This window comes from Oncorhynchus clarkii, chromosome 1 (assembly GCF_045791955.1).
Source record: "Oncorhynchus clarkii lewisi isolate Uvic-CL-2024 chromosome 1, UVic_Ocla_1.0, whole genome shotgun sequence".
Lineage (NCBI taxonomy): Eukaryota > Metazoa > Chordata > Actinopteri > Salmoniformes > Salmonidae > Oncorhynchus > Oncorhynchus clarkii.
Genome location: NC_092147.1, coordinates 33044229 through 33108884, shown reverse-complemented (window position 1 = coordinate 33108884; position 64656 = coordinate 33044229). Strand labels below are relative to the sequence as shown.

The following is a 64656-nucleotide window of genomic DNA, read 5'->3' as shown; positions in this document are numbered from 1 at the left end:
CACCATTAGCTCTGACAAATTGAAAACCCTAGTCATTGGCGACTCCATTACCCGCAGTATTAGACTTAAAACAAATCATCCAGCGATCATACACTGTTTTACCAGGGGGCAGGGCTACCGGCGTTAAGGCTAATCTGAAGATGGTGCTGGCTAAAGCTAAAACTGGCAAGTGTAGAGAGTATAGAGATATTGTTATCCACGTCGGCACCAACAATGTTAGGATAATACAGTCAGAGGTCACCAAGCGCAACATAGCTTCAGCCTGTAAATCAGCTAGAAAGATGTGTCGGCATCGAGTAATTGTCTCTGGCCCCCTCCCAGTTAGGGGGAGTGATGAGCTCTACAGCAGTCTCTCACAACTCAATCGCTGGTTGAAAACTGTTTTCTGCCCCTCCCAAAATATAACATTTGTAGATAATTGGCCCTCTTTCTGGGACTAACCCACAAACAGGACCAAACCTGGCCTGTTGAGGAGTGACAGACTCCATCCTAGCTGGAGGGGTGCTCTCATCTTATCTACCAACATAGACAGGACTCTAACTCCCCTAGCTCCACAATGAAATGGGGTGTAGGCCAGTCAGCAGGCTGTTAGCCAGCCTGCCAGCTTAGTGGAGTCTGCCACTAGCACAGTCAGTGTAGTCAGCTCAGCTATCCCCATTGAGACCGTGTCTGTGCCTCGACCTAGGTTGGGTAAAACTAAACATAGCGGTGTTCGCCTTAGCAATCTCACTAGAATAAAGACCTCCTCTATTCCTGCCATTATTGAAAGAGATCGTGATACCTCACGTCTCAAAATAGGGCTACTTAATGTTAGATCCCTCACTTCAAAGGCAGTTATAGTCAATTAACTAATCATAATCTTTATGTGATTGGCCTGACTGAAACATGGCTTAAGCCTGATGAATTTACTGTGTTAAATGAGGTTACACTAGTGACCATATCCCCCATGCATCCCGCAAAGGCGGAGGTGTTGCTAACATTTACGATAGCAAATTTCAATTTACAAAAAACCCCAACGTTTTCGTCTTTTGAGCTTCTAGTTCATGAAATCTATGCAGCCTACTCAATCACTTTTTTATAGCTACTGTTTACAGGCCTCCTTGGCCATATACAGCGTTCCTCACTGAGTTCCCTGAATTCCTATCGGACCTTGTAGTCATAGCAGATAATATTCACATTTTTGGTGACCACCCCAAAAGGCTTTCGGAGCCATCATCGACTCAATGGGTTTTGTCCAACATGTCTCTGGACCTACTCACAGACATACTATGGACCTAGTTTTGTTCCATGGAATAAATGTTGTGGATCTTAATGTTTTTCCTCATAATCCTGGACTATCGGACCACCATTTTATTACGTTTGCAATCGCAACAAATAATCTGCTCAGACCCCAACCAAGGAGCATCAAAAGTCGTGCAGAAATTCCCAGACAACCCAAAGATTCCTTGATGCCCTTCCAGACTCCCTCTGCCTACCCAAGGACGTCAGAGGACACAAATCAGAACCTTGCGCAATACCCTAGATGCAGTTGCACCCCTAAAAACATGTCATAAGAAACTAGCTCCCTGGTATACAGAAAATACCCGAGCTCTGAAGCAATCTTCCAGAAAATTGGAACGGAAATGGAGCCACACCAAACTGGAAGTCTTCCGACTAGCTTGGAAAGACAGTACCGTGCAGTATCGAAGAGCCTTCAATGCTGCTCGATCATCCTATTTTTCCAACTTATAAGAACAATTCAAAATTTATTTTTGATACTGTCGCAAAGCTAACTAAAAAGCAGCATTCCCCCAAGATAGGATGGCTTTCACTTCAGCAGTAATAAATTCATTCTTCTTTGAGGAAAAGATCATGATCATTAGAATGCAAATTACAGCCTCCTCTCTAAACCTGAGTATTCCTCCAAAGCTCAGTTGTCCTGAGTCTGCACAACTCTGCCAGGACCTAGGATCAAGAGAGACACTCAAGTGTTTTAGTACTATATCTCTTGACACAATGATGAAAATAATAATGGCCTCTAAACCTTCAAGCTGCATACTGGACCCTATTCCAAGTAAACTACTGAAAGAGCTGCTTCCTGTGCTTGGCCCTCCTATGTTGAACATACTAAACAGCTCTCTATCCACTGGATGTGTACCAAACTCACTAAAAGTGGCAGTAATAAAGCCTCTCTTGAAAAAACCAAAACTTGACCCAGAAAATATTTAAAAAATGATCGGCCTATCTTCCATTCCTCTCAAAAATGTTAGAAAAAGCTGTTGCGCAGCAACTCACTGCCTTCCTGAAGACAAACAATGTATACGAAATGCTTCAGTCTGGTTTTAGACCTCATCATAGCACTGAGACTGCACTCGTGAAGGGGGTAAATTACCTTTTAATGGCGTCAGACAAAGGCTCGGCATATGTCCTCGTGCTCCTAGACATTAGTGCTGCTTTTGATACCATCGATCACCACATTCTTTTGGAGAGATTGGAAACTCAAATCAGTCTACATGGACAAGTTCTGGCCTGGTTTAGAGCTTATCTGTCGGAAAGATATCAGTTTGTCTCTGTGAATGGTTTGACATCTGACAAATCAACTGTAAATTTCGGTGTTCCTCAAGGTTCCATTTTAGGACCACTATTGTTTTCACTATATATTTTACCTCTTGGGGATGTCATTCGAGAACATAATGTTAACTTTCACTGCTATGCGGATGACACACAGCTGTGTGTGCCAAAAGCCCCAAAATTGCCCTCACTAGAAACCTGTGTTTCAGACATAAGGAAGTGGATGGCTGCAAACTTTCTACTTTTAAACTCGGACAAAACAGAGATGGTCCCAAGGTCCCAAGAAACAAAGAGATCTTCTGTTGAATCTGACAATTAATCTTGATGGTTGTATAGTCGTCTCAAATAAAACGGTGAAGGACCTCAGCGTTACTCTGGACCCCGATCTCTCTGACAAACATATCAAGACTGTTTCAAGGACAGCTCTACGTAACATTGCAAAAATCAGAAACTTTGTCCAAAAATGATGCAGAAAAATGTATCCATGCTTTTGTTACTTCTAGGTTAGACTACTGCAATGCTCTACATTCCGGCTACCCGGATAAAGCACTAAATAAACTTCAGTTAGTGCTAAATATGGCTGCTAGAATTCTGACTAGAACCAAAAAAATTGAACATATTACTCCAGTGCTAGCCACCCTACACTGGCTTCCTGTCAAGGCAAGGGCTGATTTCAAGGTTTTACTGCTAACCTACAAAGCATTACATGGGCTTGCTCCTACCTATCTCTCTGATTTGGTCCTGCCGTACATACCTACACGTACGCTACGGTCACAAGACGCAGGCCTCCTAATTGTCCCTAGAATTTCTAAGCAAACAGCTGGAGGCAGGGCTTTCTCCTATAGAGCTCAATTTTTATGGAATGGTCTGCCTACCCATGTGAGAGACGCAAACTCGGTCTCAACCTTTAAGTCTTTACTGCAGACTCATCTCTTCAGTGGGTCATATGATTGAGTGTAGTCTGGCCCAGGAGTGTGAAGGTGAACGGAAAGGCTCTGGAGCAACAAACCACCCTTGATGTCTCTGCCTGGCCGGTTCCCCTCTCTCCACCGGGATTCTCTGCCTCTAACCCTATTACAGGGGCTGAGTCACTGGCTTACTGGTGCTCTTTCATGCCGTCTCTAAGAGGGGTGCGTCATTTGGGTGGGTTGAGTCACTGATGTGATCTTCCTGTCTAGGTTGGCGCCCCCCCTTAGGTTGTGCCGTGGCGGAGATCTTTGTGGGCTATACTCGGCCTTGTCTCTCAGGATGGTAAGTTGCTGGTTTAAGATATCCCTCTAGTGGTGTGGGGGCTGTGCTTTGGCAAAGTGGGTGGGGTTATATCCTGCCTGTTTGGCCCTGTCTGGGGGTGTCATCGGATGGGGCCACAGTGTCTCCTGACTCCTCTTGTCTCAGCCTCCACTATTTATGCTGCAGAAGTTTGTGTCGGGGGGCTAGGGTCAATCTGTTATATCTTGAGTACTTCTCCCATCTTATCCTGTGTCCTGTGTGAATTTGAGTATGCTAATTCTCTCTTTCTTTCTCTCTCTCGGAGGACCATGCCTCAGGACTACCTGGCATGATGACTCCTTGCTGTCCCCAGTCCACCTGGCCGTGCTGCGGCTATGGAGCCCTGACCTGTTCACCGGACGTGCTACCTGTCCCAGACCTGCTGTTTTCAACTCTCTAGAGACAGCGGAGCGGTAGAGATACTCTGAATGATCTGCTATGAAAAGCCAACTGACATTTACTCCTGAGGTGCTGACTTGTTGCACCCTCGACAACTACTGTGATTATTATTATTTGACCATGCTGGTCATTCATGAACATTTGAACATCTTGGCCATGTTCTGTTATAATCTCTACCCGGCCCAGCCAGAAGAGGACTGGCCACCCTTCATAGCCTGGATCCTCTCCAGGTTTCTTCCTATGTTTTGGCCTTTCTAGGGAGTTTTTCCTAGCCACCATGCTTCTACACCTGCATTGCTTGCTGTTTGGGGCTTTAGGCTGTGTTTCTGTACAGCACCTTTGAGATATAAGCTGATGTAAGAAGGGCTATATAAATATATTTGATTTCATTTTAATAAAACTATTCCAAAACATGCATTCTGCTTGCAATAAGGCACAAAAGTAAAACTGCAATAAAATTGGCAAAACAAAATAACTTTTTGTCCAGAATACAAAGCGTTATGTTTGGGGCAAATCAAACAAGTAAAGACCAAGAAGCTCCGTTTTAGATCATATCGTTGTCAATAAAACTGAATTGGGAGCTTCAACAGAGTGCAGGCCTTGTTCTGTACTAGTATTCTTTGTAAGCACAGCACCTATGGTTTTAAGGATGTGCATATGACCACAAACTTTTCTACAAATCCAACATCACTATTCACATTTTCAAGCATGGTGGTAGCTGCATCATGTTATGGGTATGCTTGTCATCAGCAAGGACAAGGGAGTTTTTTAGGATAAAAAGAAACGGGAGAGAGCTCAGCACAGGTAAAATCCTAGAGGAAAACCTTGTTCAGTCTGCTTTCCACCAGACACTTGGGAGACAAATTCACCTTTCAGCAGGACAATTACCTAAAACACAAGGCCAAATATACACCGGAGTTGCTTACCAAGATGACATTGAATGTTCCGGAGTGGCCGAGTTATGATTTAAAATGGTTTGAAAATACTTACTGTACATGACTGTCTAGCAATGGTCAACAACCAGAGCTTGAAGAATTTTTTAAATAATAATGTGCGAATATTGTACAATCCAGGGGTGCAAAGCTCTTAAGACGTACCCAGAAAGACTCACAGCTGTAATCGCTGCCAAAGGTGATTCTAACATGTATTGACTTAGGGGGTTAAATACTTAAATATTTAAGATGTTTTATTTTTCGTATTTTGTGTAGATCATTGACAACAAAATGACAATTAAATCCATTTTAATCCCACTTTGTAACAACATGTGGGGAAAGTCAAGGGATGTGAATATTTTCTGAAGGCACTGCAGGTTTAGGCTCTGTCTGTCTCACACACACCTCTCCAGCAGTACAGATCAGTCAACTCTCCACTGACAGTTTTATTTTAAATGCAAAAAGCCATTTATTGAATGAAATTTGTTAACATTTTGATTGAAATGTTCTGCTACTTTAGTGTGGTGTTACACATGATGTAATATTTACATGTTACTTTATTAAACATCTTTACAATGCTGAGATGAGGTCTGACTTTTCTCCTGTAGTTGTTTGTCCTTTCATTTTCTCAGTAAAGATCAGTCCGTGATGGTTCCTGTGTGTTGATCAAAACTACAGAAAACCAACAGAGGGAGTCACTGAACTATATAACACACCTGGGTCAAATACATGGCAGGCACTGGAATTGCGGCTGATTGCATACGTAGGGACCATGTCACTATCGTCAAACAACCATATAATCTGCAAAGAAACCAGTGGCATTCCCGGTCTTTATTGATGTTATGCTACGACCTGGAATGCCACCATTGTCTATCATCTGGAAGAAACTCAACCCACTGACAACACAGCATTACCTCTCCTCAACAAGCGTTAGCTTCATCCCTCAGAATCGCCTCAGTATTCTGTTCTCTGATTGGCTTAGAGCTATATGTGCTCAGAGTTCCATTGGTTCTGATTGGCAAGTCTCAGTTGTTAGGCCTCCCAGTCGTCCTCGTCTTCAGCGGTTGGCTGATGGGGGGCAGGAAGAGGCGGGATTACATCGGACATCCTAGCGAATGCGCTGCCAGAACCAGCTGGGCCCTCCCCAGAGTCCCCGCCTCCAGGACCCTTACCAGAGATACCTAGGAAACACACACACCACGATCACCGACACAGAAATACTTATACACCATTATCAGAGCCTTTACGACAATAACCCAGGGGAGATGAGCAAAGGAGGAAGGGACAGGCAGGGAGAGGGATGTGCTCACCTTTCCTTCGCATGGCCAACTTATTGAAGAGATCTGACATGAAGTCTCCTCCACTGGCTGCTGCTACCACTGAGAGAGAGGGAGGGAGAACACAGTAAGAAAGCAGTGAAGCAGAGATGATGGATTCCATTTCTATGTCCTTTTAGTACAGTGGAGAGAGACCAGAGAAGTTACATTACTGTAGCTACATACTACATAAATAGTATAGCTGGTGAACAACTGTAGTAGTTTTCATGACTTGCTCAAATGAACCCAACTGTTAAATGTTGGTGGCCCGGCAGCAACTGAACCAGCAATGATGACGGGACTTACTCTCACACATATTCTCGCTCCCTCACACGCGCTCACAGCAAATGTCATAGAGATAAAAACAGCATGTAGTTAAATCAGTGCTTAATGAAGGTGATGTTTATACATCTAAAGGTCATGCAGCCCTGAGCTGTTCTCTATGACTAGTTAGTGTTAGTGTGTGTAAAGACACACCACAGGGTTACCTATGTCCCAAATATGCTCTGTAAGTTAAAGAACTGGAGGCAGGTAGCATTGCTCTGGTGGTGCTACATGCTCTCAAAGAGTCACCAGATTCAAGACTGATTTCTCGCTTGTTATTCAAGTGGAGAACCAAGACACTCAACCAACGGCAATCTGTTTATTTCTCTCTCCCTCTATTCTTCTTCTTCTTACTCTCTCTCCCCACCACCTCTCCCCTCTCACTCCTCCTCTTTTTCTCTTACCTTGTTCCTGTTCCTTCTGTTTCTTCTTTTCCATCTTGCGTTCTTTGATGTTGCGTAGTTTGGCCTTGCCGATGCCTCCAGCGTTGCGGATGGACTCTAGTAGACTGGCCCGGCTGTTTGATTCAACCACCTCGCTGGGAGCCCCCGCTACAGGAGCTGGACGTAACCACACAGTTGGAGAGGAGTGTGTGTGTGTGTGTGTGTGTGTGTGTGTGTGTGTGTGTGTGTGTGTGTATACTTACATACAGTGCATTCGGAAAGTATTCAGACCCCTTCCCTTTTTCCACATCTTGTTACGTTACAGACTTATTTTAAAATGTATTAAATTATTTTTCCCCCTCATCAATCTACACACAATACCCCATAATGAGAAAGCTGAAACAGGTTTTTAGAAATTTTAGCAAATTGATTAAAAACAGAAATAAGTATTCAGACCCTTTGCTTTGAGACTCGAAATAGAGATCAGGTGCATCCTGTTTCCATTGATCATCCTTGAGATGTTTCTACAACTTGATTGGAGTCCACCTGTGGTAAATTCAATTCATTGGACATGATTTGGAAAGGCATACACCTGTCTATACAAGGTCCCACAGTTAACAGTGCATGTCAAAGCAAAAACCATGCCATGAGGTCAAAGGAATTGTCTGTAGAGGTCCGAGACAGGATTGTGTCGAGGCACAGATCTGGGGAAGGGTAAAAAAAAAACATTTCTGCAGCATTGAAGGTCCCCAAGAACACACTTGCATCCATAATTCTTAAATGGAAGAAGTTTGGAACCACCAAGAGTCTTCCTAGAGCTGGCCGCCCGGCCAAACTGAGCAATCGGGAGAGAAGGGCCTTGGTCAGAGAGGTGACCAAGAACCCAATGGTCACTCTGACAGAGCTCCAGAGTTCCTGTGGAGATGGGAAATCCTTCCAGAAGCACAACCATCTCTGCAGCACTCCACCAATCAGGCCTTTATGATAGAGTGGCCAGACAGAAGCTACTCCTCAGTAAAAGGCACAAGACAGCCCCCTTGGAGTTTGCAAAAAGGCCCCCAAAAGACTCTCAGACAATGAGAAACAAGATTATCTGGTCTGATGAAACCAAGTTAAACTCTTTGGCCTGAATGCCAAGCGTCATGTCTGGAGGAAACCTGTCACCATCCCTACGGTGAAGCATGGTGGTGGCAGCATCATGCTGTGGGGATGTTTTTTAGTGGCAGGGACTGGGAGACAATTCAGGATCGAGGGAAAGATGAACGGAGCAAAGTAAAGACAGACCCTTGATGAAAACCTGCTCCAGAGTGCTCAGGACCCCAGATTTGGGCATAGGTTCACCTTCCAACAGAACAACGATACTAAGTACACAGCCAAGACAACGCAGGAGTGGCTTGGGGACAAGTCTCTGAATGTCCTTGAGTGGCCCAGCCAGAGCCCAGACTTGAACCCGATCGAACATCTCTGGAGAGACCTGAATATAGCTGTGCAGCGACGCTCCCCTTCCAACCTGACAGAGCTTGAGAGGATCTGCAGAGAAGAATGAGAGAAACTCCCCAAATACAGGTGAGCCAAGCTTGTAGTGTCATACCCAAGAATACTTGAGGCTGTAATCACTGCCAAAGGTGCTTCAACAAAGTACTGAGTAAAGGGTCTGAATACTTATGTAAATGTAATATTTCCGTTAAAAAAAAATATACATTTGCAAAAATGTCTAAAAACCTGTTTTTACTTTGTCATTATAGGGTATTGCGTGTAGATTGATGAAGAATATATATTTTTTTATACATGTTCAAATAAGGCTGTAACGTAACAAAATGTGGAAAGTGAAGGGGTCTGAATACTTTCCGAATGCACTGTATGTAGTGTGTGCGTGTGTGTGTGTGGTACCTGTGCTCCGAGTGCGGTTGGGTTCAGCAGGGCTCTCTGCAGGTGGAGGTGGGGGAGGAGGTGGAGGAGGGGGGAGACCAGGGGGAGGGGCGGGGGTGTGTGTGGGCTCTGGTGGGGGAGGAGGGGGAGGAGGCGGAACTGCAACTTGGAACTGAGAACCTGTAACACAAACAAACAACAAAACATCAACCAATAGAAACAGTTCCGTAAGTTGACATGACCGATTTCCAGGAAAACTTCTATATAATCCACACAATAGAAACAGCGTGTGTACCAGACATGTCCTCCCCAGTGAAGGTCGGTAGTTCAGGGAAGGTGTGTGTTGGTCCAGAGGGTGCGATGCCTGGCCCCAGGTCTTGGCTGTAGGACAAGTCGTCAGCAATGCCTGGCAAGTCTGGTAGGTAGGAGGGGACGTCCATCTCTGGGACCTGACCCAGGTCTGGAACATAGAAGTAGCTCTCTGCTGTCTACAGGGGGACAGATGGAGAGGGAATGAGAGAAGAGAGAAAGTGTCCTAATTCAAAGGTACACTTTAACCTGTTTGCAAGGCCCTTTGAAATAATCTTTCAGGCCTCCAGTTCTTTAGTGAACACATGTAAGGGAGTGTGTGTGTACGATGTGTGTGTACCTGTCTCTCCAGCTGTTCTCTCTTGGTTATGGATAGCGGAGCGTCAAATGGTTTCTCTTCCTTCTCTGTCTCCAGGGTGGTGTGTGTTTTAGTCACCGCCCCCGCCAGGGGGTCCAGGAACACATACTTCTTATACCTAAACACATACACAAACAGTTAGAGGAGTGTGTGTTGAGTGTGTGTGTTGTGTGTGTGTGTGTGTGTGTGTACTAACAGGTTCTCTGTAGTATTAAACAGCAGCAGGGAGCTGACAGAGGAGATGTTTCGAGGCAGACCGCCCAGCCCCTCCTCGGTCTCATCCTCTGAACGCTTCTTACTGCTCACACACACCGGGTAATAACACAACTTCTCCTAGAGGGGGATGTAGAGACAGGGGGTGTAAAACAAGAGAAGACCGATATTAAATGAGTCTGGTAAGAACCTACTTTTCTTTAAAAAACACAAAATGGCCACCAGACATAAACATGCATTAGCATTGCTTTCCACCTCTGTTTTGAACAAAGAAAGAGTTTTTTTATTTCACCTTTATTTAACCAGGTAGATTAGTTGAGAACAAGTTCTCATTTACAACTGTGACCTGGCCAAGATAAAGCAAAGCAGTGCGACACAAACAACAACACAGAGTTACACATGGAATAAACAAACATACATTCAACAACACAATAGAAAACAATCTAAATACAATAATATTAAATAAAAAAATAAAAAAATAGTTAGAGTAGTAGCTTTCGATAGAGACAGCCTTGCAGGCAAAAGAGAGAGATGCAGATTCAAATACCCTGTGGTTTGGTGTCTGCACACAACCAGACTCCAAACCACATGAATAACTCCCACTCTTTCCCTTTTCGTCATCAGCCTCTGTCTATTTCTCTCTCCCTCAATCGCTCCCTCTCTCCGCAGCGCATGAGGCTTCATAAATAATACATCTCTGAGCCAGGGAAGCACACAGGAAATATTGTTTTCCACATCTTTCTCCCCCTCTCTCTCAAACAGCACAAAATACTACTGTTCATGGAAGTTTTCGATTCCGGCAGGGAGGGAGATCTCATGGGTGTTCACTATCAATAAACACACAACTTCACTGCTGAGCTAAGGTGCGCGCACACGCGCGCACACACACACACACACACACACACACACACACACACACACACACACACACACACACACACACACACACACACACACACACACACACACACACACACACACACACACACACACACACACACACACACACACACACACACACACACACACACACACACACACACACACACGTGGTGTAAAGTAACTAAGTAAAAATACCCTGACACCCAAAAGTACTCAATATATTTCAAATGCTCAGGCAGGAGAGTAATACGGTCCAATTCATATACCTGTCAATATAACATGTTGTCATCCCTACTGCCTCTGATCTACTGCCTCTGAAGGTATCTTTACTTTTACTCAAGTATGACAATTGAGTACTTTTTCCACCACTACACACACACAGTAGTTTCCTGAGGGTAGTTTTAGTCAGGGCTTCTCATGTCATGTCCCCAGGGCAGAACAGGTCTGTCCTCAGGCAGGTCAAGTCAGGTCAGAGCCTAATCTAGCAGTAGCTGTCTCCCAGCCAGGTCAAAACCCATCACCTCAGTCCCCAAGTTTGTCTATGCAGCTGTTAAATACCTGTGGACTCAGCTGTACGGTTGAGTGGAGCAGAATGTACACTACCGTTCAAAAGCTTGGGGGTCACCTGTTTTTTCAAAAAAATGAAAGCACATTATAAGTCCATTAAAATAACGTCAAATTGATCAGAAATACAGTGTAGACATTGTTAATGTTGTAAATGACTATTGTAGCTGGAAACGGCTGATTTTGTATGGAATATCTACAGTGGCGTACAGAGGCCCATTATCAGCAACCATTACTCGCGTTCCAATGGCAAATTGTGTAGGCTAATCCAAGTTTATCATTTTAAAAGGCTACTTGATCATTAGAAAACCCTTTTGCAATTATGTTAGCACAGCTGAAAACTGTAGTGCTGATTAAAGAAGCAATAAAACTGGCCTTCTTTAGACTAGTTGAGTATCTGGAGGATCAGCATTTGTGAGTTCGATTACAGGCTCAAATTGGCTAGAAACAAATAACTTTCTTCTGAAACTCATCAGTCTATTCTTGTTCTGAGAAATTAAGGCTATTCCATGCGAGAAATTGCCAAGAAATTGAAGATCTCGTACAACACTGTGCACTACTCCCTTCATAGAACAGCACAAACTGGCCCTAACCAGAATAGAAAGAGGAGTGGGAGACCCCGGTGCACAACTGAGCAAGAGGACAGGTACATTAGTGTCTAGTTTGAGAAACAGACACCTCACAAGTCCTCAACTGGCAGCTTCATGAAATAGTACACGCAAAACACCAGTCTCAACGTCAACAGTGAATATGCGACTCCGGGATGCTGGCCTTCTAAGGCAGAGTTCCTCTGTCCAGTGTCTGTGTTCTTTTGCCCATCTTAATCTTTAATTTGTCAGTCTGAGATATGGCTTTGTCTTTGCAACTCTGCCTAGATAATGGGCCTCTGTACACTTATGTAGTTATCCATAAAAAAATATCCAGCTATAACAGTTATTTACAACACAAACAATGTCTACACTGCATTTCTGATCAATTTAATGTTATTTTAATGGTCAAAAAAATGCTTTTCTTTCAAAAACAAGGACATTTCTAAGTGACCCCAAACTTTTGAACAGTCGTGTATCTTGAGTTAAATGAAATATGACCATGCCTTTATCTAAACAGCTAGGACTATACTGCTATAAAGCTGTGCATTTAAACTATACATATATCAGCTGTAATGGGCAGCTTTAGCTGAGGAGGAGACAGTGCTTTCTGTGTCCAAAATCCAGCAATCTGTATGCTTATAAGAAATCCCGCTATGCCCTCAGACGAACCATCAAACAAGAAAAGCGTCAATACAGGATTAAGATTGACTACTACACCGGCTCTGACGCTCGTCGGATTTGGCACGGCATGAAAACTATTATGGACTACAAAGGGAAACCAAGACGCGAGCTGCCCAGTGATGTGAGCCTACCAGACGAGCTAAATGCCTTTTATGCTCACTTCGAGGCAAGCAACATTGAAGCATGCATGAGAGCACCAGCTGTTCTAGATGACTGTTTGATAATGCTCTCGGTAGCCGATGTGAGCAAGACCTTTAAACAGGTCAACATTCACAAAGCCGCGGGGCCAGACAGATTACCAGGGCGTGTACTAAAAGCATGTGCGGACCAACTGGCAAGTGTCTTAACTGACATTTTCAACCTTTCCCTGACCGAGTCTGTAATACCTATACGTTTCAAGCAGACCACCATAGTCCATGTGCCCAAGGAAGCGAAGGTAACCTGCCTAAATTATTCCTGCCCCGTAACACTCACATCGGTAGCCATGAAGTGCTTTGAAAGGCTGGTCAAGGCTCACATCAACAGCATCCTCCAGGATACCCAAGACCAGGTATTCCCAAACTGGGTGCAATGCCAAATGTGATTCACATTTTTTTTTTATGCCTGGCAGGTCTGGTAGGTAGAAGGGGACATCTATCTTCACACTTTCAAACAGTCCTGAGTAGCCGAGTTTCACTGCCAAAAATCAAATTAAACCATTTAGTGTTGAGCAAAATAACAACACAATGTCAAATACAGGTAGCCTAGTCAAATAATTAACATCCAATCACATTAACCGTTTCTCTGTCCTGGGAATTCCACTAACGATCCGTATGTAGCTAAACGTAGCTGCTGCTCATGTTGGTATCTGTACTGATGGCACAAAAGCCATGACAGAGAGACATAGTGGAGTGGTAACGCACATGCAAGCAGTTGCTCCCAATGCCACTTGGGTACCCTGCAGCATCCACCGAGAGGCTCTTGCTGCCAAGGGAACGCCTGACAGCTTGAAAGACATTTTGGACACTATAGTGAAAATGTTTAACTATGTTAAAGCAAGGCCCCTGAACTCCCATGTATTTTCTGCACTATGCAATGATACGGGCAGCGATCATGTAACGCTTTTACAACATACAGAAGTGTGCTGGTTATCAAGGGGCAAAGTCTTGACAAGTTATTTTTTTTTAATTGAGAAATGAGCTTTAAGTTCTTTACTGACCATAATATTCACTTGTCTGACCCCATGCATGATGACAAGTTTCTCACACGACTAGCCATCTGGGTGATGTTTTTCCTCAACTGAATTATCTGAATCTAGGATTACAGGGACTCTCCGCAACTATATTCAATGTGCGGGACAAAATTGAGGCTATGATTAAGAAGTTGGAGCTCTTCTCTGTCTGCATTAACAAGGACAACACACAGGTCTTTCCATCATTGTATGATTTTTTGTGTGCAAATTAACTCAAGCTTACGGACAATGTCATATGTGATATAGCGAAGCACCTGAGTGAGTTGGGTGCGCAATTACGCAGGCACTTTCCCGAAATGGATGACACAAACAACTGGATTCATTATCCCTTTCAGGCCCTGCCTCCAGTCCACTTACCGATATCTGAACAAGAGAGCCTCATCGAAATTGCAACAAGCGGTTCTGTGAAAATTGAATTTAATCAGAAGCCACTGCCAGACTTCTGGATTGGGTTGCGCTCAGAGTATCCTGCCTTGGCAAATCGCGCTGTTAAGACACTGATGCCCTTTGCAACCACGTACCTATGTGAGAGTGGATTCTCGGCCCTCACTAGCAAGAAAACTAAAGAGGCACAGACTGTGTGTGGAAAATGATTACAGGCAGACTCTCTCCAATACAATCCAACATTGCAGAGTTCAAGCATACCCTTCTCATTAACCTGTGATGAGTTATTCACAATTTTCAATGAACAAAAGGTTTTATATGTAAGATGGTTAAAAAAAGAGCAAAATTATTGATTATCATTATATTATTATTTGTGCCCTGGTCCTATAAGTGCTCTTTGTCACTTCCCACGACCCGTGTTGTGACAAAAACTCCCTTATTCTTATGTTTAATAAATGTATCATATAGTGTGTGTGGCAGGCTTATAACGATGGCAAAAAACAACATTTGAGAGCGCGCTGACCCTGGTGCTAGAGGGGGTATCTAGCTGGAGGCTAAATGTTTGAAGGGGTACTGGACTATAAAAAGTTTGGGAACCACTGCCCTAAACCCACTCTAATTCGCATACCGCACCAACAGATTCACAGATGACTCAATCGCACTCCACACTGCCCTATCCCGCCTGGACAAAAGGAACACATATGTGAGAATGCTGTTCATTGACTACAGCTCAGCGTTCAACACCATAGTGCCCGCAAAGCTCATCACTAAGCTAAGGATCCTGGGATAAAACACCTCCCTCTGCAACTGGATCCTGGCCTTCCTGACGGACCGCCCCCAGGTGGTAAGGGTAGGCAACAACACGTCTGCCATGCTGATTCTCAACATTGGGGCCCTCAGGGGTGTGTACTTAGTCCCCTCCTGTACTCCCTGTTCACCCACGACTGCGTGGCCAAACACAATTCTAACACCATCATTGTGGACTACAGGAAAAGTCAGGCCGAACAAGCCCCCATTAACATCGACGGGGCTGTAGTGGAGCAGGTCGAGAGTTATGTTCCTTGGTGTCCACATCACCAACAAACTATCATGGTCCAAAGACACCAAGGCAGTTGTGAAGAGGGCACAACGACAACTTTTCCCCCTCAGGAGACTGAGAAGATTTGGCGTGAGTCCCCAGATCCTCAAAAAGTCCTACAGCTGCACCATCGAGAGCATCCTTACCGGTTGCATCACCACCTGGTATTGCAACCAACTGCTCGGCATCTGACCGTAAGGTGATACAGAGGGTCGTGCATACAGCCCAGTACATTACTGGGGCCAAGATTCCTGCCGTCCAGGACTTATATACTAAGTGGTGTCAAAGGAAAGCCAATAAAATGATCAGAGACTCCAGCCACCCTAGTCATAGACTGTATTCTCTGCTACCGCAAGGCAAGCGGTACCGGAGCACCAAGTCTAGGACCAAAAGGCTCCTTAACAGCTTCTACCCCCAAGCCATAAGACTGCTGAACAATTAATCACATGGCCATCAGACTATTTACATTGACTGCTGTATTCGGAGCGCATGTGACAAACAAAGTTTGATTTGACCTCTTTGTACTGCAATGTTTTGCAGATGATCAAATAAAGTATTATATTTGTGTGTTTGTCTGTGTTACCTGCAGGGCCTTGTCGTCAAGGGGTCGTAGTTTGGCCTGTATGTGGTATCTGGGGCGTGTTTGGGAGGCGGGGTCTGTGGCTCCACTGAAGATGGAGGAGTAATCCTGGAGACGATCTGGAGCTGGATACTTAGCACTGGAGAACACCTACACATTGTCACACACATCAAAATCTTGTAGTACTCGAAAGTATTGTAAGTAATCTGTTTTGCAGATATCTGCAACTCTGTGTGTGAAGCGTGTTACCTTGGTGGCCTTCTTGCTGCCTTTGATCTTGTTGACGCGGGCCTGGGCCAGCCTGATCCGATCTGTCACACTCTGCAGCTGAGAGCGATTCCGCTCTACACTCTCAGACACCCTACACACACACACCAGGGGAAACTCAAAGTGTAAATCCGTGGGTGTGTGTGTGTGTATGTTCTGCTGATTTTTTTTTGTGATCAAATGTTTATTCAGCAAACAAGAATAAATACAGTACCAGTCAAAAGTTTGGACACACCTATCTCATTAAAGGGTTTTTCTTTATTTTGACTATTTTCTACATTGCAGAATAATAGTGAAGACATCAAAACTATGACATAACACATATGGAATCATGTAGTAACCAAAAAAGTAGTAAACAAATCAAAATATATTTTAGATTGTAGATTCTTCAAAGTAGTCCCCCTTTGCCTTGATGACAGCTTTGCAAACTCTTGGCATTCTCTCAACCAACTTCACGAGGTTGTCACCTGGAATGAGTATGTGTGTCCAAACTTGACTGGTACTGTACATACAAAATGAAGTGACACCCCCCTCCCCCATCACAATCCCACCCCAGTCGAGGACCTTAGGGGCAAAATTAAATAAAAATAGATGGTTCAAATTAACAAATAACATTTAAAAAAAATCAAAGCAACACATCAAAGTGTTTCAGTGGCATTAAGACATTGGTTCAAAGTGTCTTTTTTAGCTCTATGAATGCAAGCAGTAAAATGCTCCATATCAATTACATCCAAGAAAGTGAGGATCCATTGACATTGACGGATAGAAAGTGTTTGGAGGCTTCCATCGTACTGCAATATTTTTTTGCAGCAGTTTGGCCAGCAAGAAGAATGCGCTTCTGACAAAGAGATAAATGAAGTACAGAGAAATCATATCAAAGTCAAACAAAAGGAGATGCAGGAATATTTTCCGACAACAGAGTGGATAAGTTCGAAGCTACTTCATCCCAGAATACAGACACCAGAGAGCATTCCCAAACCATGTGTATAAAGGTACCAGGTTCATTAAGAGGGCACAATGTACAGGAAACATTGCTGATGAAGTATGTGTGTGTGTGTGAGAGAGAGACTGTCAATCCAATCAAAATCAACTCAAATGTACTTGTCACATGTGCCGAATACAACAACAACCTTACCGTGAAATTCTTACTTTCAAGCCCTTAACCAGTTAAGAAAATATTAAGAAATAAACTAAAGTGAAAAAGGAACACAATAACGAGGCTATCTTCAGGGGGTACCGGAACAGAGTCATTGTGCAGGGGTACAGGTTAGTCAAGGTAATTGAGGTAACATGTACATGTAGGTAGGGGTAAAGTGACTATACATAGATAGCTGATAAACAGCAAGTAACAGCAGTGTGTAAAAAAAAAATGCAAATAGTCCAGGTATAATTGTTTTATTAATTGTTCAGCATTCTTATGGATTGGGGGTAGAATCTGTTATGGAGCCTTTTGGACCTAGATTAGACATTCTGGTACCGCTTGACATGCAGTAGCACAGAGAACAGTCTATGACTAGGGTGGCTAGAGTCTTTGACATTTTTTTGGGCCTTCTTTTGACACCGCCTGGTATAGGGGTCCTGGATGGCAGGAAGCTTGCCCCCAGTGATATACTGGGCCATACGCACTACCCTCTGTATCGCCTTACGGTCGAATGCCGAGCAGTTGCCATACCAGGCGGTGATGCAACCGGTCAGGATGCTCTCGATGGTGCAGCTGTAGAAGCTTTTGAGGATCTGGCTACCCATGCCAAATATTTTCAGTTTCCCAATTGGGAATAGGCGTTGTCGTCCCCTCTTCACGACTGTCTTTGTGTTTGGACCATTCTAGTTTGTTAGTGATATGGACACCAAGGAACTTGAAGGTCTCGACCCGCTCTACTATAACCCTGTCGATGTGAATGGGGGTGTGTTCTGCCCTTCTTTTCCCGTAGTCCCCGATCAGCTTCTTTGTCTTGCGCACGTTGAGGGAAGAGGTTGTTGTCCTGGCACCATACCTGCCAGGTCTCTGACCTCCTCCCGATAGTCTGTCTCATCATTGTCCGTGATCAGGCCTACCACCGTTGTGTCATCAGCAATTTTAGTGATGGTGTTGGAGTTGTGCTTGGCCACGCAGTGGTGAGTGAACAAGTACAGGAGGGGACTAAACACGCACCTCTGAGGGGCTCCCGTTTGAGGATCAGATGTGTTATTGCCTACCTTTACCACTTGAGGGTGGCCAGTCAGTAAGTCCAGGATCCAGTTGCAGAGGGAGGTGTTCAGTCCCAGGGTTCTTAGCTTAGTTATGAGCGTTGAGGGCACTATGGTGTTGAACGCTGAGCTGTAGTCAATGAACATCATTCTCACGTGTTCCTTTTGTCCAGGTGGGAAAGGGCACTGTTGAGTGCAATTGAGATTGCGTCATCTGTGGATCTGTTGGGGCGGTATGCAAATTGGAGTGGGTCCAGCGTTTCTGGGATGATGGTATTGATGTGAGCTATGACCAGCCTTTCAAAGCAATTAATGGCTACAGATGTGAGTGCTACGGGGCGGTAGTCATTTAGGCAGGTTACCTTTGCGTAATTGGTCAGGGAGAAGTTGAAAATGTCAGTGAAGGCACTTGTCTGTTGTCACATAGAAACTTAAATTAGAAGGAAGGATGTTTTTGATACTTTATATGACAAACTATTTTTGAGAAAATCATGAAAGTGGCCATTCTGGCCCTTTTTAGATTGATACATGCCTTCTGTTAGACCCTATCATCTGTGAACTGTACATACTACAGACAACATCTGTCATTATACTCCTTATAGTGAGTTCTAAAATAGAGTATCTTAATTCTAAAAAACACATTTTAACATTCATTTATCTACATATAAAAATGACATTTTTGATGTTCATTTTGTTGTTCATTTTAAGACATATTGTTTTGAACAATATACTCTTCAAGTACATACTATTTCCAGAGTGGGCTCTCTGCTAATTCTGATGTTCTGATCAATTTCATGAGCACCAATAACACATTGAATAATAAATGGATTCAAAGTGAACTCACCCTGCTGGTGATTTACTGAATGTGCAATCCTAAAGGAGGGCTGTGATTGGTTAATGACCTATAATGTACAGTGGTTGCTCAACGAAAAGTTTTGCGATTATGCTGCGGGACTTACGAGGTTATTTGTGGTTTAGTACAGTACCCTGCGTCACTACTTCATTGCTTCAGACCAGCGCAAGGATGAGTTAGAGCATGGATTTTGCTATTGGGTCCCAAGGCGCTACTGTGTCTATAAGCCAAAATAGAAACTGATAATTGTGCACGACTTCAGTATTACTTACTAAAACTGTTGTTACACTAAGGTTTTTATTCTAAGAGAGACTTAGACTACAATTAGGGTGTTGAAATGTTAGGACTATTTTGCTCTTACTGTGGTACTGTAGCCTACTCCCGCCCGGTCACATTGTACAGCACCCGAGTGGCACAGCGGTCTAAGACATTGCATCGCAGTGAAAACTGCGTTGCTACAGATGCTGGTTCAATACCCGTGCCGGCCGCAACAGGGAGACCCATGAGGCGACTGTAGGCTTTTGGTTTCTCTCCCTCTAAAAACAGAAATAAATAATTCTAAATAACAAACTGGCTTTATTTACAAATTAGTAGCAATGTCTCACCAATGTCTCACAAATTACTAAAAACGTCTCAAGCAAACTTGAGGTCACCGAGAAAGTCTGGACATGGCCTGCTCTCCCTTATGTAAGGAATTAGGCACTTTAACATGTTTACTACAGTATGTACTGTAGGCTGTTTACTTGTCAGACTTCACAGTAGCCCAAAACAAATGCAGGTGGCTTCTATCTTCAAAATGTTTTAAATGCTTTATTATACAAATGTTTAAAGTGCGTGTGGGCATCCTCATGCAACCGCAAAATGTCAGATAAAGCATACAGTGTAAAGTACTGTATTTCTTCATCAGTATCTTTATGCTTTCATTAATAAAATAATGATAAAAATACTCTTTCAAACACACAAGGTCACGTTGAAAAGCGCCAATTATGGCTCTTAGCAGGATAATAAAATCTTGCCTTGGAGGGTAGGGGGAGAATTGTATCGTAAAATTACTTTCTTAGTTAGGTTGGCTGTATCACAACCGGCCGTGAATGGTTGCAATTTCAATTCAATCCACCAGAAAAGACGGAACAAATAATACAACAAATATTGTGGTCAAACTCAAATATACTAATTGATAAAAACTTTATCAATTGGATCTTTGAACATGTGGAAGGGGGAAAAAGTAATTATTATTATTAAACCCTGTTTTTCACAAGCGTAGCAGGCTGTGAATTCTGCAAACGTTTCTAGGATGGGCTATTAGCAGGACAATATAAACTCAGCTAAAAAAGAAACATCCCCTTTTCAGGACCCTGTCTTTCAAAGATAATTTGTAAAAATCTGTCTTCACAGATCTTCATTGAATAGGGTTTAAACACCGTTTCCCATGCTTGCTCAATGAACCATAAACAATTAATGAACATGCACCTGTGGAACGGTCATTAAGACACTAACAGCTTACAGACGATAGGCAATTAAGGTCACAGTTAGGAAAACTAAGGTCACTAAAGAGGCCTTACCACTGACTCTGAAAAACACAAAAAGAAAACTGCCCAGGGTCCCTGCTCATATGTGTGAATGTGCCTTAGGCATTGTGCAAGGAGGCATGAGGACTGCAGATGTGGCCAGGGCAGTACATCTGAACATCACACCTACAGGGCAGGTACAGGATGGCAACAACAACTGCCCGAGTTACACCAGGAACACACAATCCCTCCATCAGTGCTCAGACTGTCTGCAATAGGCTGAGAGAGGCTGGACTGAGGGCTTGTAGGCCTGTTGTACAGCAACAACGTCGCCTATGGGCACAAACCCACCATCGCTGGACCAGACAGGACTGGCAAAAAGCGCCCTTCACTGACGAGTCGCAGTTTTGTCTCACCAGGGGTGATGGTCGGATTTGCATTTATTGTCGAAGGAATGAGCGTTACACCGAGTCCTGTACTCTGGAGCAGGATCAATTTGGAGGTGGAGGGTCCGTCATGGTCTGGGGCGGTGTGTCATAGCATCATCGGACTGAGCTTGTTGTCATTGCAGGCAATCTCAACACTGTATGTTACAGGGAAAACATCCTCCTCCCTCATGTGGTACCCTTCTTGCAGGCTCATCCTGACATGACCCTCCAGCATGACAAAGCCACCAGCCATACTGCTCGTTCTGTGCGTGATTTCCTGCAAGACAGGAATGTCAGTGTTCTGCCATGGCCAGCGAAGAGCCCGGATCTCAATCCCATTGAGCATGTCTGGAACCTGTTGGATCGGAGGGTGAGGACTTGGGCCATTCCCCCCCAGAAATGTCCAGGAACTTGCAGGTGTCTTGGTGGAAGAGTGGGGTAACATCTCACAGCAAGAACTGGCAAATCTGGTGCAGTCCATGAGGAGGATATGCAATGCGTTACTTAATGCAGCTGGTGGCCACACCGGATACAGACTGTTACTTTTACATTTTGACCCCCCCCCCCCTTGTTCAGGGACCCATTATTCCATTTCTGTTAGTCACGTCTGTGGAACTTGTTCAGTTTATGTCTCAGTTGTTGAATCTTGTTATGTTCATACAAATATTTACACATGTGAAGTTTGCTGAAAATAAACGCAGTTGACAGTGATAGGACGTTTCTTTTTTTGCTGAGATTATATAGCCTACCAGCTGTGGTCAACAATTTCAGCATAATTTCGGCACTGCTCTGAAACTAGCATGGAGAAACTAAAATGTTCAATTATATTCCATGATATTCTTAAGATATATGTGTTGACTGAATATAAGCAAGGCATGTCTGCTAAATAATCAATTTGAAGGCACAGTCATATAGCCTCGACACCTACATAAAGCTGAGTGACTCACTCATTCATGGCTTTGGATCAAAATAATTAAGTACCAACATTCTTAGTCTTTAATAAAGAAATGTTTTGGTTATCCTGACCTGGACATCATGTACTGTATTATAATAGCCCATTACAGGTTATTAGCAGGACAATGTACGCTTACCAACACCTCTCTGTAATTTGATACTTTGTGCAAGGCAATTGATCAGCATTAAAAACTTTGTGGATTATTATTATTACTATTAATTAATTTAGAATTTTATAAAAGCCCCTCAGATATTCTCACAGATCAGATTTGTCGTAATGAAAAATGCCCCTTAGATATTAATTTAGAATCCTCTAAATGTAATTATTGGCGGAGAGTCACGTCATTGAAAAAAATATTTGTCAATATACTGTAGGCCTACCGTAGGCGACATGACTCTCACTAGTGTTGAGTAATGTGCTGTTAAAAGTGGTGTAGAGCTTATTTATTTAAAAAGTATATTGAAGTTAGAATGCTATGCTCTTACTACTGTAGCCTACTCCCGACCGTCATGTTGGACAGCGCCATATTTTCCGTTCAATCCTAACGGAAACCCTGAGGGTTTTGTTTTACTTGGAAATAGAAATACCATAATATTAATCAAATTAATTAAGCTAAATTTCTTAAAATCAATCCCATATATGACGTTCTTACAAAAAAGCTTTAAAATTCTCTAATACAGCCACTATTGAAGGCTATCAAATGCTTCTCAAAGATGCCCTCTGGTGGTCAAACTAGCACTAACTAGCATTAATGGTAACACTGGCTGACAATTAAATAACATGCCATTGAACTCTGTGGCAGCCCGCAAGATGTGCTGCAGTATGACGCAACTTTTAAAGGAGGAACCACTGTTAATTTCTATGTATAAGATGGGTCATATCATTATAAGTACCAGAGAGGCCCACTATGGAAATTTGATGTGCTTGAAGAGTATATTGTTTCAAGCAATATGTCTAAAAATAAGCTAAATCAAAAAGGGTTGAGATATTCCTATTAATATTTTTTATGTTGAATAACTCAATGTAAGAAAACATATTTCAGAATCTACACATAGTTCATATTTGAAAGCGCATTGTATAATGACACCCATATATTGTCTTTATCGTGTACAGTTCACAGCCTAAAACGGCCACTTTCATCATGATTTTCTCAAAAATGATTTGTGATACAAATGTAAAAATCATGTTGAACATCCTTCCTGCCAATGAAGTCTCTGTGTAAGAATTCCCTGAACAATCTGAGATACCAAAATATTTTCCACTCCCGCTGGCATGGAATAAATCAGGAGGATCTTTGCTACCAAACAACACATATAGCACATGCTCTTATTGGACGACTTATACTCCTCGATCTCAGTGTGTGTGTGTACCTGGTAAAGATGTCAGTAGAGATGGTCTCTAGGTAGAGCAGGGCATCTGCTATCTGGTGAACAGCCTCCTCCCTCCTCAGGTCTGACTGGATCAGAGGCACAGAGTACACCTGACCCTCGAGACACTGCTTCACACTCATCCTACAAACACACACACACACACAAAACAATGAGTGAGTGATGAATGAATGAGAGAGAGAGAAAATCCTCTGCATTATCATTGACAGCAGACTCCTACATTTCCTCAAATGTCAAATTGGCTTCTTACCAAATTACTGTATGACAGACCACGTATTCACCCTGCACACCCTTATTGACAAACAAACAAAACAAAAGCCTTTTCATGCTTTGTTGATTTCAAAACAGCTTGACTCAATTTAGCTTGAGGGTCTGCATTATAAATTGATGGAAAGCGGTGTTGGGGGGGAAAACATCCAACATTATCAAATCCATGAACACAACAAATGTGAGGTTAAAATTGGCAAAAAACACAAACATTTCTTTCCTCAGCTTGAGCCCCACCCTCTTCAACATATATAGTGAACAAAAATATAAAACGCAACAGACAACAATTTCAAAGACTTTACTGAGTTACAGTTCTTATAAGGAAATCAGTCAATTTAAATAAATAAATTAGGTCCTAAATCTATAGATTTCAAATGGCTGGGAATACAGCTATACATATGTTGGTCACAGATACCTTAAAAAAGTTTGAGGCGTGGATCAGAAAACCAGTCAGTAGGGCCTCCCGGGTGGCGCAGTGGTCTAGGGCACTGCATTGCAGTGCTAGCTGCAACTCCCGTACGGGCTCGGGAGAGATAACACGAAATTGGGGAGGACGCATGCTTTTGACCTTCGTCTCTCCCGAGCCCGTACAGGAGTTGTAGCGATGAGACAAGATAATAACTACCAACAATTGGATACCATGAAATTGTGGAGAAAAGGGGGTAAAATTCAACAACAAAAAGTCAGTATCTGCAGCACAAAACATCTCCTTTGCATAGAGTTGATCAGGCTGTTGATTGTGGTCTGTAGAATGTTGTCCCACTCCTATTCAATTGCTGTGCGAAGATGCTGGAACAGGTGGCTTAAATTAACATTAAATTCTATGACAACAGCTTAAATTAACATTAAATTCTCTGGCAACAGCTCTGGTGGACATTCCTGCATGCAACTTGCATGCTCCCTCAAAACTTGAGGTGGCATTGTGTGGTTTAAAAAAACTGCAGATTTTAGAGTGGCCTTTTATTGTGTAATGACCATGCTGTTTAAATCAGCTTCTTGATATGCCACACATCAGGTGGATGGATTATCTTCCCAAAGGAGAAATTCTCCCTAACAGGGATGTAAACAAATTTGTGGACAACATTTTAGAGAAATAAGCTTTTTGTGCATATGGAACATTTCTGGGATCTTTTATTTCAGCTCATGAAACGTGGGAACAACACTTTACATTGCGTTTATATTTTTGTTCAGCGTATATCAACGAATTGGCGAGGGCACTAGAACAGTCTGCAGCACCTGGCCTCACCCTACTAGACTCCGTAGTCAAATGTTTACTATTTGCAGATGATCTGGTGCTTCTGTCCCCAAACTAGAAGGGCCTATCGCAGCACCTAGATCTTCTGAATAGATTCTCTCAGACTTGGGCTCTGACAGTCAATAACGGTGTTCCAAAAAAGGTCCAGTTGCCAGGACCAGCACCACATTTAACTTCCACAAAGATGTGAACAATCTGAGAGACAAGGCAAGAAGGGCCTTCAACACCATCAAAAGAAAGATCAAATTTGACACACCTGTGTGGCTCAGTTGGTAGAGCCTGGCACTTGTAACGCCAGAGTTGTGGGTTCGAATCCCAGTAACCAGTAACAAAAATATATGCATTCACTACTGTAAATCAATCTAAATAAGAGTGTCTGCTAAATGACAAAAATGTAAAACATACCAATTAGGATCTGAGTGGAATCAGTTATTATAACACATTGCCCAATATGGTTGTGAGGTCTGGGGTCCACTAACCAACCAAGAATTAATAAAAATGGGACAAACACCAAATTGAGACTGCATGCAGAATTCTGCAAAAACATCCTCTGTGTAAAACACCAAATAATGAATGCGGAGCAGAATTATTATGATTCCCACTAATTATCAAAATCCAGAAAAAGTCTGTACATTATGCATCTACTCTACCGTGCCCAGAAAGCTGCTCCCTTCACTCTCGGTTCCGAACGTACTAGACGACCAGGTCTTATAGCCTTTAGCAGTAACCGATTCCTACTCTGTTCCTCTGGTGATGTAGAGGTTAATCCAGTCCCTGCAGTGCCTAGCTCAACTCCCACTCCCCAGGCGCTCTCATTTGTTGACTTCTGTAACCGTAAAAGCCATGGTTTCATGCATGTTAACATTAGAAGCCTCCTCCCTAAGTTGTTTTATTCACTGGCTTAGCACACTCTGCCTACCCGGATGTCCTAGTCGTGTCTGAATCCTGGTTTAGGAAGACCACCAAAAACCCTGAAATTTCCATTAACATTTTCCGAGAAGATAGAACTGCCAAAGGGGGCGGAGTTGCAATCTACTGCAGAGATAGCCTGCAGAGTTCTGTCTTACTATCCAGGTCTGTGCCGAAACAATTTGAGCTTCTACTTCTAAAAATCCACCTTTCCAGAAACAAGTTTCTCAACGTTGCCGCTTGCTATAGACCAGCTATGCCCCCAGCTATGCCCTGGACACCATATGTGAATTGATTGCCCCCCATCTATCTTCAGAGCTTGTGCTGTTAGGTGACCTAAACTGGGACATGCTTAACACCCCAGCCATCCTACAATCTAAGCTTGATGCCCTCAATCGCACACAAATTATCAATGAACCTACCAGGTACAACCCCAAATCTGTAAACACGGGCACCCTCCTGCTGAGGTCTGTTCAACGCTGGTCCGACCAATCTGATTCCACGCTCCAAGACTGCTTCCATCACGTGGACTGGGATATGTTTCGTATTGCGTCAGACAACAACATTGACGAATACGCTGATTCGGTGAGCGAGTTCATTAGAACGTGCGTTGAAGATGTCGTTCCCATAGCAACAATTAAAACATTCCCAAACCAGAAACCGTGGATTGATGGCAGCATTCGCGTGAAACTTAAAGCGCGAACCACTGTTTTTAATCAGGGCAAGGTGACCGGAAACATGACCGAATACAAACAGTGTAGCTATTCCCTCCGCAAGGCAATCAAACAAGCTAAGCGTCAGTATAGAGACAAAGTAGAATCGCAATTCAACGGCTCAGACACAAGAGGTATGTGGCAGGGTCTACAGTCAATCACGGATTACAAAAAGAAAACCAGCACAGTCACGGACCAGGATGCCTTGCTCCCAGGCAGACTAAATAACTTTTTTGCCCACTTTGAGGACAATACAGTGCCACTGACACGGCCCGCAACCAAAACATGCGGACTCTCCTTCACTGCAGCCGAGGTGAGTAAAACATTTAAACGTGTTAACCCTCGCAAGGCTGCAGGCCCAGACGGCATCCCCAGCCGCGCCCTCAGAGCATGCGCAGACCAGCTGGCTGGTGTGTTTACGGACATATTCAATCAATCCCTATCCCAGTCTGCTGTTCCCACATGCATCAAGAGGGCCACCATTGTTCCTGTTCCCAAGAAAGCTAAGGTAACTGAGCTAAACGACTACCGCCCCGTAGCACTCACTTAGACACCCTAGACCCACTCCAATTTGCTTACCGCCCAAATAGGTCCACAGACGATGCAATCTCAACCACACTGCACACTGCCCTAACCCATCTGGACAAGAGGAATACCTATGTGAGAATGCTGTTCATCAACTACAGCTAGGCATTTAACACCATAGTGCCCTCCAAGCTCGTCATCAAGCTCGAGACCCTGGGTCTCGACCCCGCCCTGTGCAACTGGGTACTGGACTTCCTGACGGGCCGCCCCCAGGTGGTGAGGGTAGGTAACAACATCTCCACCCCGCTGATCCTCAACACTGGGGCCCCACAAGGGTGCGTTCTGAGCCCTCTCCTGTACTCCCTGTTCACCCACGACTGCGTGGCCACGCACGCCTCCAACTCAATCATCAAGTTTGCGAACGACACAACAGTGGTAGGCTTGATTACCAACAACGACGAGACGGCCTACAGGGAGGAGGTGAGGGCCCTCGGAGTGTGGTGTCAGGAAAATAACCTCACACTCAACGTCAACAAAACTAAGGAGATGATTGTGGACTTCAGGAAACAGCAGAGGGAACACCCCCCTATCCACATCGATGGAACAGTAGTGGAGAGGGTAGTAAGTTTTAAGTTCCTTGGCGTACACATCACAGACAAACTGAATTGGTCCACCCACACAGACAGCATCGTGAAGAAGGCGCAGCAGCGCCTCTTCAACCTCAGGAGGCTGAAGAAATTTGGCTTGTCACCAAAAGCACTCACAAACTTCTACAGATGCACAATCGAGAGCATCCTGTCGGGCTGTATCACCGCCTGGTACGGCAACTGCTCCGCCCACAACCGTAAGGCTCTCCAGAGGGTAGTGAGGTCTGCACAATGCATCACCGGGGGCAAACTACCTGCCCTCCAGGACACCTACACCACCCGATGTCACAGGAAGGCCATAAAGATCATCAAGGACAACAACCACCCGAGCCACTGCCTGTTCACCCCGCTATCATGCAGAAGGCGAGGTCAGTACAGGTGCATCAAAGCTGGGACCGAGAGACTGAAAAACAGCTTCTATCTCAAGGCCATCAGACTGTTAAACAGCCACCACTAACATTGAGTGGCTGCTGCCAACACACTGACTCAACTCCAGCCACTTTAATAATGGGAATTGATGGGAATTGATGTAAAATATATCACTAGCCACTTTAAACAATGCTACTTAATATAATGTTTACATACCCTACATTATTTATCTCATATGTATAAGTATATACTGTACTCTATATCATCTACTGCATTTTTATGTAATACATGTATCACTAGCCACTAAACTATGCCACTTTGTTTACATACTCATCTCATATGTATATACTGTACTCGATACCATCTACTGCATCTTGCCTATGCTGCTCTGTACCATCACTCATTCATATATCTTTATGTACATATTCTTTATCCCTTTACACTTGTGTGTATAAGGTAGTAGTTTTGGAATTGTTAGCTAGATTACTCGTTGGTTATTACTGCATTGTCGGAACTAGAAGCACAAGCATTTCGCTACACTCGCATAAACATCTGCTAACCATGTGTATGTGACAAATTAAATTTGATATCACCCTAACCAACCTGCCCTCCAAATACACCTCTGCTGTCTTCAACCAGGCTCTCAGCGAACACTGCCTCATTGCCTGTGTCCGTAATGGGTCTGCAGTCAAATTACCACCCCTCATCACTGTCAAACGCTCCTTAAATCACTTCAGCGAGCAGGCCTTTCTAATCAACCTGGCCCAGGTGTCCTGGAAGGATATTGACCTAATTCCGCCAGTAGAAGATACCTGGTCATTCTTTAAAGGTGCTTTCCTCACCATCTGAAATAAGCATGCCACATTCAAAAAATGTTGAACCAGGAACAGACTGCCCTTTACCAGCACAAAAACATCCTGTGGCGTACTGCATTAGCATTGAATAGCCCCTGCGATATGCAACTTTTCAGGGAAGTTAGGAACCAATATACACAGGCAGTTAGGAAAGCTAAGGCTAGCTTTTTCAAACAGAAATTTGCATCCTGTAGCACAAACTCAAAAAAGCACTGGGACACTGTAAAGTCCATGGAGAATAAGAGCACCTCCTCCCAGTTGCCCAAGACCTTTCTAAGGTCTTCGAAAGCCAAGTTAACAAACAGATCACCAACCATTTCAAATCCCACCGTACGTTCTCTGCTGTGCAATCTGGTTTCAGAGCTGGTCATGGGTGCACCTCAGCCACGCTCAAGGTTTTAAACGATATCATAACCGCCATTGATAAGAGACATTTCTGTGCAGCTGTATTCATCGACCTGGCCAAGGCTTTCAACTCTGTCAATCACCACATTCTTATCGGCAGACTCAACAGCCTTGGTTTCTCAAATGACAGCCTCACCCGATTCACTAACTACACCAACTACTCCAGCATCACTACTCTGGACGGTTCTGACTTAGAATATGCGGACAACTACAAATACCTAGTAGAGGTCGACCGATTATGATTTTTCAACGCCGATACCGATTTTTGGAGGACCAAAAAGGCCGATACCGATTAATTGGACGATTTGTTTTAACATTTATTTGTAATAATGACAATTACAACAATTCTGAATGAACACTTATTTTAACTTAATATAATACATCAATAAAATAAATTTAGCCTCAAGTAAATAATGAAACATGTTCAATTTGGTTTAAATAATGCAAAAACAAAGTGTTGGAGAAGAAAGTAAAAGTGCAATATGTGCTATGTAAGAAAGCTAACGTTTCAGTTCCTTGCTCAGAACATGAGAACATATGAAAGCTGGTGGTTCCTTTTAACATGAGTCTTCAATATTCCCAGGTAAGAAGTTTTAGGTTGTAGTTATTATAGGAATTATAGGACTATTTCCCTCTATACCATGGCAAAACGCACGAAAGTGCTGTTTGAATGAATGTTTACACGCCTGCTTCTGCCTACCACCGCTCAGTCAGATACTTAGATGCTTGTATGCTCAGTCAGATTATATGCAACGCAGGACACGCTAGATAATATCTAGTAATATCATCAACCATGTGTAGTTAACTAGTGATTATGATTGATTGTTTTTTATAAGATAAGTTTAATGCTAGCTAGCAACATACCTTGGCTTACTGCATTCGCGTAACAGACAGTCTCCTTGTGGAGTGCAAGGAGAGAGAGGCAGGTTGTTATTGCTTTGGACTAGTTAACTGTAAAGTTGTAAGATTGGATCCCCCGAGTTGACAAGGTGAAAATCTGTCATTCTGCCCGAACAAAGCAGTTAACCCACCGTTCCTAGGCCGTCATTGAAAATAAGAATGTGTTCTTAACTGTCTTGCCTAGTTAAATAAAGATATAAAATAATAATAATAATAATAATAAAATACATTTTTAAAAATCTGCAAATCGGCGCCCAAAAATACTGATTTCTTGAAATCGGCCCCAATTAATCGGCCATTCCGATTAATCGGCCAACCTCTAATACCTAGGTGTCTGGTTAGACTGTAAACTCTCCTTCCAGATTCACATTAAGCATCTCCAATCCAAAGTCAAATCTAGAATCAGCTTCCTATTTCGTAACAAAGCATCCTTCACTCATGCTGCCAAACATACCCTCGTAAAACTGACTATCCTACCGATCCTCGACTTCGGCGATGTCATTTTCAAAATAGCCTCCAACACTCTACTCAACAAATTGGATGCAGTCTATCACAGTGCCATCCGTTTTGTCACCAAAGCTCCATATACTACCCACCACTGCGACCTGTATGCTCTCGTTGGCTGGCCTTCGCATCATATTCGTTGCCAAACCCACTGGCTCCAGGTCATCTATAAGTCTTTGCTAGGTAAAGCCCCGCCTTATCTCAGCTCACTGGTCACCATAGCAGCACCCACCCGTAGTACGCGCTCCAGCAGGTATTTCTCACTGGTCACCCCCAAAGCCAATTCCTCGTTCGGCCGCCTTTCCTTCCAGTTCTCTGCTGCCAATGACTGGAACGAACTGCATGAATCACTGAAGCTGGAGACTCATATTTCCCTCACTAGTTTTAAGCACCAGCTGTCAGAGCAGCTTACAGACCACTGCACCTGTACATAGCTCAACTGTAAATAGCCCATCCAACTACCTCATTCCCATACTGTTATTTATTTTGCTCCTTTACACCCCAGTATCTCTACTTGCACACTCATCTTCTGCACATCGATTACTCACTTAATTGCTATATTTGTAATTATTTCTCCACCATGGCCTATTTATTGCCTTACCTCCCTTATCCTACCTCATTTGCACACATTGTATATAGACTTTTTCTATTGAATTATTGACTGTATGTTTGTTTACTCCATGTGTAACTCTGTGTTGTTGTTTGTGTCGCACTGCTTTGCTTTATCTTGGCCAGGTCGCAGTTGTAAATGAGAACTTGTTCTCAACTAACCTACCTTGTTAAATACAGGTTAAAAAAGAGAGAGTATATAGCCATAATATAACATTTCAAATGTGTCTATTCTTTTGAAACTTGTGAGTGTAATGTTTACTGTTCATTTATGATTGGTTATTTCACTTTTGTTTATTATCCATTTCACTTGCTTTGGCAACGTAAATATATGACTCCCATACCAATAAAGCTCTTTGAATTAAATTGTGAGAGACAGATGGCGCAGGGACAAAGGGATATTGCTAATGGAACTCTCGCTCTCTCTGACAGCAGAATGCAGAAACAAACCGCTTTACCCGTTCTGTCTTTTCACCATCTGTCAGCAAAGATGGGTAGCTAACGTCATAGCTGCTTCTGAGCTTTCTTCTTTGTGGAGTTTAACGACGGTTGGCATCCAATACGTTGCATTACCGCCTCCAGATGAACTATAGTATTAATCCATTACTCTTTGTGATACAAAATGGGAAAAGGGGAAATGGGAGAACATTTTACAAAAAAATACTAATATAATGTTTTATTACCATACCAACTCACCCTACATTCATTAATACCCACCACCTTATTCCACTACCTGAACCCTATCTGATCCTATCCCAGGCCAACGACAAAGGACGGGACACTACCACTCAACACACCCTCTAACTCTTCTGAAGTCAAATCTTGTACCCCCAAGTACTTCTCTGCAGCTGCCACCACAACATCTATTTTCTGTTGATAATCATTGCTATGAACGCTAAGAAGCCAACCTCGCTGAAACATATATCACTCATTGGCCTATCCCTCTATTCTGGACCAGATGTACTATTCACAAGGATCCTATCAGAATTCCTCACCCTTGATCCACTCTCCTCTACCTTCTTCACTGCCTCAAAATAGGACATCTTCTGCACTAGTCTGACCCTGGCCACCTCAACCTGCCTCTTTCACACAGTTGATCCCCTGCAACATGGGCACCCCTACACAACTTTCCCCGCCGAAACTACACATTCTTCTGTCCCATGTCCTCCTGCACACTTCCCACATCTTGGAATCTCCCTCCTACACACTTCCGCAACATGCCCATTAACGCAACACCTGTAACTCTGCAGTGTATTCGGCATAAAAGCTTTAACAGTATAACTCATATATCCTAACATTACTGGTCAGGTAAAGACTCCGAATCAAATCTCAAAAGAACAGACTGTCACCTCTGTTTCATCAAGCTAACCATCGCACAAACACCAGGAATCTTCAACTTAAAATTGTTCCACCTTTACACACAGCCGCGGGAAATAGTTTGGGGGTGGGGGTGCTGCGATTATTTTGCTGACGGGGAGGAGGGGGGGATGCAGAAAAGATGTATAGCCTGCGCTGAAGACATCTATATCAGTCCGCTAATACAGGACAAAGGGACCGGTTCCAACCTCGTAAAAAATCTCACTCCCACTGGACCAAATGTATCTTTACCATAACCATGTCCATCAATGCAGGGCTCGGGCTTCGAGCTCCTCACAACACCTTCTACCCCTTCCATTTCACCTCCAAAACTCAAACTGGCGTCCGACTCACTCTGAACTTGACACCAATCATCCTCGACATACAGAGGGTTATTGTTATTGATACCTTCAACAGATTCAAACCTATCCTCTGCATCCCTCAGTCTTTTCAAAATCCTCTCTCTTTGCCTCCAATCCTCCTTCCTTAATCAATTACCCGACTCCTGAAAATATATAACTTTTCCAAGCCGAAATATCATTTCAGCCTCCTCGAGAGTCATACTAAACCTGCGTTACAACTCAATCAGTTAGCAAGTCTGACATTTCCGAGGTTCCTAGTTCCGACCTGTCCATGAACGCGGCATCTGTGTCGGTCTCGGCTGACTGTCATGTGACGGGGTTTACCACTTCCCACCCTAAGATCCAGGAAGGCATGTTCTGTCATCTGTCCTTCACAGATAATCAATAACTGTGTACCATATATATATATATATATATATATATATATATATATATATATATATATATATATATATATATATATATATATATATATATACACAGATAACTAACTCGGGAGTGAAGCAACAGCCTTGACAGCTCATCTTTATGTTGATGTCTCATATTATATGACAACATTAGCATTCTTAGCAAGCTAGCTAGGTCACGTTAGCATTGTCCAGTTAACTAATTAGTAATGTGCAGCGAGACCATGTAAATCCTGTCTACATGAATTTCTCCACTACGAAAATACTTAACACCAGAGAGCTTCTCAAATCGCTACCCGGCTACAAGACGCTACCCGGCTACATCCCCAGGGCCGTGGACCCATATCTCGGCACTGACACTCACAAATTATTAAAATAATCACTAAGCTTTCTTATGATCGATAATATAATTAAGTTAATGTATGTTTCATTGGTCTTACCTGACCACTGACAGCATATAGTGTGTACACGGCCGCTGAGAGTTCTTTCTTCTTCTTCGATGAGGCTTAACGTCGGTTGGCATCCAATATGTTACATTACCGCCACCTACTAGACTGGAGTACAACTCACTTATACTTTGCTTGAAAAAAATAAATATATAAACAAATAACCTACCAGCTAATACTACACTCGCAAAAATTCAAAATAAAAATAACACCATCATACTCCACTATTTAAAAAATATTTAGCCCTGCCTCATGCCAACAACCTGAAAGGATGGAACACCACCACTAAACACACCCTGTAACTCTTCTGATGTCAAGTCTCACACACCCAAATATCACTCTGCATCTGCCACCACAACCTCAATACGTTCCATCCTTGCAGGCCAGTTGATAACCATTGCTATAAATACTAAAAATCCAATCTTACTAAAACATATATCACTTGTTGGTCTATCTGATAGTTGCTTATTTATTATTCTCCTCTAAAACACAACGACCCTCTGTGTCTCAGCATGAAACTACAGCCACAATAACGATAAGCCATAATAGTGGAATTTGCGGGTCATCTTCAAAATACATGTCACCCGTTGAAACTTATTCATTAGGATACAAAGAGGATTAATTCCGTATTTAGACTAGATCTTGTTAAACTAGGTTGGAATGTTCTGTAGGTTAGGCTTTACAGTCCAATATTCATATTCAATACCCACAATAGACTGAGTGGGGAGGTGATTCCCCCAGTCAAGTTCTGCAATAAGAGCTATGACGCTAATATTTGTGGGTGTCACTGAGTAGGCTGATACCACATGGATAAGGCTGTACACCGCTTATACACTGTGGACAAAACATTAAGAACACCTGCTCTTTCCATGACATAGACAATTCAGGTGAAAGCTATGAAATCTTATAAACTCAGCAAAAAAATAAACATCCTCTCACTGTCAACTGCGTGTATCTTCAGTAAACTTAACATGTGTACATATTTGTATGAACATAACAAAATTCAACAACTGAGACATAAACTGAACAAGTTCCACAGACATGTGACTAACAGAAACAGAATAATGTGTCCCTGAACAAAAGGGGGGGGGGGGGGGGGTCAAAATCAAAAGCAATAATCAGTATCTGGTGTGGCCAGCAGCTGCATTAAGTACTGCAGTGCATCTCGTCCTCATGGACTGCACCAGATTTACCCGTTCTTGCTGTGAGATGTTACCCCACTCTTCCACCAAGGCACCTGCAAGTTCCCAGACATTTCTGAGAGGAATGGCCCTAGCCCTCACCCTCCAATCCAACAGGTTCCAGATGTGCTCAATGGGATTGAGATCCGGGCTCTTTTCTGGCCATGGCAGAACACTGACATTCCTGTCTTGCAGGAAATCACGCACAGAACGAGCAGTATGGCTGGTTGCATTGTCATGCTGGAGGGTCATGTCAGGAAGGGTACATGAGGGAGGAGGATGTCTTCCCTGTAACACACAGCATTGAGATTGCCTGCAATGACAACAAGCTCAGTCCGATGATGCTGTGACACACCGCCCAGACCATGACTGACCCTCTACCTCCAAATTGATACCGCTCCAGAGTACAGGACTCAGTGTAACGCTCATTCCTTCGACAATAAATGCAAATCCGACCATCACCCCTGGTGAGACAAAACTGCGACTCGTCAGTGAAGGGCGCTTTTTGCCAGTCCTGTCTGGTCCAGCGATGGTGGGTTTGTGCCCATAGGCGACGTTGTTGCCGGTGATGTCTGGTGAGGAACTGCCTTACAACAGGCCTACAAGCCCTCAGTCCAGCCTCTCTTTAAATTAAAATTTTTCTTTTTTACTAGGCCAGTCAGTTAAGAACAAATTCTTATTTTCAATGACGGCCTAGGAACAGTGGGTTAACTGCCTGTTCAGGGGCAGAACAACAGATTTGTACCTTGTCAGCTCGGGGATTCGAACTTGCAACCTTTCGGTTAGCTAGTCCAACACTCTAACCACTAGGCTACCCTGCCGCCCCTATTGCGGACAGTCTGAGCACTGATGGAGGGATAGTGCATTCCTGGTGTAACTTGGGCAGTTGTTGTTGCCATCCTGTACCAGTCCCGCAGGTGTGATGTTTGGATGTACTGATCCTGTGCAGGTGTTGTTACACGTGGTCTGCCACTGTGAGGATGATCAGCTGTCCTTCCTGTCTCCCTGTAGCGCTGTCTTAGGTGTCTCACAGTACGTTCATGGCAATTTATTTCCCTGGCCACATCTGCAGTCCTCATGCCTCCTTGCAGCATGCCTAAGGCATGTTCACGCAGATGAGCAGGGACCCTGGACAGTTTTCTTTTGGTGTTTTTCAGAGTCAGTAGAAAGGCCTCTTTGGTGTCCTAAGTTTTCCTAACTGTGACCTTAATTGCCTACCTTCTGTAAGTTGTTAGTGTCTTAGCGACCTTCCCACAGGTGCATGTTCATTAATTGTTTATTGTTTATTGAACAAGCATGGGAAACAGTGTTTAAACCCTTTACAATAAAGATCTGTGAAGTTATTTGGATTTTTACTAATTATCTTTGAAAGACAGGGTCCTGAAAAGGGGACGTTTCTTTTTTAGCTGTTTAGATGTCACTTGTTACATCCACTTTAATCAGTGTAGATGAAGGGGATGAGACAGGTTAAAGAAGGATTTTTAAGCCTTGAGACAAAAGATATAAGGCCCATTGAATGGGGTATGATAGTTCTGACTTGTATTTAACTAGGCAAATCAGTTCAGAACAAATTATTTTTTACAGCTGGATGTGATTATAACTGGATTTGAACCAGAGACTGAAGTGACACCTCTTGCACTGAGATGCTGTGCTTTAGACCACCACGCCACTCAGGAGCCTAGGATCACCAGTTTGTGTCAAGAACTGTACCGCTGCTTGATTTTTAATGCTCAGCAGTTTCCTGTGGGTGCAACTCAATATTAGGAAGGTGTTTTTAACGTTTTGTACATTCAGTGTATGTATGCCCCCAATGCAATTATGCAGTCTAATAAATCCACACTGGGATTTGAAACTTAAAAAACAAACATTTTATTGCCTAATTAATGAATTATTTTATTTTATTTTATTTATAATTTTATTTTAATTTAATTGTATTTATTTTGAAGTTATATAACAACATTCCAAACTTGTTTAGCACTATCTAGACCAAATATGGCATTGTTCCACTATTTGTGTCCCTTTGGATCAGTTTCAATGGGGCACTTGTATTTTGAAGGCATACCGCAAATTCCACTATTGTGGATAATCCTTATTCTGGCTAGTTTCTCACAGGGGTCTGTCTACTTCCGCATAGTCATACCGCGTGATAGGTTCTGATACTTAAAGTGACAGAAAGCCATGGATTTTAACGTTAGAGTCATTCCACCTCAAAAAGCACAAGAAAGAGGATTTTGACACCCACCATCTCAGATTGTTATGAAATCGTTTCTGTATTTACAAACAGATGTATTCTGTATTTACCTCCAATGTATTCACATCCTACCATAGCTTTGTCTGTACATTATGCCTTAAATCTATTCTACCGTGCCCAGAAACCTGCTCCTTTTACTCTCTGTTCCGAACAAACTAGACGACCAGTTCTTATAGGCTTTAGCCGTACCCTTATCCTACACCTCCTCTGTTCCTCAGGTGATGTAGAGGTTAATCCAGGCCCTGCAGTGCCTAGCTCCACTCCTATTCCCCAGGTGCTCTCATTTGTTGGCTTCTGTAACCATAAAAGCCTTGGTTTCATGCATGTTAACATTAGAAGCCTCCTCCCTAAGTTTGTTTTATTCACTGCCTTAGCACACCCGGATGTCCTAGCCGTGTCTGAATCCTGGCTTAGGAAAACCACCAAAACCCCTGAAATTTCCATCCCTAACTATAACATTTTCAGAGAAGATAGAACTGCCAAAGGGGGCGGAGTTCTGCAGAGTTCTGTCTTACTATCAACGTCTGTACCCAAACAATTTGAGCTTCTACTTTTAAAAATCCACCTCTCCAGAAACAAGTCTCTCAACGTTGCCACTTGCTATAGACCACCCTCTGACCCCAGCTGTGCCCTGGACACCCTATGTGAATTGATTGCCCCCCATATATCTTCAGAGCTTGTGCTGCTAGGTGACCTTAACTGGGACATGCTTAACACCCCAGCCATCCAACAATCTAAGCTTGATGCCCTCAATTTCACACAAATTATCAATGAACCTACCAGGTACCCCTCATCACTGTCAAACACTCATTTGAACACTTCAGCGAGCAGGCCTTTCTAATCGACCTGGCCCGGGTATCCTGGAAGGATATTGACCTCATCCCGTCAGTAGAGGATGCCTGGTTATTCTTTAAAAGTGCCTTCCTCGCCATTTTAAATAAGCACGTCCCAATTCAAAAAATGTTGAACCAGGAACAGATATAGCCCCTGGTTCACTCCAGACTTGACTGCCCTTGACCAGCACAAAAACATCCTGTGGCGTACTGCATTAGCATCGAATAGCTCCCGCGATATGCAACTTTTCAGGGAAGTTAGGAACCAATATACACAGGCAGTTAGGAAAGCTATGGCTAGCTTTTTCAAACAGAAATTTGTGTCCTGTAGCATAAACTCCAAAATGTTCTGGGACACTGTAAAATCCATGGAGAATAAGAGCACCTCATCCCAGTTGCCCACTGCACTGAGGCTAGGAAACATTGTTACCACCGATAAATCCACTATAATTGAGAATTTCAATAAGCATTTCTCTATGGCTGGCCATGCTTTCCACCTGGCTACCCATACCCCTGTCAACTGCCCTGCACCCCCCACAGCAACTCACCCGAGCCTCCCCATTTCTCCTTCACCCAAATCCAGATAGCTGATGTTCTGAAAATGCTGCAAAATCTGGACCCCTACAAATCAGCCGGGCTAGACAATCTGGACCCTCTCTTTCTAAAATTATCTGCCGAAATTGTTGCAACCCCTATTACTAGCCTGTTCAACCTCTCTTTCGTATCATCTGAGATAAGCGATCTCTGCCATGATCATCCCCCTCTTCAAAGGGGGAGACACTCTAGACACAAACTGTTACAGACCTATATCTATCCTACTCTGCCTTTCTAAACAGATTACTGACTATTTCGAATCCCACCATATCTTATCCCCTATGCAATCTGGTTTCAGAGCTGTTCATAGGTGCACCTCAGCCACGCTCAAGGTCCTAAACGATATCATAACCGCCATCGATAAGAGACATTACTGTGCAGCTGTATTCATCGACCTGGCCAAGGCTTTCGACTCTGTCAATCACCACATTCTTATTAGCAGACTCAACAGCATTGGTTTCTCAAATGATTGCCTCACCTGGTTCACCAACTACTTCTCAGATAGAGTTCAGTGTGTCAAATCGGAGGGCATGTTGTCTGTACGTCTGGCAGTCTCTATGGCGGTGCCATAGGGTTCAATTCTCGGGACGACTCTCTTCTCTGTATACATCAATGATGTCGCTCTTGCTGCTGGTGATTCTCTGATCCACCTCAACGCAGATGACACAATTCTGTATACTTCTGGCCCCTCTTTGGACACATTCTTAACTAATCTTCAGACGAGCTTCAATGCCATACAACTCTCCTTCCGTGGCCTCCAACTGCTCTTAAATGCAAGTAAAACTAAATGCATGCTCTTCAACCGATCGCTGCCCACACCTGCCCGCCCGTCCAGCATCACTAATCTGGACGGTTCTGACTTTGAATATATCACCCCCAAAGCCAATTCCTCCTTTGGCTGCCTTTCCTTCCAGTTCTCTGCTGCCAATGACTGGAACAAACTGCAAAAATCACTGAAGCCGGAGACTCATATCTCCCTCACTAGTTTTAAGCACCAGCTGTCAGAGCAGCTCACAGATCACTGCACCTGTTCATAGCCCATCTGTAAATAGCCCATTCAACTACCTCATTCCCATAGAGTATTTATTTATTTATCTTGCTCCTTTGCACCCCAGTATCTCTACTTGCACACTCATCTTCTGCACATCTATCATTCCAGTGTTTAATTGGTATTTTGCAATTACTTCGCCACCATGGCCTATTTAGTGGCTTACCTCCCTTATCTTACCTCATTTGCACACACTGTATATCAACTTATTCTACTGTATTATTGACTGTTTGTTTGTTCCATATGTAACTCTGTGTCGTTGTATGTGTCGAACTGCTTTGCTTTATCTTGGCCAGGTCGCAGTTGTAAACGAGAACTTGCTCTCAACTAGCCTACCTGGTTAAATAAAGGTGAAATTGTTATTTTTTATTTTTTTAAAGACAAGATTAGCATACAGTAAATATTATTTTGTTGAAATATAATGTGATCTCTGAGAAATTAAGATAATTGACTACCCCCAAAATGGCTATTTTAATTTATAGGATTCATATAATTTTCAATAAATATAGTACCTAAAATCCAATTTGTACCATAATTATTTTTAACAATGAGTAAGACATGAGGAATCCAAAAAAATGACCAAAAGCCACCCATGGACCCCCACATCCCACGCCAATCCCACCCGAACAACCAGTATACAGTATCAGTTCTCTATGTCCGACAAGTATGGGGATGCTGCTTGGGATATGTGAAGTGGAAGAGTTGAACCTATGAGCAGAGAATGAACCAGACCAGGAATCAGCGATTTAGGAAAAACAGGATACTGCTACTTCATCCTTTGTAATGTATTCCCTTTAAATCTGGCGATTTTTCCCCCTCCTGTTGAAGGTAAATTCAGTTAATCAAATCAAACCACATATAACCACTTACAAAGCAAAATATGTTAATGAGCCAGCGATTATTTTCACTCCCACAAAATGTGTCCACAGTGCCCCATAATTTACAGAATTCTGCAGTTAATATACAGCAAAACAGCACATAACTGTTAAATTGTATAGTAATTGGTATTAGTGATTACGTAATTATACATTATAGCATACCAATTCATATTTTGTGTTTTAGAGTACATTCGGAAAGTACTCAGATCCCTTCCCATTTTCCACATTTTGAGACTTTACAGCCTTATTCTAAAATGGATTAAGGTCATTTCCCCCCCTCATCAATCTACACACAATCTTCATAATGACAAATCAAAAAGAGGTTTTTAGAAACTTTTGCAAATTTATAAAAAATTCAAGTTCAGGCCTTTTGTTATGAGACTCGAAAATGAGCTCAAGTGCATCCTGTTTCTGTTGATCATCCTTGAGATGTTTCTACAACTTGATTTGAGTCCACCTGTGGTAAATTCAATTTTATTGGACATGATTCGGAAAGGCGCACATCTGTCTATATAAGGTCTCACAGTTGAAAGTGCATGTCAGAGCAAAAACCAAACCATGAGGTCGAAGGAATTGTGCTTTGAGCTTCCATACAGGATTGTGTTGAGGCACAGATCTGGGGAAGGGTACCAAAAAATTATGCAGAATTGGCCTCCATCATTCTTAAATGGAAGAAGTTTGGACCCACCATGACTCTTCCTAGAGCTGACTGCCCTGCCAAACGGAGCAATTGGGGGAGAACGGCCTTGGTCAGGGGAGGGTGACCAAGAACCCGATGGTCACTCTGACAGATTTCCAGAGTTCCTCTGTGAAGATGGGAGAACCTTCCAGAAGGACAATCATCTCTGCAGCACTCCACTAATCAGGCTTTTATGGTAGAGCGGCCAGACAAAGGCCACTCCTCAGTAAATGGAACATGACAACCCGCTTAGAATTAGCCAAAAGGACTCTCAGACAATGAGAAACAAGATTATCTGGTCTGATAAAACCAAGACTGAACTCTTCGGCCTGAATGCCAAGTGTCACATCTGGAGGAAGCCTGGCACCATCCCTATGGTGGAGCATGGTGCTGGCAGCATCATGCTGTGGGGATGTTTTTCAGTGGCAGGGACTGGGAGACTAGTCAGGAACGAGGGAAAGATGAATGGAGCAAAGTACAGAGAGGTCCTTGATGAAAACCAACTTCAGAGCGCTGAGGACCTCAGACTGGTGCAAAGGTTCACCTTCCAACAGGACAACGACCCTAAGCACACAGCCAAGACAACGCAGGAGTGGCTTTGGGACAAGTCTCTGAATGTCCTTGAGTGGCCCAGCCAGAGCCCGAACTTGAACCCGATCGAAAATCTCTGAAGAGAACTGAAAATAATTGTGCAGTGACGCTCCCCATCCAACCTGAAAGAGCTTCAGAAGATTTTTATAAATTTGCAAATATGGCTAAATGCTCAACCATTAAAGGTTAGAGACTTGCTGACACTCTTATCTGTCCATTATATACATGTAATTATTAGGGAACTACTACCACATGTCACTTAAATTGGTCCAGCACTCTCATTAACAGGTGCAGCAAGTATAGCCTCTTACAAGGCACGCCTCTAAATTTGTTCATAAGCCACAACAATACCATGCACCCACAAAAGGTTTTTTATGCTCCAAAATTACAGTATGGTATTGTATTCTGTGGGGGTGGTAATTACAGTCAATAACTTGCAGCACAGTAGCCAGTAAATTACTGTTGATTTCCAGGAAAAGGTTTTTAGATTCCAAAAATAGAATGTGGTACTGTATTCTGTGGGATGGTAATGATTTACAATAAATTACTGGGAGCCAGTAAATTACTGTAGATTTACAGAACAAATATAAACAAAATATGGTATGTACTGTATTCTGTGGGGTACAGCATTCTCACTCATGGGTGTAACAAATATATTTAACAAATAAACAGTATATTGTCACTAGAGGTCGACCGATGATTTTTCAACACCGATACAGATACCGATAATTGGAGGATCAAAAAAAGCCGATACCGATTAATCTGCCAATTTTTTAAATTTATTTGTAAGAATGTCAGTTACAACAATACTGAATGAACACTTATATTAACTTAATATAATACATCAATAAAATCTATTTAGCCTCAAATAAATAATGAAACCTGTTCAATTTGGTTTAAATAATGCAAAAACAAAGTGTTGGAGAAGAAAGTACAAGTGCAATATGTGCCATGTAAGAAAGCTAACGTTTAAGTTCCTTGCTCAGAACATGAGAACATATGAAAGCTGGTGGTTCCTTTTAACATGATTCGTCAATATTCCCAGGTAAGAAGATTTAGGTTGTAGTTATTATAGGAATTATAGAACTATTTCTCTCTATACGATTTGTATTTCATATACCTTTGACTATTGGATGTTCTTATAGGCACTTTAGTATTGCCAGTGTAACAGTATAGCTTCCATCCCTCTCCTCGCCGCTACCTGGGTTCGAACCAGGAACACATTGACAACAGCCATCCTCGATGTCATGGCTGATTTCCTCCTCTTCCTCTGAAGAGGTGTATCAAGGATTGGACCAATACGCAGCGTGGTAGGTGTCCATGTTTTTAATAGGGAAAAAACTGAACACACTTTACAAAATAACAAACGTGGCAAAACCGAAATCAAATCAAATTTATTTATATAGCCCTTCGTACATCAGCTGATATCTCAAAGTGCTGTACAGAAACCCAGCCTAAAACCACAAACAGCAAGCAATGCAGGTGTAGAAGCACGGTGGCTAGGAAAAACTCCCTAGAAAGGCCAAAAACCTAGGAAGAAACCTAGAGAGGAACCAAGCTATGTGGGTGGCCAGTCCTCTTCTGGCTGTGCCGGGTGGAGATTATAACAGAACACGGCCAAGATGTTCAAATGTTCATAAATGACCAGCATGGTCGAATAATAATAAGGCAGAACAGTTGAAACTGGAGCAGCAGCACGGTCAGGTGGACTGGGGACAGCAAGGAGTCATCATGTCAGGTAGTCCTGGGGCATGGTCCTAGGGCTCAGGTCCTCCGAGAGAGAGAAAGAAAGAGAGAGTTAGAGAGAGCATATGTGGGGTGGCCAGTCCTCTTCTGGCTGTGCCGGGTGGAGATTATAACAGAACATGGCCAAGATGTTCAAATGTTCATAAATGACCAGCATGGTCGAATAATAATAAGGCAGAACAATTGAAACTGGAGCAGTCCTATCTGGTGCAGAGAACACAAAGACAGGAAACAATAACCCACAAAATACCCAAAGAACATGGCTGCCTAAATATGGTTCCCAATCAGAGACAACGATAAACACCTGCCTCTGATTGAGAACCAATCTAGGCAACCATAGACTTACATAAACACCTAGAATGAACACAACCCCATAAATCTACAAAAACCCCTAGACAGTACAAACACCCTAGATGAGACAAAAACCATACATCACCCATGTCACACCCTGGCCTAACCAAAATAATAAAGAAAACAAAGATAACTGAGGCCAGGGCATGACAGTATCCCCCCCAAAGGTGCGGACTCCCGGCCGCACACCTAAACCCCTAGGGGAGGGTCTGGGTGGGCGTCTGTCCACGGTGGCGGCTCTGGCGCGGGACGTGGACCCCACTCCACCATAGTCTTAGTCCGCTTTTGTGGCATCCTAGGAACGGCGACCCTCGCCGCCGACCTAGAATTGGCAACCCTACTAAATGGCCCCACTGGACTGAGGGGCAGCTCCGGACTGAGGGGCAGCTCAGGACTGAAGGGCAGCTCAGGACTGAAGGGCAGCTCCGGACTGAAGGGCAGCTCCGGACTGAAGGGCAGCTCGGGACTGGCTGACGACTCTGGCAGATCCTGGCTGACTGGCGGCTCTGGCAGATCCTGGCTGACTGGCGGCTCTGGCGGATCCTGGCTGACTGGCGGCTCTGGCGGATCCTGGCTGACTGGTGGCTCTGGCGGCTCTGGAGGATCCTGGCTGACCGGCGGATCTGGAGGATCCTGGCTGACCGGCGGCTCTGGAGGATCCTGTCTGACCAGCGGCTCTGGAGGATCCTGGCAGACCGGCGGCTCTGTCGGCTCCTTGCAGACTGGCGGCTCCTTGCAGACCGGCGGCTCCTTGCATACTGGCGGCTCTGGCGGCTCCTTGCAGACTGGCGGCTCTGGCGGCTCCTTGCAGACTGGCGGCTCTGTCGCCTCCTTGCAGACTGGCGGCTCCTTGCAGACTGGCGGCTCCTTGCAGACTGCCGGCTCTGGCGGCTCTAGCAGCTCTGGACAGGCGGGAGACTCTAGCAGCTCTGGACAGGCGGGAGACTCTAGCGGCTCTGGACAGGCGGGAGACTCTAGCGGCTCTGGACAGGCGGGAGACTCTAGCGGCGCTGGAGAGGAGGAAGGCTCTAGCAGCGCTGGACAGGTGAGGCGCACTGTAAGCCTGGTGCGTGGTGCGAACGCTGGTGGTACTGGGCCGAGGACACGCACTTCAGGGCGAGTGCGGGGAGGAGGAACAGGGAGTACTGGGCTCTGGACATGCACAGGAAGCCTGGTGCGGGGGGCTGCCACCGGAGGGCTGGTGCGTGTAGGTGGCACTGGATAAACCGGACCGTGCAGGCGCACTGGAGCTCTTGAGCACCGAGCCTGCCCAACCTTACCTGGTTGAATGCTCCCGGTCGCCCTGCCAGTGCGGCTAGGTGGAATAGTCCGCACTGGGCTGTGCAGGTGAACCGGGGACACCATGTGTAAGGCTGGTGCCATGTACGCCGGCCCAAGGAGACGCACTGGAGACCAGATGCGTAGAGCCGGCTTCATGGCACCTGGCTCGATGCCCACTCTAGCCCGGCCGCTACGAGGAGCTGGTATGTACCGCACCAAGCTATGCACCCGCACTGGGAACACCGTGCGCTCCACAGCATAGCACGGTGCCTGCCCGGTCTCTCTCGCTCTCTGGTAAGCACAGGAAGTTGGCGCAGGTCTCCTACCTGGCTTTGCCATACTTCCTGTGTTCCCCCTCCAAGAATCTTTTGGGGGCTGACTCTCGGGCTTCCATCCGCGCCGCCGTGCTGCCTCCTCATAACAGCGCCTCTCCGCCTTCGCTGCCTCCAGCTCTTCTTTGGGGTGGCGATATTCTCCTGGCTGTGCCCAGGGTCCTTTCCGTCTAGGATCTCCTCCCAAGTCCAGAAGTCCTGATTGCGGTGCTCCTCCTGCCGCTGCCTGTTACCACGCTGCTTGGTCCTGTACTGGTGGGGGATTCTGTCATGGCTGATTTCCTCCTCTTCCTCTGAAGAGGTGTAGCAAGGATCGGACCAATACGCAGCGTGGTAGGTGTCCATGTTTTTAATAAGGAAAAAACTGAACACACTTTACAAAATACAAAATAACAAACGTGGCAAAACCGAAACAGTCCTATATGGTGCAGAGAACACAAAGACAGGAAACAATCACCCACAAAATACCCAAAGAACATGGCTGCCTAAATATGGTTCCCAATCAGAGACAACAATAAACACCTGCCTCTGATTGAGAACCAATCTAGGCAACCATAGACTTACATAAACACCTAGAATGAACACAACCCCAAAAATCTACAAAAAGCCCTAGACAGTACAAACACCCTAGATGAGACAAAAACCATACATCACCCATGTCACACCCTGGCCTAACCAAAATAATAAAGAAAACAAAGATAACTAAGGCCAGGGCGTGACACTCGAAGCAGCGTTACCCATGCAGAGCAAGGGGAACAACTACTCCAAATCTCAGAGCGAGTGACGTTTGAAACGCTAATTAGCTAGCCATTTCACATCGGTTACACAAGCCTAATCTCGGGAGTTGATAGGCTTGAAGTCATAAACAGCTGGCAAAATGCACGAAAGTGCTGTTTGAATGAATGCTTACGAGCCTCCTGGTGCCTACCATCGCTCAGTCAGACTGCTCTATCAAATCATAGACTTAATTATAACATAATAACACACATAAATACAAGCCTTAGGTCATTAATATGGTCGAATCCGGAAACTATCATTTCGAAAACAAAACGTTTATTCTTTCAGTGAAATACGGGACCGTTCCGTATTTCATCTAATGGATGGCATCCATAAGTCTAAATATTGCTGTTACATTGCACAACCTTCAATGTTATGTCATAATTATGTAAAATTCTGGCAAATTAGTTCGCAATTAGCCAGTTGGCCCAAACTGTTGCATGTACCCTGACTCTGCGTGCAATGAACGCAAGAGAAGTGACACAATTTCACCTGGTTAATATTGCCTGCTAACCTTTCTTTTAGCTAAATATGTAGGTTTAAAAATATATACTTCTGTGTATTGATTTTAAGAAAGGCATTGATGTTTATGGTTAGGTACACGTTGGAGCAACGACAGTCCTTTTTCGCGAAAGCGCACCGCATCGATTATATTCAATGCAGGACACGCTAGATAAACTAGTAATATCATCAACCATGTGTAGTTAGTTATAACTAGTGATTATGATTGATTGTTTTTTATAAGATAAGTTTAATGCTAGCTAGGAACTTACTTGGCTTCTTACTGCATTTGCGTAACAGGCAGGCTCCTCGTGAGGCAGGTGGCTAGAGCGCTGGACTAGTTAACCATAAGGTTGCAAGGTGGAGTCCCTGAGCTGACAAGGTAAAAATCTGTTGTTCTGCCCCTGAACAAGACAGTTAACCCACCGTTCCGAAGCCGTCATTGAAAATAAGAATGTGTTCTTTACTGACTAGCCTCGTTAAATACAGTTGTAAAAATAAATAAATAAATAAAATAAAATAAAAACTGGCAATATCGGCATCCAAAAATACCGATTGCCGAATGTTATGAAAACTTGAAATCGGCCCTAATCGGCCATTGATCGGCCATAACACTGACAGAGGAGATTTACGATGTCTTTGGGTGATAAAACCTAAAGTGCATTCCAGAGAACATGGGTTAATGTTTCTGCTATATACCGTACCAGGGAGAGATGGTTCTAGTTTGGAGTCTTAACCTTGTGACACATTCTATGTATCTGTTGTTCGTCATGTAGGTTGAAAGGGGTGTATCTTGGCTATAAAAGACCTTTGTACTTTGTCTTGACACTCTCAACGGATCATTAGAAATGGTGAATTGTTGACAAGTCATTGCTATTGCAAAGCTCTTATTATAAAATATTTAGTTTAAGTATGACTCTGACTTGTGTGATAAGTTTATCTCTCCTCATTTGATAGTAAAGAAATGAACCACCACACTCTCCTTGTGTTTGTCTCAACCCCCCTCCTCGTATCATCCATCTTCCCCGTGTGCTTATACCTGTGTTTTCTGTCTGTCTGGGCCAGTTCATTTTATTCATTCAAACCTACCAGCATTTCCCTTGCTCCTGTCTTTGCTATAGTCCCTGTTTTCTAGTTTCCCAGTTTAGACCATTCCTGCCTGCCCTGACCCTGCCTGCCGTCCTGTACCTTTGCCTCTTCTCTGGATTACCGACCTCTGCCTGATCTGACCCTGAGCCCGCCTGCTGTTCCGGTGCTTTACATCCTCTCTGGATAATTGACCACTGCCTGCCTTGTTTAAAGAATAAACTTTAGTTTTTCAACACTGTCTGCACCTGGGTCATACCAGAAACATGATAGTATATAGTGGTTGAGTGTTTAGCCATGTCCTTTTGATTTGTTTTGTCCTGTAGTCACTGTCAGTTTAGTAGCCTTTGTTAAGGCCTCTACAAATGCAATTGATATAAAATACAAAATACTAATTGGTATGCTGTAATACATAATTACTTATTCACTGTTAGCAATTGCTGTATTTTTATTACAATACAATTTAGCAGAATGCCATTGAGTTCCTATAAAGCTTTGCTCTTTACAGTACTGTACTGTAATATAGAATTACAGTAGCTAACTGTTTAAGGTTTGCTGTAAATGTACAGCAATTTGTTAGTGTACTACATTGGTGCCAGAAATGGGATGTGTGTGGGTTGATAGTGACTGGGTCACAGATAATTATTGCAGGGCAGATTGGCAAGGGAATGGGCACGTGGGTAAGTGTGTGTTATATCACAGAGAAGTGTCCTTTCATCTTTCATCTTGTCTGCTGCTGCACCATGGAAACTATCAGGGATACAGGATTTTCTTTCGCTCTCGCAACTCCCCATCACACACATACCTGAAATATTATTATCATGAGCAAACGAATAGGAGACAGGCCAAACACACACATACATGACTGTAATCAAGCAGCCGCATGGCAACAGCGCAGTCAGTAGGGGGTAACCATGGCAACAGTCAGTTCTTGGCTACCATAGCAACAACATAGCACTGGATTACAAACACCAGCTTGATTTCATTCAACTTTGTCCAGGTGACCTATTTGAACCATTAGGCCTTCCAATTATGACCTAGAGACAGACACAACTACAAACAACCACATACAGATCTTTCTCTCTCTCGCTCTCTCTCAATTCAATTCAATTCAAAGGGCTTTATTGGCATGGGAGAAATATGTTTACATTGCCAAATCAAGTGAAATAGATAATAAACAAAAGTGAAATAAACAATCAAGAATGAATAGCAAACATTACACTTACAAGTTTCACAGGAATAGACACATTTGAAATGTCATATTAAGGCTATGTACAGTGTTATAATGATGTGCAAATAGTTACAGTACAAAAGGGAAAATAATTAAACATAAATATGGGTTTTCTCTCTGTGTGTATGTGTGTGTGTGTGTGTGTGTGTGTGGAGGGGGGGGGGGTGCGTGAGTGCTTGCGTGTGTGAAGGGCTATAGTGCACAGACAGAGCATGTGTTGCATAATTCTGAAATACAGTAAATAACTCATAGATACAGAGAGGCGTGTTAAACACGCTAGGCTGAGTGTGTGCGCGTGCGCATTCATGTGTGATGACGCCACACTCCCCCGCCCAACTCGCTTTGCGTCGCATCTGGATCTGAAAACTGTAATCAGCAGCAGCAATCAGCAGCACAGCCGTATCAGTGGCCGCAAGGGAGAAGAGGAGAATCTCATCACGGGAAGACGGGAAGGTGTACCTCTACATCTGATCATCATATCTCTTTTTTTTCCTGTCTCTCTCTTGCTTTTTTTCCGTTTGAACGGAATAGTCTCTTCTCTTACACCTGATCATCTCTCACAGAAACAGAATAGGTTTAAAAACAGAAGAGAAGAGTAACGTTACAACGAAGGGAGGGACTAATGGAGGCATAAAAAGCAAAGGAGAAGAGAGGAGAAATTTACCTCTCCCCTAGACTACACTCGATAATCTCAATATCGCTCTCCTTTGCGCTATCTCTCTCTGGTCATGGCGTTGCAGGGGACCAGCCTGCTAGAGAACCCGGTCCAGGCAATTCTGTACCTTAGAGAACTGACCACTATAGTTCAGAACCAGCAGAGCCTCATCCAGACACAGCGCCTGCGCATTGATGAACTGGACCGGCGCGTGGACGAGCTGCTCGGGGAGAACAGGAATCTGCGCGAGGCAAGAGTACAACATCATTATCATCATCACCCGGACTCCAACAGGAACCTTCATCATCCTCAGCACCAACATCCAGACACACAACCTCATGACACCGGGTCTCTGCCTGCCCAGCCTCCGCCTGAGATCCACCCGGACCAAGAAAAGCCGCCTCCACAACCCGCTAATCCGGAGGACATGCAGTTGGTACCGGCCCAGCCGCAGTCAACGAGCCCTCCGCCAAGCGAGGCCGGCCCGGGCAAGGGGGAGGACGGCAGGACCAGCCCGGGCTCCCACACCCTGGTTCCCCTAGCTCCCCTCACTCCTACCACTCTCTGCCGCTCGGTGGGTCTTGCCAATCAATCAGAGTGAGTCCATTTACTATCTTTTATCAACGCGAATGTGATAACGTGTGTGTGTACTGCAAAAAAACAAAGCAAAAACGAGTTGTTTCAACTAATTACTATTAAGTAACTGGTTCCACAGACTTTTGTTTTGTTTACGTAAAACTTAAATTAAACACTGAGTCTCAAATAGCCACCTGTCCCTTTTAATAGCCAGGCAATATTACACATTACAGCAAATAAACACCCTTTCAAATAAACGCGGGGTCTAAATGAATGATTTAGGAGGTTACCATGAATTGTTTTAGGTTTAATGTTTGACTTGTTACATAAAAAAATGCAGTAATGACTCGAAAAAATGATGGCAATCATCCGTTTTTATTGTCAGCAAGAAACTGCTAGCCATCTGCTAACAGCTGAAAACTGCTTATTTTTTATATTTTTCTTTACATTATGGCAGACTACACCTGTTGGTGTATTGCCGCCACCTACTATACAGGGTATTGAAACAAAAAAAGATTACATTTGGGGAAGAAGGGGGGGACCCGAAATACTGTATTACAAAAATAAATCAAACAACCATCCCACTCCTTCAGTCACCTCTCTACATAGGCTCAGGTGCCTGGGAGGACGGAGCATTCATCAACATAATTCCTTGTAATCCCTCTGCAGAAAAATCTCTTAGTCCCAAAAAACGCTCAGCCGCACTCACAATGATACCTATTTTCTTCGATTTCCTCTCTGTTTGCGCTGTGCAGTTGATAACCAAAGTAATAAACGCTACAATGTCCACCTTCTTAATATGGAACATGTCAGGATTCCTCTGTTGACAAGGAACATCATCTTGTGTCTCAACTCCTACTACCATTACTTCTTCAACTTCACTCCTTTCTTCCACGTTTCTCAACGTCTATGGAAAGGAGACATTCTGGACAGCCCTTATTCTTGTCACTTCCTTCTGCTTAGAACTCCTAGCTAACTGGCAAGCACAAGAACAATCAACAACTTGTTGAGTACAGACCCCCAGAAATCGTCCGATCGCCTTCGCGAAAGTAAAAACAGCAAAAAATGCATAGTCAAAGAGGAGAATAATTATTCTGTCTAATAGGCGCCTGTTTTGTTCAGTGATTTAACCTTTTTGGGATAGGGGGCAGCATTTTCACTTTTGGATGAATAGCGTGCCCAGAGTGAACTGCCTCCTACTCTGTTCCAGATGCTAATATATGCATATTATTATTAGTTTTGGATAGAATACACTCTGAAGTTTCTAAAACTGCTTGAATGATGTCTGAGTATAACATAACTCATATGGCAGGCGAAAACCTGAGAAAAATCCAACCAGGAAGTGGGAAATCTGAAGTTTGTAGTTTTTCAAAGCTTGGTCTGCCGAGTACACAGTGTCTATGGAGTCAAGTTGCACTTCCTATGGCTTCCACTAGATGTCAACCGTCTTTAGAAACATGTTTCAGGCTTCTGCTATAAAGGAGGGGGGAATGGGAGCTGAATGAGTCATGGGTCTGGCAGAGTGTCTCAGGCTAGTGACGTGTGCACCCGACAGAGTTAGCTCTCGTTCCAGTGTTTTTCTTCAGACAATGAAATTCTCCGGTTGGAACCTTATTGATGATTTATGTTAAAAACATCCTAAAGATTGATTCCATACATCGTTTGACTTGTTTCTACGACCTGTAACGGAACTTTTCAAGTTTTTGTTTGGACGAAGTGCTCGCGCCTCATGAAGATGGATTACTGGGCTGAACACGCTAACAACAAGTGGCTATTTGGACATAAATGATGGACTTTATAGAACAAATCAGTCATTTATTGTCGAACTGGGATTCCTGGGAGTGCCTTCTGATGAAGATCATCAAAGGTAAGTGAATATTTATAGTGTTATTTTTAACTTCTGTTGACTCCAACACGGCAGATATTTCTTTGGCTGGATTGGGCTCTGAGCGCCGTTCTGAGATTATGCTTTTTCCGTAAAGTTTTTAAGAAATCTGACAGAGCGGTTGCATTAAGGAGAAGTCTATCTTTAATTCTGTGAATAACAGAATTATCAATGTTTATTATGAGTATTTCTGCAAAATCACCAGATGTTTTGGAATCAAAACATTACTGCACGAAACTGAGATTTTTGGATATAAATATGCACTTTATCGAACAAAACATACATGTATTGTGTAACATGATGTCCTATGAGTGTCATCTGATGAAGATCATCAAAGGTTAGTGATTCATTTTTATCTATATTTCTGCTTTTTGTGACTCCTATCTTTGGCTGGAAAAATGGTTGTGTGTTTTTTTGACTTGGTGGTGACCTAACATATGTTGTGTTTTCACTGTAAAGCATTTTTGAAATCGGACAGGATGGGTAGATTAACAAGAAGTTTATCTTTCATTTGCTGTATTGGACTTGTTAATGTGTGAGAGTTACATATTTCCCAAAAATATTTTTTAATTTCGCTCTCTGCCTTTTCAGCGGAATGTTGTCGAGGGGTTCCGCCTGCCCTAGAAAGGTTCATAAAATAAACGGCACGATATTAATTGAAGTTTTAAAATAAATGAGTTAGTCCAAATATAGCTCAAACTTGAGAAAACGTAGGCAAAAATTCAGTTAACTTAAAATGATTTTTGCTGACTTTTTTTTCATATTTATTCAACTTGAAATTATTATTTGGCCATCTTACCTAAAAAAAAAAAGCCGTGGAACTAGTTACAACAGGGGAGAACGACCGACCCCTCAGATTGAAGCCAAGGCAGTTGATGGCCGACCGCGGTTCTGCAGGAATTTCCATGGCTTCAATGAGAGTGGGCATTGTTTCTCCCCTGATTTGAACCTCTTGTTTCATGGCATTCTGAGCTTCCTGCTACTCCACCGTGTCTGTTTCAATTTTCAGTTAATCTGACTATTCTCTCATCATTGATTTGATTTACTTATTTCAGCAATTGTAGGTTTTAATGTATAGTTGTCTAATGTTTGTGGTGCATATTTAATGTTTCTCCTTAATCACTATGATAAATGCAATCGTGTTTCTCTTTTAACAGAGTTGAGATATACTTTGAAGTGCAAAGTGTAGCAATACGGGTAAATCAGTTATTGACACAGACATGGTGGCTTAGCAGGAAGACTGGAATGCTGTAACCCAAGAGGTTGTGAGTTCAAGTCCCAGGTGAAGAAATGTTGAGTATATTTGTAAGTACGGTGTCCAGTAGAGGTCAGTGGTTGAAAGTAGCTTGGAATTGAAGAAAGCACTGGAACCATGGTGAAAATCTGTGGGATCTCATATTTTGGAACACATGGTTTGAAAAAGCATGTGATCAAATGAAGCTTCGGACATCATTGATGATTTACTTGTGATACACGCATCGGCACACTGCTTCAGAGCTAGCTGCTTAGCGATTTGTGACATATGGAGCTCTGGTATCAAACGTAACATCACTATTAATTACTGTATAAATGAACATGCACAATGTAATCGTGTGTCAAATATGTAAATTGAAAACATTGTATGTTAAAAGCACTCTGTGTGTGTAAATAGTTCCACAGCCTTTAAGGTAAGTAATGATTTCCAAATAATGATTTCTAGTTGAATGAACATATGAGACAATTTGAGCAACCATATCATTTTAAGTTGACTGAATTTTTGCCTACAGTATGTCAAATCCAATAATACAATTTGTGTCACATGCTTTGTAAACAACATGTGTAGACTTACAGTGAAATGCTTACTTCTGGGCCCTTCCCAACAATGCAGAGAGAGAAAAAAGACATAATATAAAAAATAATAACACGATGTAACGGTCGTTGGAATAACTGGACCAAGGCGCAGCGTCCGTAGAGTTCCACATGTTTATTTAAATGAAACTCACAGAAAACAATAAAGCGCAAAACGAAATGTGAACCTATGCAGTGCTCACAAGCAATAATACATAAACAAGATCCCACAAAAACCCAGTGGGAAAAGGCTACCTAAATATGATCCCCAATCAGAGACAACGATAGAAAGCTGCCTCTGATTGGCAACCAAACCAGGCCAACATAAAAAAAACTAGAGTACCCACCCTAGTCACACCCTCACCTAACCAAAATAGGGAATAAAAAGGCTCTCTAAATTCAGGGCGTGACACACGAGGAATAAATACATAATGATTAATGATAACTTGGCTATTAAGTGCCTTCAGAAAGTATTCACACCCTTCACTTTTTCCACATTTTGTTGTGTTACAAAGTGGGATTCAAATCGACTGAACCAGGTTTTCTTCTAGGATTTTGCCAGTGCTTAGATCTATTCTGTTAATTTTTATCATAAAAAAACTCCATAGTCCTTGCCGAAGATAAGAATACCCATAACATGATATTAAAAGTTGGATATGTGTTGTTGGATTTGCCCCAAACATAACGGTTTAGGACCTCAAGTTAATTTCTTTGCCAATTTTTTACAGTTTTACTTTATTGCCATGTGAACAGGCTGCATGGTTTGGAATATTTTTTTATTCCGTACAAGCTTTCTTCTTTTCACTCTGTCATTAGTATTGTGGAGTAACTACAATGCTGTTAATCCATCCTCAGTTTTGTCCTACCACAGCCGTTAAACCCCTTTTAAAGTCATCATGGGCCTCATGGTGAAATCCCTGAGCGGTTTCCTTCCTCTCCGTCAACTGAGTTAGGAAAGACGCCTGAATCTTTGTAGTGACTTAGTGTATTGATACACCATCCAAAGTGTAATTAATAACTTCACCATGCTCAAAGAGATATTCAATGTTTGCTTTTTTTTTTTTACCCATCTACCAATAGTTGCTCTTCTTTGCTAGGCATTGGAAAACCTCCCTGGTCTTTTTAGTTGAATGTTAAACACTATTATTGCACACAGAGTGAGGCCATGCAACATATTATGTGACTTGTTAAGGAAAACTTTACTTCAAAACTTATTTAAGCTTGCCATAACAAAGGGGTTGAACACTATTGACTCAAGACATTTCAGCTTTACATTTTTTATTAATTTGTACAAATGTCAAAAACATAATTTGACAGTGACACAACATCTCAATGTAATCCATTTTAAATTCAGTCTGTAACACAACAAAATGTGGAAGAAGTCAAAGGGTGTGAATACTTTTATAGGCAATGTATTATCCAACCACTGGACGCAGATGTCAATTCAACATCTATTCCACATTGGTTCAATGTAATTTTCTTGAAATGACGTGGAAACAACGTTGATTCAAACAGTGTGTGCCTAGTCGGCAGGACCTTGTTCAGCCACCACTTCGAGAAACATAGGACATAACAGTTCTTCAAGTCCCGTTGGTAGGATAGTCTCGAACGGTGCTCGTCCAGTTTGTTCTCTAGTTATTATACGTTTGCCAATAGAACGGAGGGTAGAGGCAGTTTATTTACTCGCCGTCGTAGTCTCATCAGGGAGACCGCTCTTTTTTTCTCTTTTGCACCGTCTCTTCCTCTTTCGAGTCACAGGGATTTGTGCCTGGTCTGGAATGAGCAGTACATCTACAGCTGCTGACTCGTTGAAGTAGAAATCTTCATCCAAATTGAGGTTCGTGATTGCTGTTCTGACGTCCAGAAGCTGTTTTTGGTCAAACGTTTAGTTTTTTTTTGCAACACTTGGACTAAAGAGTTGAGTAAACTAAAAAAAGGCAGTGGAATCAGTTACTTAATAATAATTAGTTGAAAACACCAGATAATTTTTTACAGTGCGTGTGTGTGTGCCAACTTCAATTTCAACTCGAGTAGACCCATAGGGTACCAGGTTGTAAGATGTAGGCCTGCCTGCTTTCCTGATGATTTTGGCTGGTACAATGGTAGGATCATCATGAGTGTGATGTGGATAATTTAAAGTAGCAGATTATTTGCATAGAGAGACCAAAACATAGGAGATTATATAACACACAGCTGTGTGTGTGTGTGTGTCTGTTTGGGTCTGTGTATGTGTTTGTTTGGAGGGATATTGCTCAAATGCATGCTACACCCTTGGCAAAGAAACACTGCTTTAAAACCTGGTTGAGGGGTGAGGTTTAAATGTCAGACTGTTGTTGGATAGAATACAACTCTACTGTTGTAGCTGTGTAGGTTACTGTTACAGCTGTTGTAGACCTACTGTAGTTGGTTTAGCTGCAGCTCAGCTCTACTGTTATAGCTTTAGTGGCCATGTCCATGGTTCTGAATCCATTTGAATTAAACCCTGTGTGTGTGTGTGTGTGTGTGTGTGTGTGTGTGTGTGTGTGTGTGTGTGTGTGTGTGTGTGTGTGTGTGTGTGTGTGTGTGTGTGTGTGATCTGATTAGGAGTGAAATCCCAACAGGACTGCTGATTATGCTCTCTGGGACTCCTCTCCCACTGAGGACAAGAACAGAGTAGAAGAGATAAAGAGGGAAGAGAGGAGGGGAGATTGATGATGTTTAACTGTGAGGAAGAACCAGGGTTCCATGAGGCTGTTGGACCTGTGGACTGTTACTGATATTTAGACTTTGGAACCATTGAGGAATTGGCACACGGGATATACAGGAACTACAGTAGAAAATATCCAATTAGGTTAAGTCAAACATTTTTATTCTTGCAATTATAGTTATTGTTCAGAGCTCTCTCCTACTCCTTCTCTCATTTTCTCTCCCTTCAACCGCTACATCTCTCCATATGATTGACAATACTCTCACATTACATAGTGCACAAACTGCAAATGTGGGGGGATGACGTGGAAGAGGCACACTATATAACATACAGTACACACTAAAATAGTGTGTGTGTGTGTGAGTACGTGGGTACGTGGGTCTGCTTATTTCTCCCCCCGCCTCCTTCCAGCTGGTCCACATGTATCTGGCCCGCTTAGCCCTTAGAGCAAACTGTAATCAGTTACTCTCAGGACAGAGAGAGAAATAGAGATGAGAGGGGGAAAGAGAGAGAGTAACTGTCCGCTCCTGGATAATTTATAACATGTTAGAGTGTCTAGGCTAGGGCTAGGGGAGAGAGAGACTGAGTGAGAGAGAAGGAGAGAGAGAAGAGGGAGATGTGTAGTGTTAAAATATTAACCTGCTCTCTGTGTTAGAGATGTTACAGCATTTGTGTGTGTTGTACAGACAGAGAGGTGACCTTGCTATGGCCAACACAGACAGAAAGAGAACTCCACTGTTACCTGAGATAAAGCTCTGGGTTGGTCCTATGAGCGTTTTTAACCAGCTGGGTTTGAATTCTTCCTGTAACGGAGTTCCTACCTTGACGTTGTTTTGACAATATTTGGCATGACAACAAACATGATTTGCCACTGGTCTTATAAAAGCTAGAATGACTTTGTATGCGGATGATTCCACACTCTACATGTCAGTACCCAAAGCCAGCTCACTGAAATTCTAAATAAGGAGTTATATTCAGTATCACAAACGGGTGAATAATAATAAACTGGTCTTAAATACATCAAACTAAAAACATTGTATTTGGTTCAAAACTTTCACTAAGACCTACACCTCAACTGGAGTTATGTATAAATTATGTGACCATTGAGGAAGTCGAGGAAGCTAAACTCCTATGTATAACATTGGATGATAAATTATCTTGGTCAAGTCATATTGACAGAGTTGTTGTGAAGATGGGGAGTGGGTATGTCTGTTCTAAAAAGATGATCTGTGTTTTTGACACAAAAATCATCTGTACTAGTTGTTCAGGCTCTGGTCTTGTCCCATCTTGATTACTGTAATATGGTCAAGTGCAGCAAAGAAAGACCTAGCAAAGCTGCAGCTGGCTCAAAACAGAGCAGCACACATTGTCCTTAACTGCACCTTGTTGGTGATTTTTCGTTGTATGTATTGGTGCTTTGTATGTTATGGTGTGCGGCTTTGTACCCACTTTCTTTATTTTATATATGTTGGTTTTCAGAGTTTGTGAGCATTTATTAAAATACTCTGTTTATACCAAGTTCCTTCTCCTGCGCCTGACTTCCCTGCCACCAGCACGCACCCCATTACAGAATCACTGACCCTTCTATGGAGTCAGCAGGAGAAGGTAAGGCCATAGAGGTAGAGGAGCGCGTCCAGGAGCATGCAGTAATACTTTACCATCTTGGTGCCGCCATGGACCGCATTGTCCAGACAATGGACCTCTGAGAGAGACAGGGAGTTCTTCCAGCGCCTCCACCAGCACAACCGGGGTCTCCCCTGAGCGCCCCTTTCCCGCCTGAGCCCAGTGGGATCCGTCTCTCCTTGCCACAGGAGTACAACGGGAGTGCTGCCAACTGCCAGGGTTTCCTCCTTCAATTAAACCTCTATCTGGCCACGGTCCATTCAGCTCCATCGGACTGTGAGAGGGTGTCCGCCCTCGTCTCGAGCCTCACCGGGAAAGCCCTGGAGTGGGCCAACACCGTATGGAGAGAAGGAGATGCGGCGTTGGACCAGTTTGAGGAGTTCACCCGCCGTTTCCGGGCAGTCTTTGACCACCCACCCGAGGGTAGAGCGGTGGGTGAGCACCTCTACCATCTGAGGCAGGAGACAAGGAGCACCCATGTTTTCGCCCTGGAGTTTAGGACCCTGGCTGCCGGCACGGGTTGGAACAACAGGGCCCTGATCGATCATTACCGCTGCAGTCTACGCGAGGACGTCCATCGGGAGCTGGCCTGCAGAGACACCACCCTCTCGTTTGACCAGCTGGTGGACCTGTCCATCCGGCTGGACAACCTGCTGGCTACTCGCAGACGTTCAGATCAGGGTCTGGTGGTTCCATCCTCCCGCACCCAGTCTCCAATCCCCACCAACGGGCAGGGAGACCGGAGGGGGTTCCCGCTCGTGCACTATCTGTTGTGCCGGGTGGGTTCCTCTGGGAATCGGGGGCAGCAGGCAGGGCACCCTGGCGTCACCACAGGTGAGCTGGCACCATCCTCACCCAGAGTCCTCTGTTGCACATATGTTTATGTCTGTCACTTTTCCTGAGTTTTTCCCGCATTCCCAGCATAAGGCGCTTGTCGATTCAGGTGCGGCTGGGAATTTCATTGATAAAGCTTTAGCCCATAGTTTTGGGGATGCCCATTTTTCCCGTTGATGTGCCTTTCCCCATTCATGCCTTAGATAGTCGACCATTAGGGTCAGGGTTGATTAGGGAGGTCACCGCTCCTTTGGGCATGGTGACGCAGGGGGGTCACATGGAAATAATTAGTATTTTCCTTACTGACTATCCTGCGTTTCCCGTGGTGCTGGGCCTACCCTGGTTAGCTTGTCACAACCCTGCTGTTTCTTGGCCACAGAGGGCTATCACGGAGTGGTTGCGAGAGTGCTCAGGTAGGTGTTTAGGGGTTTCCGGGTTGTGCTACTACGGTGGAAAGTCCAGACCAGGTCTCCACCGTGCGCCTTCCCCCTGAATATGCCGATTTGGCTGTCGCCTTCTCTAAAAAGGCGACTCAATTACCACCTCATCGACGGGGCGATTGTGCGATAGATCTCCTGGTAGACGCTGCACTTCCCAGGAGTCACGTGTATCCCCTCTCACAGGCGGAGACGGAGGCTATGGAAACATATGTCTCCGAATCCCTGCGTCAGGGGTACATTCGATCCTACACTTCACCAGTCTCCTCAAGTTTTTTTTTTGTGAAAAAGAAGGATGGAGGTCTGCGTCCGTGTATTGACTACCGGGGTCTAAATCAGATCACGGTGAGATATAGTTACCCGCTACCACTCATAGCCACAGCGATTGAGTCCATGCACGGGGCGCGCTTCTTCACCAAACTAGATCTCAGGAGCGCTTACAACCTGGTGCGTATCAGAGAGGGAGACGAGTGGAAGACGGCTTTCAGTACCACCTCTGGGCACTATGAGTACCTCGTCATGCTGTACGGGTTGATGAATGCGCCATCAGTCTTCCAAGCTTTTGTAGAGGGACCTGCACGGGCAGGGTGTAGTGGTGTATATTGATGACATTCTGATATACTCCGCTACACGCACCGAACATGTATTCCTGGTGCGCAGAGTGCTTGGTTGCCTGTTGGAGCATGACCTGTACGTCAAGTCCGAGAAATGCCTGTTCTTCCAACAGTCCGTCTCCTTTCTAGGGTATCGCATTTCCACATCAGGGGTGGAGATGGAGTGTGACTGCATTGCAGCCGTGCGTAATTGTCCGACTCCTACCACGGTAAAGGAGGTGCAGCAATTCATAGGGTTTGCCAACTACTACCGGAGGTTTATCCAGGGTTTTGGTCAGGTAGTTGCTCCCATTACTTCACTGCTGAAGGGGGGTCCGGTGCACTTGCAGTGGACAGCTGAGGCGGACAGTCACCTGAGGGCTTTGTTTACCTCGGCTCCCATGCTGGCCCATCCGGATCCCTCTTTAGCGTCCATAGTGGAGGTGGACGCATCTGAGGCTGGGCTGGCGGAGCGAAACTATGACGTGGGGGACCAGGAGTTGTTGGCTGTCGTCAAGGCCTTGAAGGCGTGGCGACATTGGCTTGAGGGGGCTAAACACCCTTTTCTCATCTGGACTGACCACCGCAATCTGTAGCACATCCGGGCGGCGAGGAGACTGAACCCTCGCCAGGCAAGGTGGGCCATGTTTTCACACGCGTTTTGTGTTTACCCTTTCTTACAGACCAGGCTCCCAGAACTTTAAGGCAGTCGCATTGTCCCGGCTGTATGACACAGAGGAGCGGCCCATGGATCCCACTTCCCACCTCTTGCTTGGGAGCTGGACGCGGACATTGAGCGGGCGTCACGTGCAGAGCCCGCTCCCCCCCAGTGTCCAGCTTCACAGGGTAACACCACTATCCTGGTCGTAGTGGATCATTTTTCTAAGTCCTGTCGTCTCCTCCCTTTGACCGGTCTCCCTATGGCCTTACAAACTGCGGAGGCCCTGTTTACTCACGTCTTCCGACACTACAGGGTGCCTGAGGATATAGTGTCTGATCGGGGTCCCCAGTTCACGTCGAGGGTCTGGAGGGCGTTCATGGAACGTCTGGGGGTCTTGGTCAGCATTACCTCAGGTTTTCACCCCGAGAGTAACGGGCAGGTGGAGAGAGTTAACCAGGATGTGGGTAGGTTTCTGAGGTCTTATTGCCAGGACCGGCCGGGAGAGTGGGCAGCATCCGTGCCCTGGGCAGAGATGGCCCAAAACTCACTCCGCCACACCTCAACTAACCTCTCTCCCTTCCAGTGTGTTTTGGGGTATCAGCCGGTTCTGGCTCCTTGGCATCAGAGTCAGACCGAGGCTCCTGCGGTGGATGACTGGTTCCGGCGCGCGGAGGAGACATATCCACCTTCAGCGTGTTGTGCTACGCCAGAAAGTTGGAGCAGATCGTCACCTCAGTGAGGCCCCCGTGTTCGCCCCGGGTATCGGGTCTGGCTCTCGACCCGAAACCTGCCCCTCCGCCTGCCCTGTCGGAATCTGGGTCCGCGGTTAGTGGGGCCATTTAAAGACCTGAGGAGAGTGAACTAGGTATGTTACAGCTTCCCCCCGATTACCGCATTAACCCCTCGTTCCATGTGTCTCTCCTCAGGCCGGTGGTGGCTGGCCCGCTCCAGAGTCTGAGGTGCGGGAGGTTCCTCCACCCCCTCTGGACATCGAGGGGGCCCCGGCGTACTCTATTCATTCCATACTGGATTTGGGCGAGGGGCCTTCAGTACCTCGTGGACTGGGAGGGGTATGGTCCGGAGGAGAGATGCTGGGTTCCGGGGGAGGACGTGTTGAATCCTTCAACGCTGCGAGAGTTCCACCGTCTCCATCCGGATCGCCCTCCGAGTCATCCCCGAAGTCGGTGTCGACGTGCTTCTAGAGCCGCGCGTCGGGAGGTGGGGGGGGGATACTGTCATGGCTTCCACTGAAGTCGGCCCCTCTCCTTGTTCGAGCGGTGTTCGGCGGTCGACGTCACCGATCTTCTAGCCATCACTGATCCATTTTCCATTGGTTTTGTCTTGTCATATATCACACCTGGTTCCAATCCCATCAATTACATGTTGTGTATTTAACCCTCATGTCCTTGTCGGTGATTGTTCGTTGCATGTATTGGTGCCTTGTATGTTTTGGTGTGCGACGAGTTTTGTACCCACTTTCTTTATTTTATTATTATTTTTTGTTTTTTTCCCCCCTCTGTTCCATGAACTGCGGAGCCACACACAAACAAGCACACACACAGACACACTCTAACACGTCATGACAACGCCTCTTCCCCCAGATCCTCAAAAAGTTATACAGCTGCACCAGCGAGAGCATCTTGACTGGCTGCATCACCACTTAGTATGGCAATTGGTTGGCCTCCGACCAATTGGTTGCCTAAACTCTCTTGTACGGACTCTTTGCACAGACACTGGGCTTTACCCTAACATTCACACATACTTACACCGACACCCCAACACACACTACATATGCACACACACCCTAACCTTAACCCTTAACCTAATCATAACCCTTACCTTAACCCTTAGCCTAAACTTAACCCCAAATCCCTAACCCTAAGCCTAAAACTATACCTAACCTTAACTCCTAACTCTAAACCTAATCGTAACCCCTAACCCTAACCTTAATTGTAACTCTAATTGTAACCCTAAACATAAAAATATCATTAAGTCTGCATTGTTGGAAAAGGACCCTTAAGTAAGCATTTCACTGTTGTTCTACACCTGTCGTCTACGAAGCATGTGATACTTAAAAATAAAAAATATAAAATATTATTTTTAGTTGTATTGTTTGTACTGTATATCGTATAATTGTTTATTGTGTGACTGTCCTGGTCTATCAGTGTATCAGTGTTTTGTCACTTGTCACTGCACATGTGTGCATATGAATGAGTGTGTGTTTGTGTGTGAAAGAGGGAGCGAGAGAGATAAAGAGAGAGAGAGTAGCCATCTGAGTAACCATCTGTACTTGTTAAATCTTACTAAAACAACATATGTCTGATGTCTGAATTATTTTAATGTAGTTAATAAGGTTTGTGTGTGTTGAGAGTTTGGTTCTGATTAAACTCTGCTCTAATACCATAAGAGTAAAATAACTCTTTCCAACTCTTTGCCCCCTCTTGTCCCACCCACCTCTCCCCTTCTCACCACACTCCTATCTCCTCTGCCCCCTCTCCTCTCCTCCCCCTCTCTTCCTCTACAGGAGTCAGACAATACTACATCAGTTCTGCTGTCCTGCCCCAGAGGCTGCTCCCACTGGCTCCTCCAGGTAAGGTTGAAATCTGAACTATGAAATCACTCCATCGCGATCTCTTTTTCTCTGCCTCTTCCTCTGTGACTTTCTCAGTTTATTAGCTGTTCTTCTTTTTTTTCTTCTGCCCACCTTTCTCTCTCTCTCTCTCTTTCTTTCTTTCTCATTTCATCTTCCCTCTCTCCAGTCTATCCTGCAGTGCCATTACTGATTCTCTCAGAGGGGCTATCTAATAGCTCTGTGATTGTGCCCCTGTGGAGCTCCCTTTAGTTTGTCTGTATGTGTCTGTGTGTGCTGCTCAAGCCATGTCCACACACTACACAAATGCCATCAGACTCCTTCTCTGTCTGTGTGTGGTTGCGTAGTAGTGACTGATTCAACCTCTCTAGCCCTGAAGAGGTTGGAGGGAGCAGAGCAATGTTGTCATTACATTTTATGTCTATGAACTGGGAGTAGAGAAGTCAAGTTTAATGCAGGGAGATCGTTCAAGATTGACGTCGAAACTGGACGTTTATCCATGTCCTGAGGAGGTTGGGAAATGTCTTCAAAACCAGCCACTAAGAGTAACAGTGATCGCTATTACCATCAAGTAGACTTGGGTTTTGATAGGGTGTTGATGAGTGCCTAACCTTAATGTTTTAACCCTATCCCAAACCTTAACCATTACCTTAACCATTCGGAACGAGTGCATAAACTTAACCCTTAACTTTGAAATTTGATGTTTGGATAAATGGAACAATACAGTGCAGCAGGAGGAACGACACAGAGCAGCAGGAGGAACGATACAGAGCAGCAGGAGGAACGATACAGAGCAGCAGGAGGAACGATACAGAGCAGCAGGAGGAACGATACAGAGCAGCAGGAGGAACGATACAGAGCAGCAGGAGGAACGATATAGAGAAGCAGGAGGAACGATACAGA

General features: G+C 44.0%; 2 protein-coding genes across 2 annotated transcripts in view; one reads left to right on the top strand and one right to left on the bottom strand.

The window, feature by feature from the left end:
* Positions 1 to 5594: 5594 nt before the first annotated feature.
* On the bottom strand, positions 5595 to 34103 carry LOC139406302 (WASH complex subunit 1-like). Its single transcript, XM_071148776.1, has 11 exons — positions 34021 to 34103; positions 23481 to 23621; positions 16162 to 16273; positions 15916 to 16062; positions 9906 to 10042; positions 9692 to 9827; positions 9338 to 9530; positions 9064 to 9222; positions 7195 to 7350; positions 6461 to 6529; positions 5595 to 6331 (listed from the first exon to the last, which is right to left on the bottom strand). The coding sequence occupies exons 1-11, from the start codon at positions 34101 to 34103 to the stop codon at positions 6183 to 6185; spliced, it is 1482 nt and encodes a 493-aa protein (XP_071004877.1). The 3' UTR covers positions 5595 to 6182.
* Positions 34104 to 49800: 15697 nt separating this feature from the next.
* The window catches only part of LOC139406227 (IQ motif and SEC7 domain-containing protein 3-like), a 47531-nt gene continuing 32675 nt past the window's right edge, over positions 49801 to 64656 (top strand). The window contains exons 1-2 of the mRNA XM_071148717.1: positions 49801 to 50638; positions 63688 to 63753. Of these exons, the coding sequence (XP_071004818.1) occupies positions 50115 to 50638; positions 63688 to 63753 (590 nt within the window). The 5' untranslated portion in view covers positions 49801 to 50114. The remainder of the gene's footprint in view (positions 50639 to 63687; positions 63754 to 64656) is intronic.

Excerpts from the sequence above, each read along its gene's own strand:
- LOC139406302 (XM_071148776.1), bottom strand. The coding sequence starts at position 34,103 with ATGCCAACCGACGTTAAGCCTCATCGAAGAAGAAGAAAGAACTCTCAG. Across the intron at positions 16,274-23,480 it reads TCTACTGACATCTTTACCAG|GGTGTCTGAGAGTGTAGAGC; the intron begins GTACACACACAC and ends GTGTGTGTGTAG. Across the intron at positions 9,531-9,691 it reads GAGAACAGCTGGAGAGACAG|ACAGCAGAGAGCTACTTCTA; the intron begins GTACACACACAT and ends GTCCCCCTGTAG.